Source organism: Euphorbia lathyris, chromosome 4 (genome assembly GCF_963576675.1).
Source record: "Euphorbia lathyris chromosome 4, ddEupLath1.1, whole genome shotgun sequence".
Taxonomy (NCBI): Eukaryota; Viridiplantae; Streptophyta; class Magnoliopsida; order Malpighiales; family Euphorbiaceae; genus Euphorbia; species Euphorbia lathyris.
Window position 1 is genome coordinate 82,660,592 of NC_088913.1, and position 72,089 is coordinate 82,732,680.

The 72,089-nt window shown below is 36.4% G+C and overlaps 4 protein-coding genes and 6 non-coding genes across 10 annotated transcripts; 8 read left to right on the forward strand and 2 right to left on the reverse strand.

The window, feature by feature from the left end:
- The first annotated feature begins 8,082 nt into the window (after positions 1 to 8,082).
- Positions 8,083 to 12,976, forward strand: LOC136226264 (trihelix transcription factor ENAP2). The gene is made up of 2 exons (XM_066014644.1): positions 8,083 to 9,070; positions 12,606 to 12,976. The coding sequence occupies exons 1-2, from the start codon at positions 8,302 to 8,304 to the stop codon at positions 12,617 to 12,619; spliced, it is 783 nt and encodes a 260-aa protein (XP_065870716.1). The 5' UTR covers positions 8,083 to 8,301; the 3' UTR covers positions 12,620 to 12,976.
- Positions 12,977 to 14,020: 1,044 nt separating this feature from the next.
- On the reverse strand, positions 14,021 to 14,686 carry LOC136226945 (LOB domain-containing protein 21-like). Its single transcript, XM_066015641.1, has one exon. It carries the CDS (start codon positions 14,664 to 14,666, stop codon positions 14,106 to 14,108), a length of 561 nt encoding a protein of 186 aa, XP_065871713.1. The 5' UTR covers positions 14,667 to 14,686; the 3' UTR covers positions 14,021 to 14,105.
- Positions 14,687 to 14,788: 102 nt separating this feature from the next.
- TRNAI-AAU (transfer RNA isoleucine (anticodon AAU)) lies at positions 14,789 to 14,862 on the forward strand. Its single transcript has one exon. It is a non-coding gene; the product is annotated as a tRNA-Ile (tRNA).
- A 1,525-nt stretch (positions 14,863 to 16,387) lies between these two features.
- TRNAI-AAU (transfer RNA isoleucine (anticodon AAU)) lies at positions 16,388 to 16,461 on the forward strand. Its single transcript has one exon. It is a non-coding gene; the product is annotated as a tRNA-Ile (tRNA).
- An 8,203-nt stretch (positions 16,462 to 24,664) lies between these two features.
- Positions 24,665 to 24,738, forward strand: TRNAT-AGU (transfer RNA threonine (anticodon AGU)). The gene has a single exon. It is a non-coding gene; the product is annotated as a tRNA-Thr (tRNA).
- Positions 24,739 to 24,846: 108 nt separating this feature from the next.
- On the forward strand, positions 24,847 to 24,920 carry TRNAT-AGU (transfer RNA threonine (anticodon AGU)). The gene has a single exon. It is a non-coding gene; the product is annotated as a tRNA-Thr (tRNA).
- Positions 24,921 to 25,169: 249 nt separating this feature from the next.
- On the forward strand, positions 25,170 to 25,243 carry TRNAT-AGU (transfer RNA threonine (anticodon AGU)). Its single transcript has one exon. It is a non-coding gene; the product is annotated as a tRNA-Thr (tRNA).
- A 115-nt stretch (positions 25,244 to 25,358) lies between these two features.
- On the forward strand, positions 25,359 to 25,432 carry TRNAT-AGU (transfer RNA threonine (anticodon AGU)). Its single transcript has one exon. It is a non-coding gene; the product is annotated as a tRNA-Thr (tRNA).
- Positions 25,433 to 35,247: 9,815 nt separating this feature from the next.
- Positions 35,248 to 37,446, forward strand: LOC136227331 (U-box domain-containing protein 1-like). The gene has a single exon (XM_066015973.1). It carries the CDS (start codon positions 35,276 to 35,278, stop codon positions 37,331 to 37,333), a length of 2,058 nt encoding a protein of 685 aa, XP_065872045.1. The 5' UTR covers positions 35,248 to 35,275; the 3' UTR covers positions 37,334 to 37,446.
- A 1,171-nt stretch (positions 37,447 to 38,617) lies between these two features.
- LOC136226515 (UTP--glucose-1-phosphate uridylyltransferase 3, chloroplastic) lies at positions 38,618 to 47,203 on the reverse strand. The gene is made up of 17 exons (XM_066015043.1): positions 46,387 to 47,203; positions 43,951 to 44,131; positions 43,722 to 43,871; positions 43,476 to 43,637; positions 43,216 to 43,388; positions 43,072 to 43,138; positions 42,781 to 42,947; positions 42,440 to 42,598; positions 41,862 to 41,953; positions 41,672 to 41,763; positions 41,231 to 41,308; positions 40,975 to 41,070; positions 40,608 to 40,682; positions 39,992 to 40,083; positions 39,735 to 39,897; positions 39,101 to 39,161; positions 38,618 to 39,003 (listed from the first exon to the last, which is right to left on the reverse strand). The coding sequence occupies exons 1-17, from the start codon at positions 47,088 to 47,090 to the stop codon at positions 38,891 to 38,893; spliced, it is 2,625 nt and encodes an 874-aa protein (XP_065871115.1). The 5' UTR covers positions 47,091 to 47,203; the 3' UTR covers positions 38,618 to 38,890.
- Between the last annotated feature and the right edge of the window lie 24,886 nt (positions 47,204 to 72,089).

The following is a 72,089-nucleotide window of genomic DNA, read 5'->3' on the forward strand; positions in this document are numbered from 1 at the left end:
CAATATGTAAGTTCTCTTATTCAAATTTGAAAGTCTCTATCAATATCGAATTTAGTGTCCAATAGATAAGTTAGATCTACCTCTACGCAAACTCGTGCAAAGCGATCTTTAGATGTTTGCGCAACAATTTTATCAACCTTAATAACTTTGCCCATTGTGTTGGCAATTTCCATAAGCAAATATGCATCACAGTACTAGAAAAAAGTCCGAAAGCGAACTCAAACCATCTTTTTCTCAATACTTGCATCTGAAGTAGTGAACTCAGGAGACTATGTTCTAACAATTAAATAATGACCCTGAATCATCCAAGGCTTCTCATAATCATTTCACGATCCATCGTATGATGAAATCCAAAACCAAGGTCCATCATATCCACTTCTCCAATAGGTTTGAGGTCATTTTTTCTCTCTCTATAATGCAATATATCCTAAATTGCATCCAAGTAATTAATTTGATGATCAAAGCTAGTGTAAAAAAAGTATTTTTATATAATAAATAAAAAAATATTATTTAGAAATATATTATCCACATGCATATGACTAGTAATTAATAATAGTATCATATAGAGATAATGATGATGATGAAAATGTTAAAAAGTAGTGTTGTGTAGGGTATTATTGAGAGGTCAAATTTGATTTTATATCTATAATCTTATCATAAAAGCTATAAATATAAAGTTTGAACAAAACGCATGAGATAAGATATAGTAATAATATATTATAAGAAAGGAGTAAGATTTTCTAAACTTTTTATAATATTAGATATGCATCTTCCTTTATACTATGATTATTTATTTATTTATTTATTATTTTTGTAACTTTATTTGTGATTAACCCATCACTGTCTTTTCTCAAAAGCTTTATGAAATGGAGACAAGATGTACTTCAAACATAAATATTACTAAATGTTTATATTTAATTTGTCATTCATAGTAATTAATTATTATAATTAGTGGATAAAGTTATATTCATGAAGCCAAGTTAATTTGTTCAATTGGGCATAGTTTAAATGGATAATTGAATTTAAAAGTAATTAGATCTTTATATTCAAATAGAATTTATTAATGATGTACTAATTTTGTTTAATCATTAAGTTATATAATTATAAGGAGTTTGCCGTTATCTTATAATCAAATATACCACATTGCTTGTGAGCTAAATGATTACTTGCACGTTTGTAGGGTTGTAATTGAGGCGAGGTTTTCTCATCCCTGTAGGTGATCCGTTCTAACGGTGACTGGAAATTTCCATTGACTTTCCCCACAGAGGGAGAATGGGGAAAAACAAATCCCTAGAGATGAGATGTGGATCTCTCTCCATTCTATAAAGATCTCCGTTTTACTTCCACCAAGTCCACCCATTTCAGCCCTCTTTGCCCATACAAATGGTGAGCCCAACAGGAAACAGGCCCACTTGGCCATATTCCGGAGGTACTATGGTCATTGAACTAGATGTCTAACCTCTATAAATAGTAAGACCTTATTTATAGTAAAGGACCTTGAACTCTCTCTTTTACCCTCACAAGCTATTAGTCCTTTTACTATCTCTGTCTGATACTAACTTCGTCGTCGGAATTCATTTGGGGGGATCGATCCCAATACAGGAGGAGACCGACTGAGGAACATCGAGCAGAAATCTCACATACTACTATAATTACTTTGTAGCTTACAAATAGATAACCCGAATCTTGAAAAATAAGTATTAGGAGAAAATAAGATATTAGTAAAAAGGGCAGCCCGGTGCACTACGTGTCATCGCTGAGCGAGAGTCCGGGGAGGGGTCCCACCATAAGGGTGTACTGGGAGCAAGCCTTCTCCTACCAATTTATTTGGTAAGATGCCGCTAACTAGATACCCAACCTCTATAAGTAGTAAGACCTTATTTATAGTAAAGGACCTTGAACTCTCTCTTTTACCCTCATAAGCTACTAGTCCTTTTACTATTTCTGTCTAATACTAACTTCATCGTCGGAGTGCATTTGGGGGGATCAATCCCAATACAGGAGGAGACCGACTGAGGAACATCGAGCAGGAATCTCACATACTACTATAATTACTTTGTAGCTTACAAATATATAACCCAAATCTTGAAAAATAAGTATTAGGAGAAAAGAAGACATAAGTAAAAAGGGCAGCCCTGTACTACGCGTCACCGCTGAGCGAGGGTCCGGGGAGAGGTCCCACCACAAGGGTGTACTAGGAGCAAGCCTTCTCCTGCCAATTTATTTGGCAAGAGACCACTAACTAGATGCCCAACCTCTATAAATAGTAAGACCTTATTTATAGTAAAGGACCTTGAACTTTAGGGTCCGGGAAAGGGTCCCACCACAAGGTTGTACTGGGAGCAAGCCTTCTCCTGCCAATTTATTTGGCAAGAGGCTGCTCCTAAGACTCGAACCCGTAACCTCTTGGTCATACGACAACAACATTTACCATTGCGCCAAGGCTCGCCCTCAGAAAAGAAGACATAGTAATTGAATTAATATTATATTTTCCAAATGCTATTATACGATGAAATTTTTAATTACACTAAAGCAAATTTATTTAGAATTTTAGTAATGAGGAATGAAGATCTCCATGATGACTCAAATCTCTACGAAGATAGGGATACAATTTTTTTCCTATTTCATCAAAAAGGTGGGGATTCCCCATCTAGACGGGTGAGGGATGTGGGTGGTAATCTCCATCTTAATCTCATTCTATTTGCAACTGTATATGTGTGAAACAATCCTCTCTAGTTGGAATATTTTGGGGGTAAATTACAACTTTATTTTTTAAAATCTAACAATTTATAATGAACAAAATGAAAAATGGAAACATCATAACTATCAAAATATTCCTTTCCTTAAAAAAAAACTAAAACATCACATGGATATAGGCATTTGAGTCAAATAAAAAGTGATTATGTTTCATTATCAAAAGGTGGGTTTTGAGGAACTATTTCAATAGCTATCTTTGAAACATATGATATTCTTTCTTTCTTGTATGCCAATTGTTGTGTGACTAGTCATAACAAAATCATCATAATTACAATTTTGATCCTTTTTCTAAGGATAATATTTTGGATAATTTCTTATCATAAATCAACAAAAGCAATCTTCCTACTTCTTCAATTTCTTAATCACAATCATACCAATGTAGCTAGATTTAAATTTAATGTACAATTGGAATTAGCTATAGTATACATTTTAGCATTTACCTACTGCGATCATCCTCGAGCTTTCGACATTGGATAGCCCATCTCAGGCACTCTTAAAGCTCCCCTTCAACAAACCATAAATTCTAGTAGTGTACAGGTTATTTACCAGTATTCCACCCAAACCCTATAAATAAAGCTAATCATGCATCATAATAGGGTAACATATCTCTCACTGCACTCTCTCTACATGTTATCATTTACTAACTTGATTATTGGAGCATCTTCCAGCGTAGGTAGCCCGGATAACGAACGTGGATCTCGACTCCTCATCATTTGGTGCAGTAACTTGGATCTCAGTAGATTTGGATAATCGATTTAAGATTGATCAGACACCTATTAAGTATTTCTTTTTCAATTAATTTTTTTTACGTACAATATGAATTAAATTCAAGATCTAACTTAACGATTATGAACTTTTACGTACTGAAATCAACTTTAATTGATAAAGTATATATCTATAATTGAACATAACACAATTTAAACCCTGAAGATAATAAAATGAAATAGAATAGAATACATATAGCTAAGAAAATGGATGCTATTCCTATGAACAATCAAAAGGAACAAAAAAGGCAAGCTGATAATATATTTAATATGTATTTTAATTATTTTAATCAATTAAAATGATTTTTTTATTAAAATTTATATTATATAATATTTTTAATTTATTTATATATTAATTTAAATATTAAATATATTGGTTATTTTATCTTTAAATTATGAATACTAATCACTATCAATCAATAATTAAAAACAACTAAAAATAGCAGTAAAATAATTAATAATAAAAGCTTTCAATTGAAACAAACAAGCCTTACTTTATTTTATTTATAAAACCAGGCCTTAATTCTTTTATGTTTGGATTAATAAAATCCATGGGCCTGTGAATTGTAAAGTATTGTAATAATATAAACATTTCATCTTAACACTGTTTGTGAGAGTGTTGAAGAAGGGAAATAAATTGAGGGAAAAGGAAATACGAGTCTAAATTGTAAATGAATTAGACACGAGGGACGTGTTAAATATATCACTTTGTTAAACTGACAAGTTATATTTCTTATACATGCGAGACAATCCTCTCTTCTCCGTTTAAGGTACTTTTTAAAGGTGAATTAGACTTTTGTTTGTAGAAAAGCATGAAATTGAAATACATTAATAAGAGAAAATGCATAAAAATGATATATTAAAATAGTAAAATTGAAATAAAATGAAAAAAATAGTAATTTTGGTCATAACAATTTTTGGGGTAAAAATGTAAATAAACTAAAGTATAAAGACCAAACATGAAATTATTGTAGAGGTAAAAAAAGTAATAGTAAATAATATAGAGACTAAAAGTGAAATTAACAATAAATTAAGGACAAAATAAAAAAAGCTCGTAATTTACCTGTAAATACATGTTCGTGATTTTAAAGTCTATAAATAGAGATATGTATATGTTTTGTTAAAAAGAATAGTAGTTTAAATTAAACCATTAAATTTCGGTGACAATCAAATGTATTTTTATCTTTAAAAAAGTTATATTTACTTATTGACAAAACAACCTACACTCAAATTGAATTGTCGTTGTGTAAAATAAACTTAAGCATCGATTTAATTTTTAAACTATCAAATTTATAAAAAACAAATCATGAAATGTCCACCGTATAATTTTTAGTTTTGATTTGAAATGGCTATATTTTATAGGATGGTATTTCATGGATATGTAAATATAATTTTACTTTTAAAGATAAAAATATCCCTAATTGTCGTTAAAGTTTAATAATGCAATTTAAAATAGTTTTGTCAATAAAGTATACCCGTGAAATCTATTTACAAAATTTTAAATTATGGACCTGTATTTGCCAATAGGACTAACTAAAAAAAAAAAAAAAAATACTAAACGTGTTCAAATTAAAGTATAAAGATCAATGTAAGTAAACATGTTAATGTTGGGCCCATTGGGCTTTTGATAAAAAATGATGGGTGATTTACATGAAAATCATAAATGAAAATAATATTATTGTTTTATCATTTTTATTAGTTTAATTCTTAATATATCAGAATATCCATCTTTATTTTATAAATGTCAGGTTAATTTTTTTAAAAAATTAATTGGTGATATGGTAAATGAAAATTACTTATTGTCAAAACTGTAATTAAATTTTAAAATTTGAATTTCTGTGTAAATATCCCAAAAATGATTAGTACGCTGGCTTGAGCTTAAAAATAAAATTTCAAATTCAAGTTAAGCCCTGTTTGTTTGGAGGAAAATATTGTGTTCTGAAAGATTTTATGCAGGAAAAATAAAATATCATGTAGGAAAATAAAATATTTTTCTGTGTTTGGTAATAATACTAAAAAATATTTTACGTTGTTTGGCTACAACACTGGAAAATATTTTCCAACCACTAAATATAGATTTTCTGTATTTTTATTTTCAATTGTATATATAAAACAAACAAAAAAAAAGAGATTTACATGTATTAAGCACAAATTAAGCACAAGCAACACACATAAACTGTAAGGTGCCGTTTGGTTCACAGAATGGAATGAAATAGAATTGTTATTACAAAGAAATAGAATAGAATAACAAAGAATTGAATAGAAATTGTTTAGGAATAACTATTCCTATGTTTGGTTGGTAGAATAACATAGAATATAATATATAATTTTTCATTCAAAATACAATATTACCCTCAAATCTATTATTATAAATTGTCCGTTTTCTGATGTTATTAACGTTATTGTGTTTTTTTTTGCATTTTTCTTTGTGTTTTCACGTTTAGTTTTTCAATTTTCGGCTTTTCCGTTTTTCTTTTTTTTTCGCGTTTTTTATTTTTTGCATTTTGTTACTTTTTCGTGTTATTCACGTTTTTTTCGTATTTTTCATGTTCTCGTATTTTTTACGTTTTCGTGTTTTGTTTGTATTTTTGTCTTTCCATGTTTATCGTGTTTTTCACGTATTGTCATGTTTTTGTGTTTTAGCATTTTTCGCGTTTTCATGTTTTTCGTATTTTTTCATGTTTTCGCATTTTTTTTTGTATTTTTCACGTTTTTGTATATTTTGTGTTTTGTTACTTTTTTGCGTTGTTCATGTTTATTACTTTTTCAAGTATTTGCTTTTTTGCGTTTTTGTGTTTTTCGCATTTGTTCACATTTTCATGTTTTTTAAGGGTTTTTTTTTCATATCTCGTGTTTTGTGACGTTTTCACGTTATTCATGTTTTTCGTGTTTCATATTTTTCGTATTTTTATATTTTCTAACGTTTTCCCCATTTTTCTCTAAACGCGTATGTTTTACCCTTTACCCTTTTGAAAAGGGTAAACCATTTTCCCTCATTTCTTTCTTCATTTTCCATTGATTTACCATTTTCCTCTGACTTATTTTTCTGTCCAAACAAACACTGGAAAATTGGGAAAATATTTCCTGCAGAATATTTTCCCCCAAACAAACAGGGCCTAACTAAGTCTATCTAAAAAAATATATAATTTTTAATAATAAAATTACAATTATACTCGAAAATTAATATTTAATATATAAATTAAATAATAATATTAATATAGCGTATCAAGATGTATTGATTCGTGCTATTGTTATAAAATTTAAACCCACCTTAAATATAAATAGGTTTTAGTAGATTTGGTTTGATCGAGTGTAAAATTATTTTTTCTTATCTAAATCTAAATCATTGGACGGATCTAGGCCAGTATCCAAACCCAGGCCTAAGACCGTGAAGAATGTTATGGTAACAATGTAATAATATTTGAGAAAAATGCTTAATATAAAAATAAAAGTAAAATAATAAAAAGACGAAGTAGGAGATTTTTTTTGGTTAATTATAAATAACGATAATGTGGTTTGGTCAATTTGTAGACCGATACCTGATACCTATGGTATTTTTTTTATAAACGTAATTCTGTGGTTTGCAAAATTTTACATTTGAATTCACTTTGTCAGAATTTGATCGATAACGACCTCGAAATGAAATTTTTCAAGAGTTAAATAGTTAATAGTTTCGGACAGACTTCCAAGAATTTGAAGTCTGATGATATCCGGGTTAGAGATAGGCTTTTATCAGCCATAAAAAACAGCGTTCCCTGGTCTCTAATTAATAGTGCGAGGAAGAAGAAAAGTAGTCGAAGACTACGAGAGGAGGCTTTTATCAGAAATGAAAAACTTGGCAATTTAATCACCGAAATTCTTTGCATTTGAAACCGGTATTTTAATTATCAATTTTATACGCTTTTGTCATGGTTAAAATTAATATTACAATGGAAAATTTTATTAACTAATCTTTAGTGTTAAATCTTCTTTTACAAACTCAACCTGCATTCTCGAATACGAACATTCTAACTGAAATTTTTAAAAATTAATTAAGTTATTAAAAAGAAAATTGATAATTATTAATTTTTGAAGATGGAAAAGAAAAGAAAAATATGATTTTAAACAAAAAAATTTTTTTGTTTTAAATAATTCATTATTCTTCTTTTAAACTATAAATATATTTGTTAATATAATTATACCTATATGATATTCCAGTTAAAATTTCTTACCATACTAATAAGTTCCGACTAAACTTTTATCATCAAATACTCATATTTAGGTTGTGAAAGTGCGTACACAATCAAAGTTTAAAATACCATTTTTGGAAGCAAAGAATTCGATGATCCTATTACTAGATTCATTATCAAATGTAATAATACTATTATATTATATGTGACACTAGACTCTCGATAATTCCATCACTGAATTCTTTATATTTGAAACGTGTATTTTAAACATTATCTTCTAAGTGAAAATTTTAAAAATCAGTTAAGCTATTTTTGAGGGGAAAAAAAAAGAACTTTTGATAATTATTAATTTTTTAAGAAGAAAAATAAAAGAAAAATATGATTTTCTTTCCTTCTCATTTTCCTTCACTCCAAACGTGCCTAGTAAAAACTCACTGCCGTCCAACCCCAATTTGGGATGTGACGTCAACGCCGGTCAAACGCACGGCCATCTGCACCCTTATCTTCCCTTCGGATCTGATTCTTCTCTTTCTTCTCTTCCACCGGTGGATTATAGCGCCATTCTTCCTTCTCTTCTCTTCCCTTCCTTCTAATTTCATTTCCTTCTATCCATGGATCCCGCCGTCCGCTCCCACCCCCGTCACAGCCGCGCATCCTCTTCCGGCGGTGGCCGCGAAGACTGTTGGACCGAAGGCGCGACGGAGACTCTCATAGAGGCTTGGGGTGAACGCTACGTTAATCTCAACCGAGGAAATTTCCGGCAAAAGGACTGGAAAGAAGTCGCCGACGCTGTCAATGCCCGTCCAGACGGGGTGAGGCCAGGGAAAACTGATGCTCAGTGCAAGAATCGGATAGACACGTTGAAGAAGAAGTTCAAGCTCGAAAAATCAAAACCCTCGCCGTCCACATGGCCGTTCTATTACCGACTCGAGTCTCTTATAGGCGTGAACTCTACTCCCACTCCGAAAAAGAAGCCTTCCTCCTCCGCTGTTACCTTGACCGTGAAATCGAAGGTGAATGTTAAGCCGGAGCCTTATTCTGGCGTGTCGAATTCCACAGAGGCGTCGTTTGACAACGGCGATGAGGAAGATACAGACATAGCGTTTGATGAGAGAGTCATAAAGAAACAACATCGGATGGAGGATGTAGATTTCTCCGATGGAGTTGTGTGTAGGGAATTGGCGAGAGCTATACTGAAATTTGCAGAAATTTATGAGAGAATCGAGAGTTCTAAGCAGCAGAGAATGATGGAGCTAGAGAAACAGAGAATGGAGTTGACTAAGGAACTTGAGTTCGAAAGGATTAACATGTTCATGGATGCACAATTGGACCTCGAGAAGAAGACAACAAAGCGCGCCAAATATGGGTCTTCTGATTCAGGTTCATTTCGTTCTAGTTATGATTCTCTACCAGTTTTTGTTTGATACATTGTGTTTTTAGTATTGAAATTGGTTGATTTGCGCAAATTGGAAGTGAATTAGTTTCATAGACTTGTAGCTATTACTTCAAAAAAAAAAGAGCTGGTGTCTTGATTTTTTTTTTCTGACTTATTATGCTATGTCCATTGGTGTTGTTGATTGTTCTTCTTTGCATTCATCATTTTTTATTTTTGAGGATAATTTGTCTGATATGTAGACAGGAAGATGCTGCTTCTGAAGGTTTCGTTGCTGAAACTATTTTTTCTCAGTTTATTGTAGATGCTTTTTTGTATAAATGTTGGTTGAGGGTGCATGTGCAAGTCTTATTCTAGTCTATGTTGGATTTTTGTTACTTTTGTTTGTTTAGCAGGTTTAGTTTCATCCATTCCCGAGAAAAAACAGACAACTGTTTCACTGTACAAATTTTTTTTATGGAGGTTCTCCATTCGTCCATAACTGGAATTGTATAAAGGGACAATGAGCAAATTTAGCGTTATGTTTATTGAAGAACATATTAGACTTTATGCTCAAAATCGTGCAGTATTAACAGTGATGTTTTGCAGATGGAGCATATTCAGACTCCATTAACATTGAGTTTTGTGGATGGAGCAATTTCAAACTCCATTGACGTTTTGTGGATGGAGCAATTTCAGACTCCATTAATGGCAGTTCCAACAGAAGTCTATTTCCTGTTAAATTGGCTCCACGTCTATACCCCTATGGTTATAAACTCTGAAGCACGGACACGGCTCTACCCTAACGTATCCGGTGTCGGATACGGTTCCGACACGGAAACGGCCGGACACGCCAGGGACACCGTGTCGGGGCCGTTTCCGCAATTTCGAAAAATTGGACACGCGTATCCGTGAAGGATACGCGTGTCCCGGAGAAAAAAACTCCGATTAATCGCTGCTGTAGATAGAAGACAATGGCGGATGAATTTTTTGCAGAAAAGGGAGGGGGTAAGACTTACGCGTTATTTCCTGAAGAGCCAGAAACTTATCGATCGATTCTTATTCCTCTGGTATTTGAAGAGCCAGAAACTGATCGATTCTTATTTCCTGAAGAGCCAAAAACTTATCGATTCTAATTTAAAGCCATTAATATATTTAGTTATATTATAAAAAATCATATATAAAAATATATTTTTAATATTTATAAATGTGCCCCAATATTTTTATTATTTACACGTATCCCCCACGTATCCGTGTCCTGTGTTTTATAGAAATGACGTTTCCCGTGTCCGTGTCCGTGTCGGATACCGTGTCGCGTGTCCGGGTCCGGGCAACATAGGTTATAAATTTAGCTCTATGGTTATTGTGGAAAACAGATTTAGATTCCATGTATACAAGAAGTGCAATATTAGTGCTGACACTTGGTTCCATGTGGGCTCCGTCGGAGCTTTAGGTCGCGGACATGGAACCAAATAATGGAAAAAGGGCTTCTGTTGGTCTTGCCGTTTATGGAGTCTGAAATTACCCCACCTATAAAATAGTGCTAACATTGTACGGTTTGTTCTCTCCCAACAACTATAGAGCTAAATTTGTACCTTATCTAGTATAAATAAAGATGGACTCTGGATTGTGCCCATGTATGTATTTTGAGGGCACAAGTGACTGCACGAACAAAGAGTTTTGATGTTTGAGATTTTGGCCGTGCAGTCTACGTTTTTAACTACTTGTAGAATAACAGAAGCACAAAACGTGTAGATGTGGAATCTTTCTCTTCTTTTATCTATTTGTGAGTTTGGGAAACTCTGCAATACTAACTTACTAGTTAAAGTTTTGAGCTGCTACTGGTATAATGCTGTTCAAGCTTTCTTCTTAAGCTACTTTATTCTTCTGCTAGTTTTGAGCTACTAAGTTCTTTCTTTTTGGGTGGCATGTGGAGTTCATGCATAGCTATTTTCTTTCAAGGGTTACTCGGCCAAAAATCAGATTTTATTTTCACCTCAAATAGTGTTTGCACATGAGTCAGTCAAACATATAATAATTTTGAGATTGGCTCAAAATACGCCTTGTTTTCTAGTGTTATAAATTCTCAGTGGCCTTAAATCTGTCAAGCCTTACTTTAGGCACCAAAAACTCGAAGATGATTCCTCAGGGCTGCAGAAATATACTGTTATCTTCTAGAAAGACGATTGTTATGAATAGTGTCAAGGAGTTACTTTTTGCCTTCTGAAACACCCAAGGGAGGGGTATACTTTTACCTTCTAGAAAGATGATTGTTATAAATAGTGTTAAGGAGTGTTACTTTTTGCCTTCTGAAACACCCAAGGGAGGGTGTTACACCGGCCTAACAGATTCAAATGTGACCGCTTACATTTTATGTTGCATCTCGTTTCATAGGACCATGAGTCCATGACATCTATGGCAATAGCTGATGTCATTTCTTGTGAAGTATGTGGAACTTCAGTGTTCTGTTAGTTATATGAAGTCACCTATGTAAGGGTCCAGAGAGCCTTGGTCGATGGGGAGAAACTTTGAGTTTTGTGGAGTATACTTATCAGCTTGACACCACATCCAATCTGAAACTTTAAATGGGTTAGTGGTTGCTTCCCAGTTATGTACCCTTCCCTCATCTCATTGCATGCCAACGATTCACACTTGCATGCCAACAATCTCCCCCTCAAGTGTGAGTCTCTTTCACATTGGCTTTGGGTTTGCTATCTCTCAAGCGGATATTTCTTTATTGAATATTGCAGCATCATACTCATCCTAAGCCGAACCATCAACCACCTGCTGCGTCATACTAATTTCAAACCAAACCATCGGCTTTGATACCACTTGTTAGGCTCCAGGGAGAAACCCCGAGCTTTGTGAAGGGTACACTTGTAGGCTTGACACTACATCCAACCTAAAACCTTAAGGTAGTGGGCTAATGAGTCCTTCCTAATTATATACCCTTCAATCATCTCATATCGGTCCCATGTGGGGTTTCCAATACCAACTCACACTTGCCTCCCAACAGATTACCCTGTTACAGTTTAACAGCTTACGTTAGATAGAGCATACAACTTAGACGCTTAATTATTTTCTCTAGGGCTATGTTGCACGGACACGGAAATAGACACGGGAAACGTTATTTCACGGACTCGGACACAGAGAAACGCAAATAAAGAGGAGTATCCGGGCAACATAGCTCTAAGGGTGGCAATTTCTGACATGATTTACAGATATAACTTGACCGACACGACACGGTTAACATGATGTACAGAGATAACATAACACAAATTTGACACGATAACCCGAAATTACATGCCTACTTTTTTCTCTCTCTCTCTTCAAGGTGCAAGTGGATGCATTGACAATACTGATAGACATGCATTTTCTTGCTGGTTGGAATCTATGCATTCACATAATCACCACCTCCATTGTGGTTCAACTGTATGCTGTACCTTTGCCATTGTTGTCACTATCTACTAATTGGGTCTGCAATCATAACTTGAGTTTATTCTTCTAGTGGTTACTGAAATTTCAATCGCTTTCTTTGAACAGGAAAGAAGTCATAGTCAACATTTCAGGAGCCGATCCTACAAAAGCGGCTTCAACAGATCATTAGCTCGAGTCTGGGAGTTTTCTATCAACATCCAGAGTTGGAAATGTCAACAAACGGATTCAGATTTGAAGCTTTATAACGTTAAGATGATTAGTTTGCAGTTTGTATTGTATGTGTATATATCTATTGTTGTAAACATTATTCAGTGTAAATTATGAGTTCTGCTCGAGTCTGTAATTCCGAATACTGTTGTTGCCTTAAGACTTTAACACTCTCCTCTCTTAGGCATCTTGTTCTGATTGTTAAATATGTATTTAGGTTGTATCTTAATCAATAATTTTATGTTGATTAAGTCTCCGTTTGGTGGTTCTTTTTGTTGCTCGTTTTTGTTGGATCGTTCATAGATTGTTCCCAAATATAGATACAAGTTAGGTCGTGTCAACTCAGCATAAATCTCAAGGTTGACACGATTAGAGCATGAGTTATATCATCTCAGGGTTGACACGATTAGAACACGAGAATTTTGATTAGAACACGAAGGAATGTGTGGAAGTTGACTGATACCCTCTTACATTTTTGGTTCTGATGTGTGGAATTTTTGCAAGTAGTCAAAGCACTAAATCACTGTTGTAAAATTGTAATAATAAGTAATTTCACTTTGTAGATGAGAGAGTGAATGCAAATCTTTGGATTCTAATTGCAACTGCTGCTTGTGGGGTTGAATACATCATTAACCAGATGCTTATTGCAAGGCACTTTAGGGGTTTTGTGATTTCTAGTTGTACTGCAACACTTAAAGAAAAAAAAAACTTTGCACAGTAAATTCATCTAGAAACAAGAATAGATCAAGAAATTACCGGTATAATTATTCATGAATTAGCAAAATGGTAAAAGGATGTGAGGGTGGATTCAACGATAAGGAAACAGATTCTTATAATACTTACATTTGGATTTTATTCTTATTATGGTTGTTGGAATCTCCATAGGTGGAGCAGTAGAGCTAGAGATACCCTCTTACCCCATTTTTTCTCGTTCAGCCTATAAATATGCTTAAAATTGATCTAATACCTATTTAAATTTGTTTAAAGAAATTTATTCTCCTCTTGAACTTGTTTAGAGTGACCCTTTTGACCTTGCTTAAAGTGATATAAGCTAAGTGTCTGTTTGGTTCTCCTTTTTGTTATCTCCAAACATTACATCAGTTATCTGAAAATTCTCTCTTCTCCTATCATACTTGAACTTAACAATTTCCATCCATATAAATCTCTATTTAGTCCTCCTTTTTGCTATCTATATGCGTTTCACCCATCCACCGGAAAATTCCCTATGCCGCTATTTTACGTTATTTTGAAAGGAAAATCAGCCATTTTACGTTATTTTGAAAGAAAAATCAACTAACATTTACATCTTATGAACAGTAACCGGTAAACCAAACAACCTCTAAAAATCAAAACTTTTCACAGAATTTCCCATAGAACACTTGATTAAGAACATCAAAATTAGAATATATATGGGAATTGAGTAGAATCATTGTTACACATTCCATCTTGAGTACTTAAAAGCTCAGATGAATCATGGCTAAAACTATGATCAACAAAACCACCACCACCACAACCAGAAAATTCATCAACACCAGACATATAATTACTATAAACATGACCATCCAAAACACTACCAGAACCAGAACCAGAACCAGAAGCAGCACCAGCAGCAGGAGCGACCCGTGCGAGCCGAGCTCGAGCCATGGCTAGATCAAACTCAAGCTCAACCATTTTAGATTGAAGAAAAGCTATAGCACCAATGCAGCCATAGACAGGATCTTGGAGCCGAGCTTCAGCTTCATAAGCCAAAGAATTGACAGTGTCTTCTCTCTGCTGTTCAGGAACTTCAATGAGGATCTTGCTGACATTACTTGCACCAAAAACTTTGTGTACTTTGGCGAATTTCTTGGGCTCGTCGGAGCGGAAATAGGGGGCGAATATGCAGTCCGGAATGCACCTTCTCTTCAATAACTTGCAGGCTGCACATGATGAACTTGAACGAGGCTCGTAGCTCCTCATTTTTGCTTCATATCATATCCACAAATGCCTAGCTACTTGCCTTTTATCTTTCTTCCTTTAAATAGACCCTTTTCAGATACGAATGCGGATAAATATTGAAGTTTTTTGTTTTTCAACAATTCGGCCTATTAGCTCAGTTGGTTAGAGCGTCGTGCTAATAACGCGAAGGTTGTAGGTTCGAGACCTGCATAGGCCATTTTTTCATTTTTTCCCGGCCATTTTTTCATTTTTTTCCACTTTTGTAAAAATTATAGATCGGATTTTTATACATTTCATTCTATTTTCGAAATACAACCCTCTTAATATTGATAGTTGTGAGCAATTTTACCCTTAATTTTTAAAATTGGCCATTTTTTCATTTTTTCCCACTTTTGTAAAAATTATAAAACGGATTTTTTTACATTTTATTCTATTTTCGAAATACAACCCTCTTAATATTGATAGTTGTGAGCAATTTTACCCTTAATTTTTAAAATTGTGCAATTTTACTTGTAACATTGGAACAGTGGCGGATCCAGGAATCGACGTCTGAGGGGCTAATTTTAGTCCGATTATAAATTTTTCGAAGTCCAGCCTGTTAGGGATGGACAAATTTTTTTAACCTTCTAGCACACTTAAACTTTATGGTTTTTGTATGTTAGCTAAAAATTGTAACATTTTCACATTTTTTTATTTTTAGTTATAATTTTTTTTTTATAATTTTCATAAAATTTAATTTAGAAATTAAGTTAATTGAATGTCCAAAGTAAGAAATTGATTTTTTTTATAGAAAATTAATTTGTTTTATAGAAAATAGATAATAAATTCTTAAAAAAAGAGATATAATAAAAATAACTTCATATAAAACAAAAAATAAGCTTGGTGTCAACTACTTTAAACTTTTGAGATAATACTGTATAGATTAAATATATTCTAATATTTGGGGGGCTACATGGGACAAAAATAACGGTACTCAAGGGCGGAGCCGATGGCCGTGGGGGCTTCGGCCCCCGCGGGCTCTAGGCTGGATCCGCCACTGCATTGGAAAACAATATCAATTTTACCTATAATTTTGGCAGATTAGGTCATTAAAAAGCACATATATTCTATTCCCGCACTCTGCTTTAATTGCGTATCAGTTTTTTTCCTGAAAACAAAAAGTTTTACATTTTTTATAATTTTATAATAGAATTTGAGATAAATATATTTTTAAATTTGATAAAACATTTGGATTTTTATTTTTTTATAACAATTCGGCCTATTAACTTAGCTGGTTAGAGCGTTGTGCTAATAACGCGAAGGTTGTAGGTTTGAGATTTGCATGACCATTTTTTGAATTTTTTTTCACTTTTAAAGATAAATGACCTTTGTAAAAAAATAATTATAAAAGGGATTTTTTTTTAAAATTTATTCTATTTTTGAAATACATTTATTTACGAAATAAGGTAAAAAACACTCTTAATATTGATAGCTGTGAGCAATTTTATCCTTAATTTTTAAAATTGTGCAATTTTACTCGTAACATTGGAAAACTATATCAATTTTACATATAATTTGGCAGATTGGGTCATTAAAAACACAGATATTCTATTTCCGCACTCTGCTTTAATTGCGTATCATTTTTTTTTCTGAAAACAAAAAATTTTACATTTTTTTATAATTTTATAATAGAATTTGAGATAGATATATTTTAAAATTTGATAAAACAATTGGATTTTTATTTTTTTTCTTCACAATAATTTGGCCTCTTAGCTCAGCTGGTTAGAGCGTCGTGCTAATAACGCGAAGGTCGCAGGTTCGAGACCTGCATGGGCCACTTTTTCGTCTTTTTTTGTTTATTTTTCAACTTATAAAGATAAATGACCTTTGTAAAAAAATAATTATAAAAGGGATTTTTTTAAAATTTATTCTATTTTCGAAATACATTTATTTACGGAATAAGGTAAAAAACACTCTTAACATTGATAGTTGTGAGCAATTTTATCCTTAACTTTTAAAATTGTGCAATTTTACTTGTAACATTGGAAAGCAATATCAATTTTACCTATAATTTTGGCAGATTGGGTCAATAAAAAACACATATATTCTATTCCCGCGCTCTACTTTAATTGCGTATCAGTTTTTTTTTTCTAAAAACAAAAGTTTTACATTTTTTTATAATTTTATAATAGAATCGGAGAATACATTTATTTACGGAATAAGGTAAAAAACACTCTTAATATTGATAGTTGTGAGCAATTTTATCCTTAACTTTTAAAATTGTGCAATTTTACTCGTAACATTGGAAAGCAATATCAATTTTACCTATAATTTTGGCAGATTGGATCACTAAAAAACACAGATATTCTATTCCCACACTCTGCTTTAATTGCATATCATTTTTTTTCTAAAAACAAAAGTTTTATATTTTTTTATATTTTTATAATAGAATCAGAGATAAAATATTTTTAAATTTGATAAAACATTTGGATTTTTTAATTTTTTTCTTCCAACTCGTACAAAACACAGTATAATTTTGTATTTTTTCTTGTGTATACATGTGTTCTGTTACTGATTAGTCATCTGCAGTGGATATAACAAAATTCATGACTAAGAATATAATTTGATAAATTATTACTCAAATATATCACTATTAGAAAATTGCTTCTAACGGTGAACATTATCTCTATTTACTATTATTGAACTTTTTCTTATAGCTTTCTCTGTATTTATAATAATTTTAAAAATGCTATGGGTCCAAATAATTGAAGATGGGTGAGTTTTTCAGATGAGATGTGATAGTTGATGAATAAGGACTACAAGATATTAATTTCATTACATGTATATATTTTATTTATGCACAAGAAACATCCTAAGAAAAAAGAAAAAAAAAACATTGCCTTTAATTCAAGAAGTAAAGAATATGGCCCTATCCACAAGATTTAAAAGAAACCATGAATTTGTCAAAATTGAAAAGACCATTGGGAATCTCTCATCCATTGGTGGAGCCACTTGAATTATCAATAAAATAAAATAAAAAATAATAATTTATTTTCTTTATTAAAAATATAACAAAAAGAATAATTGTGTCACTTCGAGTAAGTCATAATTTTAAAGGATGGCGACGATGTATAAATGAACCGAATTTCACATCGAAAATAAAGAGGAGTGATTGTAATATATTAGTAAGATGGATTTCCAATATATATAAACGTGGTTTAAAGTCACGAGGTTCAAAAAGTTATATTTGAGCTAAAGTGAAAAATATTTACATGATATTGGATCAAGTTGTTATAATTTGTATCAGGGTCGACTCATCATGTACGGTGTGTTGGTTTATGGATGAACTAGACGGAAGCTGGTGGGACTGTAATTGTTAAAATGAGAAGTTTCAAGATGAAGATTATTAGAAGTCACAATCGTAAAACCAACTAAAACAGAAGTCTAATTAACAAATTAATTAGTTGTGTGTTACCTAACAACCTTTGCCAAATTCTATGATCAAATGCTATTTCCAGCAAATAACAAGGAAAGAGAAATTACACTATCAATAAGGAATTCTCCATTTCTATTCTTTTCTTAAACCCTCGATTATGTGCCCATCTGAAAAGGTTTAGCTTGTCTGTGTATCAAAATTGATATAGTACCTAAATTGGCTCTTTAACCCCTTTTAGGCTAGGTAAAGTGGAAACCATATATCATAGGATATGTCCATCTAAGAGTTGGCTGCATGTGTTACCTCCGGTTGGAGATGTGGCCTCATTCGATCTAGCTCTTTCTTTACAAGAATCAAACATGGAATGTTTAGATGTAACTTCTTATCATCTTCCTTAGGATGTTCTTTGCTATTAGCAGAATCAACACACTAAACATGTATTTCTACTTGTATATAAACAAAGTTTAAATGATATGGAAAATTAATCTCTATATTATAAATAAAGAAACAATTCTATTGTGAATTCTTTTATCCATTTTTATCATAGCATCGGAGCTATGGTTGGTAGAAGAAGGAGAATAAATCAAACTTCACAAATTGTTGTGGAAAGAAGAGGTTTTGACATAGATTCAGAGATTAAAGATGAAGAATATATAGTGTGAAGAATTAGAAGATATGAAGAAACCATCAACCAAATATGAATCAATGAGCGAATCAGACTCATTCATATTCATCTTGTTATATTCATGAAAACTTTGGTGTTTTTCTAGTAAGCACGTTATTCACTCATGACAAGAACTATGGTTTATGTTCAATTTAAGATATCACAAGATAAATGGATAATGGCATATTTTATACAATAGGTTACATTGGATCATATCTTTCATATAAACTGGATAGTCATAATGCCTTGCTAGAGACCACTTATGACTTGTAAGATAAAAGCGTATTTGACATACTGCTAATTTTATATGAACCTACATGGTCACATACAAAGAGCAAATTGAGATGTATAGAAAGATACATAAAGGTTCGTTATATTTGGATTATGACCAGATACGAAAAATAGTCTTTGGGTTAGTGATCCAAATAAACCTAACTATTGAGTTAAGTAAAATAAATATGAGATATTTATTTAACCCTGGTAAATTCATATTAGGGGTTTTAATGGGATTAAAATCTGAAGAATAATAATAAATAATTTTGTTTATTTTAGCCTATTAATATAAAGTTAGGGTTGCACATTAATATAAAGTAGCTGAATTACACCTAAACCCTAGAACCACTAATTCATTTTTTGGGCTCTCTGGTTGCCTCTGATATCTAATCGACGCTAGCACATTGTATGTTCGTGGATTGCTCGTATAGATACCGATAGAGGGTGTTCGTTTGTCAGACAAGCAATAATGGATATGACATTGTCTTTGAGTTACAAACTTGAATCTTCACTGCATCTAAGGTTGGCGATCTAACCTTGTTTTCGTTTTAATCAAATGACATGAATCCTCTAGCTTGGATTTCATTTTTATTTTTCGCTGCGTTTTATTACATCGCCGAAACTCAACAAATATGGCGACAAATGATACAAAGTTTTCGTCTTTAGATAGTGAAATAAATGATGATAAATATGATAATAGTTTTGATACATAACCCACAGGCCATACGACACATGAGGTTTACAAGATGCTAAAGGGAAGTATTCACATCAAGTCTTCATATGATAAGCTTCCATTCAATTATAGTTATATTTCAACTAAAAACCCAGTTGCATTATTACATATTTATGTATGGGATCCATACAAGATCCTTCAAGGGCTAATGCAAATTATTTTGTTACCATGGTAGATGAGTTCACTAGAGAAACATGAGTGATATTGATTTAAAATAAGGCAGATAGGTTTCGAGCCTTTGAAGTTTACATAGACATGACATTTCTAGAAACAAAGGATGCATTGCATCAAAATGGGTATTTAAGATTAAATACCAACTAGATGGAGTAGTTGAGAGATTCAAAACTCGTTTGGTAGCTAAAGGCTATATTCAAGCTTAAGGGGTGGACTACCGTGAATCTTGTACTCCTATAGTTAAAGTGGTTACAGTAAGAATGATTCTCTATAGCAGTTGCTTCAGCTCAACAATGGTCGATTCACCATATTGATGTTAATAATGCTTATTTTGCATGGTTACTTTGAAGAAGATTTATATATCAGACGACTATTTGGATAAAAGAATGTCCACTAGGTTAGGTATGTTAGTTAATAAAGTCTTAATATTGCCTTAAACAGGCATGGAGACAATGGTATAAGAAAATTTTGCAAAAGTTGATTGGATTTGGCTTTAAAAGATCTTGTCATGATCATTACTTGTTTTCTAAGCACAATGCAAGTTAAATTTCAGTTTAGTGATCTATATTGATGATATTTTAATCACTTGTTCAAATGAAGATTTTATAATTGATGGGAAAAGTAGTGTAAAAAAAAAAAGACCGTTGTACTGCCTAGGCATTCAAAATCAAGAATCTGTTCCGCTTTTTCCCACCTAGGCTCAATGGGTTCTTTTTGCCACCTAGACAGTGCCTTGGCCACTTTAGGGGCCATCTGGGCGGCGATCAAAACTAAAAATATATTATTATTATTATTTACTTTATTATAATTCACTTTTGAACATTATTGCATGGTAGTTGGTGAATTATGTTTATTATTTTCGGATATTTATATTTAATTGCGTTCTCTACTTTATTTTTCCATGATATGTTTGAAGACCTTAAGGAAATTATTTCATAGTTTTTTGAAAAATTATATTACTTATACACATTATTTTTATTTGTTTCCGTTGTTTTAAAATATATATTGCAAATATCCATGTTTTTCTATATTAAATGATTTTATATTATTATTTTCGGATACTATAATAAGTATTGTAATTGCATTTATATTTAAGGTGTTTATTCACAAATAAAAAAATAAAAAAAATATAAATCTAATTAATCCCTGATTAATTCTCAATTCATCTCTGACTAATTTTCCATTGATCTCTAAGGGCTTTGTCCATCCGGCTACCGCCTAGAGATTTTTACAACCTTGATGTGAAGTCCTACTTGAGCCAACTCTTCACTATCAAGGATTTAGGTCCTACTAAATTTTTATTAGTAACGAATTGATTGTGAGAGTGACATCAGGATAAAAGGTCTAAGGAAGGAATGTCCCTAAAGGATAATGATGGCAAGAATAAAATAAATATCACATCGGAAATGGAGATGAAGTGATTGTGGTATATTAATTAGTATTAATAAGGTGTTTCCAATACTTATACACATGTTTTAAAGTTTTGAGTTCTTAAAAGTTTGATTTGGACCAAAGCTGAAAAGATTTATACTATATTTGAAATTGCATTTTTAACAATTTAAAAACAATATAATTTGTTGGGCATGTGTTATGTAATTATAAAAAATTACAAAAATCTAATTTGAACTATAAATCTTTTAATTTAGGGGGTGTTTGGTTACCTATTTTTCACCTGATGTTTGCCTTTTCACTTTAAAAGACAGAGTTTTAGGTGTTTGGTTAGACACCCCCTGTTTGCCTTTTACAGCTGAAAAGTACATTTTTACAAAAGCAGAGAACCTTTGCGTTTTGGAAAAGCGGTCTTTTCCAGAAGGCAAACATCAAACAGGAACAACAAACAGTAAGTAGCCAAACGGTCCCTTAGACTTAATGAAGTCACTAGTTTTTAAACGAGTTTGATTTCTAAAGCGAACTATTAACTAGATTTTCAATATATGTGATTAATTCTATTTTTTTAAGGTCCACATAGTTTATGAATGGTTGGCTTGTTTGGTCACTGCTCGGGTATGGAACTGCTCGTGACACACATCTACAACGAAGGTAATTGGGAAGCAGATGCACTTTCTCGCTTTTGGGTAACAACGACTAATATCATTTGGTGGAACTCGGCTCTACAATTTTGTAACTCTTTTATTTTTTATGAGTGTTGTGGTATTAAACATTTACGTGTTTCTTAGTTTCGTTATTTGTACCTAATATTTTCTATTCTTAATAATATTTAGGCTTGGTTTTGTGCGCACAGTGGGGTGTCAACTTTATTGGAATGCGGGTCTCCCACCTATGCTTCTTCCCGACCTTTATTAAAAAAATCTAAATCATTTTTTATCCTTATCCATACTAAAGTTCGAAATTGAAATCTCCAACTTTAAATATTAGCTAATTATCACTAGAACCACCTTTTGAAGCTTTTTAAATTAATTGTAATTAATGAAAGATTTAATAATATAAATTAAAAAACAAAGAGGTTAATGAAAGGGGAAAAAAAACATATCATTACACATCTCATCTTTTAATTTTTAGTTCATTAAATTTTTGATTTTTTATTTGGATATACTAAGCTCCATATCATTTATTTTTAGTCTCATTTATGACAAAAAAAATAATAATTTTGAACATAAAATTCAATTAATAGACTTATTCATTGCACCTGCATTCAAAATTTGTATTTTTTCACTGTTTGAATGCAGTTTTGGATATGTAATGTGGTTGTAGGAAAACTGTAAAAACCTTAATTCAAACTGTAAAAAAAATATTTTAATAATTTCATATACAGATGAAGTTAATAACGTATTTTTAACAGAATTAAATGTTTATAACTTACTAATTTGGTATTAAACCATTTAATGAGATCAAAAATAAATTATCAGAGATTTAATATATTAAAATAGATAATTTTTTAATGAGATCAAAAATAAATTATCAGAGCTTAGTAAACAAAAAAAAGAAAAATAATGGATCGAATGATTTTTTTTGTCTTAATAAAATAATCCACAAGAAGATCCTTTTTTTCCCTACATATAAAAGATTTTTATTAATTGCATTGAAGGAAATATACAAATTGGGTTTATATTTTAGCGAAGAATTTCTCATGGTTTAGTGATATTTTATTGTTTTCTTTTTATGTTCAATCTATCGTTACGCCTAATCGATTTTGGAGAAGTGCAAAGTTATTTTTAGTATACGTAATAGTAAAATTTTATCTCAAATATACTTAAACAAATTCAATTTACCTGATAGAAAATTTAGCGAAATTGATTAATCGTTTTTTTTGGTAACTCGGAGGGCTACGTCCAAAAAAAAAACAAACAAAACTAAGACGATCTAAAAGTAACCATCCTTCGAGAGGGCTGACCCATCCGATAAGCATCAAGGATATCCTAGAGGTCTACAGGAGGCACATCACACTCGCGATGACTCAAAGAACTCAACCCTGTGAAATTCGCTATCCAGTCAGCATCTTTATTTTCTTTTCTATAAATGTGATGAACTCGAACATCCCACTCCCTATCCCTTAATTCTTGACATCTTCTGATAAGCCAGGCATGAGGATGGTAAAATCCACTCAGGCTCGTCATGAGTTTAAGTACTGTTCTCGAATCCACTTCAGCAACCACCTGTCTATAACCTTTGATCCACGCTAAGGACAGTCCAAAGAAGAGTCCCCAAAGTTCAGCAAATAGAGCGGAGCAGACACCTAAATTTACTAAAAAACCAAACTTCCAACACCCAAAGTTGTCCCGAAGCAATCCCCCCGCCGAACCTGCTTTGGGTTTTCCTTTGCTTACTCTGTCGGAATTGAAATTGATCCAAACCGTGGAGGCTCCCATCGCACCCAAATCACACTTCTGCTCAACTACCCACTAGTGGCCAAGGCATGATGTGCCTGAATCAATTCTCCCATCCGGTCGATAATGAAATTCGTCTTATCTCCAGGAACTTGATCTCCAGAGAACACTTGGTTATTCCTCCATTTCCAGATCCACCAAATCCCCATCATAAAAAGGCTTGACCACGTGACTCCATGTATCACTATATATGTTCTTAGATTGATTCGAATCCAGTCTACTTCTGACATCAAAAAAAAAAACCCGCTGATGTGTAAATGGAACTAACTTCGTTATTTAACTATCAAAATAAAGCTTTTAAACATCAATTATGTTTAAAATGTTTATTGTAATACTAGTACCCTTACAAAGAACTTACAAAATACAAAAAAAAAAAAGTGTTTGATAAAACTGAAAATTAAGAGCTGAAAAAAATAAGTATTGAATTTTTTTTGAAGCAGACCTAAAACGTCATTCCCTAGGATGATTAACTACCATAGCAGCATTCGATTCAATCTCACCTAAGTATTTAATTTTAAGTACTGGATATTATAAAGACTGAAAGTATTAAATGATGTAACTATTTGATAAAATTTTTTTGAACAAATTGTTTGATAAATATTAGAAATAAGTACTAAATTTGAAAATATTAGTTGATAATGATCAATTTAAAATTTAAAATTAAATATTTTATAAAGTCCACTATAAGAGTTCTAGAAAGAATCATCATGATGATTTAGTTACTACGGATGGCACTCCAAATTTTGATGTTGCTGTAGTTGATTTTAGGTAGCTTTTATATGTTAGATTTTAATTTATTGAGCCTGTGAGGGCGGGCTCGACTAGAAGGAAACGTCTCTTATGACATAGGTTTGATTCTCGCTGCAGGAGTTCACATAGGTTATGTATGAAATATGTTCCATGTAAAAGTAACTAGCTTTCATAGCTCAGTTGGTTAGAGCACCCGTTTAGTAAGCGGGAGGTCTTGAGTTCAACTCTCAATGAAAGCAAATTAATTTCATTAACTTATGCGGATGGGTTTAATAGTAAGAGCTTTTTTTTCCATTTTCGCTTTCGTTGTCGTTATCCTTGTTGGATTTTTCATGTGAAGGCAATAAGCTTTCATAGCTCAGTTGGTTAGAGCACCCGTTTAGTAAGCGGGAGGTCTTGAGTTCAACTCTCAATGAAAGCAAATTAATTTCATAGGTTTTATTCTTTTATTTTTGTACCGGTTTCATTTTCGCTGTCGTTGTTGGAATTCATATTGGTTATTTATGAAATAATTATGTTTCATGTGAAAGCAATAAGCTTTCATAGCTCAATGAAAGCAAATTAATTTCATTAACTTATGCGGATGGGTTTAATAGTAAGAGCTTTTTTTTTTTTCATTTTCGCTTTCGTTGTCATTATCCTTGTTGGATTTTTCATGTGAAGGCAACAAGCTTTCATAGCTCAGTTGGTTAGAGCACCCGTTTAGTAAGCGGGAGGTCTTGAGTTCAACTCTCAATGAAAGCAAATTAATTTCATAGGTTTTATTCTTTTATTTTTGTACCGGTTTCATTTTCACTGTCGTTGTTGGAATTCATATTGGTTATTTATGAAATAATTATGTTTCATGTGAAAGCAATAAGCTTTCATAGCTCAGTTGGTTAGAGCACCTGTTTAGTAAGCGGGAGGTCTTGAGTTCAACTCTCAATGAAAGCAAATTAATTTCTTTAACTTGTGAGGATGGGTTTAATAGTAAGAGCTTTTATTTTTGTTCTGATTTTGTTTTCATTGTCGTTGTTGGAATTCATGTAGGTTATTTATAAAATAATTATTTTTCGTGTGAAGGCAATAAGATTTCATACCTCAGTTGGTAAATATTTACTATATGATACCATAGGAAATGAACACTAACACATAGAGCATTGAGAGCCTTCAGATCCAGTAACCATGCAGAAGAGAATAAGAACCTTCAGATCCAGCAGACTTCCAGGACCCATTTTCCATAAAGGAAAACACTCATGCCAAACAGGTAGAGACGGTCCAGAAGACGTCTCTTAGAAGAAGACTCCTCCTAAAGGAAGACTTCTCCTAATAGAAGAAGGATTCTTAAATAAGGATGGGTTCCTAGAAGAAGAATGATTCAGAAATTATAAATAGGCAGGTATAGTAAACCTTAAACGTACGTTAACATCACAACTTCACAAGTGTTCCACTTCCTTCAACCCTTCAAACCTTTTGCTTATTTAGGCATCAAAGCGGTTCGCTGGGATCCGACTCCTCTCTAACTGTCTGTTCTTTCTTATAGAAAATGTTTTCATGCTGAATCTAGGGGATAAGTTTTCAAAAGATATTTGTTTATTCGCAAATGAAGAAAATTCCTAGCTATGACACAGAAGGCTTGGTCATGTAAGCATGGATCGTCTAGCCCAATTAGCTAAAAATCAACTTGTTGAAGGACTCCCAATTCTTAAATTTGAAAAAGTTCATACGTGCAAAGCTTGTCAATTTAGAAAACAAACTCGAAAATCTTTTAAAAGCAAAAACATTGTTTCAACAAAACGTCATTTAGAACTACTGCATCTGGATCTCTTTGGTCCTATTCAGCTTTTAAGCATGGGTGGAAAAAGATATTCCTTAGTTGTAGTATATGATTTTTCTCATTTTACATGGGTCATCTTGCTTAGTAGGAAGGGTGAATCATTTGAGAGCTTCTCATCACTCTGTATAAGGATTGAAAATGAAAATGACTTGAAAATTCCACATATCGGAAGCGATAACAGAGGAGAATTCATGAATCAACCTTTTGATGGATTCTATGAATCCAGAGGCATTGACCATAATTTCTTTACTCCTAAAACTCCTCAACATAATGGGTTAGTTGAAAGGAAGAACATAACCTTAGTCGAAATGGCTAGGATAATATGTGAAAATAACCTACCAAAGTACTTCTGGAGAGAAGCTATTAACACATCATGCTATGTTCTGAATAAGGCTCTCCTCATTTTAACAGTTTATCTATTTTTACAAGCGTGCACAGAAGCACAACTATCCAAATTTGTTAGGTGTCGAAATAAGCTAGTGCCTAGCAACGACACCAACAACTTGATAGAACTTATTCGTACATATCGGTTAAGAGCAAGTGAACTCTATCGTATCAAGTAGTAATTGTTATTTCGAACAGTATTGATCCTATAGAGACTAGCTTCCAATTCCATACCCGTAGTAGAATTCTATATTATATAAGGATTGAAATAATTGATTTGGCTTTGTCACTTTAATTACTATTTTAAACTAGAAAGCAAAGAAATAATATTTGATTGTCTATGTACGAGTGAGAAAGGCTAAAACGTTGGATCCCCGAGTGTGACTTATATGGATTAATTCATATACATTGTGTGTAGCGAAGATAGCTCGAGACAGTAACTTTCCTTATAAAGATAACAATCCCGGTCTTGAATTATTAACTTTATTCCTAACACCTTTAGGTCGATGGTATGGTCGATTTTGGGTTTTGACGGTTGGAAATTACGGAAACAGTACAAACAGACCCTTAACCGTGCGCATTAAATCGCTAAAATAACAACATATTTTTTCAGCAGGATCGGGGCGAATTTCAACGAATTAAAAACATCCCGAAACATAAAAAATACATAGATCAAGACACGACTCAACCAACATGCATGTATTCAATGAAACTAATCAAAAGTATCATAAATCATGCAAAAGGGGTGTCTAACAGATGAAACACGAATCATAAAGGCTTTGATACCAATGAGTGCTCTATTAACCGTTATAGATTTCATCTTTAACCTCAAAAGGACGAGTAATGAACCAAATCTATCAATTAACATACAACAGATTTAGGGTTACCTCTTGTAGTGCAAATCTGTTGATTAACAACAGAAAAAACGAACATTGGCTCTGTGTCACCGATCTAAATGAAGGCTATACCAGAGAAGCAATCACTGTTGTTCCACGAACTAAGAACACACACCGAGATTGAGAGAGGGCGACAACAATAACAGGGTGAGAGAAGAGCTTTTGCCTTTTCCAGTCTTTGAGTATTCTCTATATTCGGTTAATCAATATCTTAGAGCGTTAGGTTTAGCCTCCTTATCTATCTATTTATAGCTAGGTTAAACCTTAACCCTAACCCTAACTGACAAGGTTACATGCGGACTTTAAATGGATCAGTAAATGGGTTAAAGCCCGTTTACTCCATTTAATCCTACACTTAAATTTAAATTGTAAAAAATATAATTTCAAACACAAACGAAATGAATAATACATTTTTAACTGAATTTGATGTTTACAACTAACTTAAAGTCAAATTTTCTTGTCCAAATCCGGTGCAAAGCACACGAGGCTAGACAGATACTCGGACCCGTAGATAGATAGATCTATTTAGACCTAACAAACAATCTCGAACTACATATTGAGTGACACCACTCAACCACTCTATTTTAGTCATTGTCATTCATTACTTTTTTTAATTTTAAAGAAATGAACTCAACATTTCTTATGTTGTGTGATATATCCATGTAAAGTAATGGACATTTTGTGTTGGAAAATAGGTGGGTATTTGAATTGTATTTATAGTTGTTTAAATTGATAGAATTCAATCTAATCTATCAAATCATATAATTTGTGGTAAGGAATGGAAAAGGGACAACAAATGATAATTGCTTCAAATGGGCCACTTCTTTAATGCTCTTTCCTTTTCCTTTACCCATTATTAACACCATCCTACAACTCCCACGCCTTGTTTTCTTATTGGTGTTACTAATTTTTCAAAAAAAAAAATAAAAAAAAATAAAAAAAAATAATAAGAGCGAAATTTAACCCTAATGTTTCAAACGGAATGCAGATTTAACATTAATTAAGAACGTTAGTCGGGCGGAGAAAGCCATCGAAGATTAATCAAGAATTGATCGGAAATTAATCAGATTCGTATTTTTTTATTTGTTAATCAACTAATTGTTATATAAATTTAATTAAAATATGTATTAAAAGTAAAATTATTTAATATAGAAAAACACATATTTATAACATATATCTTTAAAATTTTACAAACATCAACATTTCAACAATAATATCATTGAAACAACTCAAAAGTGAATTATAATTTAACAAAAAAAAATCACAATTAAAAGCGATATTGTTCACCATCGCTTAGGCGGCGCCTAGGCGGTCTAGGCGGCTAATAACCAAAAGACGCTCAAAGGGACTAATCAGAGAAAATCGGGACGAATTCTCGATTTGAGCGCGGATCCAGGCGGCCTTAGTTTTAAACAGTGGTACTAATATATGAAATTGTGAAAATTTAACTCTAACATTTTCAAACAAGATCAATTTTAGCTATGTGCTATTGAAAATTTGGAAAGACCGGTTCGACGGTTATTTAACTGCCACATTGTACCTACCAAACGAATTCGTCGATAAATTGAAACAGTTTCATATTTTTACTTGGTTTTTTTATAACTATTACACAATAAATATTTTAGAGAGATAACAAAAAAAAAATTGTGATTAACTTATAGGTAGCATATTTTGTTTTTAGCATTTTAACATAATATTTGTAATTTTTTTAGTAATACACTAAACATTTTAGACATAATTGATATTTGGAAGGTCTAAAATGACAGTTAAGTACCAGTAAAATCATTTTTTTCTAATTTTCTATAACGCATGACTAAAATTGATCTTGAAAACGTTAGAGTTAAATTTACACCATTTCATACGTTAAAGCTAAATCTATACTTCTTTTAATACGTTAGGGTTAAATTTGGTTTTTATCCCAAAAAAACTAATAAGGATCAAATTTAACCTTAACGTGTTTCAAACACTAACGTTATTAGCTAAATTTTTGTTACTCTATATATCATATATGTTACCATTATATCATTGATTCTTTCAAGTTTTTAGCAAATTTTATATTAACATTTGAAGATTGGACAATTTTTTAATTATTATTAATGAAATACTTTAAGAAGTTATTGATCTCATTATATTCGCTACATATATGTATTATATTATCGCTCATATATGTATTATATTATCACTCATCAATAACAGAACAAAAACAAGTGTATAAATCAAAGACAAGTATACAACATGAAAATAAAATAATTAAAAAAAAATTATCTTATGTTATGCATTAAATCAAAGATGCATGTCCATACGATATATGTTTTTGAACTTTGTTTTAATTTTTTTCATGAGTGTATATGTGTCTTTGATTTATTACTGATGAGTGATAACATGGCGTACAATGGAGTGAAGATAATGAGACTTATAACTGTGTAGAGTATAATCGTAGCTAGAGGAAATCGGTCCAATTTACAAATATTAGATGTATAATTATACTATTTATGACGCTAAGTGTAAAACTACTATTGATTTCTAAATGTGAAAGCTGAGAATTCCAATTAGAAAAATCACTTCCAATCTTCTATAAAATGTCAAAGGAATCTTACATCTTATATATTCAGGCTAAAAAAGTTTGTAATTAAGGGCCCGTTTGTTTTACCTACTGTTTGCTTTTGCTGTTTGCTGTTACGGTTTGCTGTTTGCTGTTGCTGTTTGCTGTTGCTAGTTGCTGTTACGGTTTGCTGTTTGCTGTTGGAAAAAGCTGTTTTTCCAAAAAGCAGAGATTCTCTGCTTTTGTAAAAAGCTGCTTTTCAGATGTAAAAAGCAAACAGGAGGTCACTAACCAAACACCTAATACTGCTTTTCAAGTGTAAAAGGCAAACAGGAATATCACTAACCAAACACCTAAAACTCTCCATTTCGAACTGAAAAGGCAAACAGAAGCACGAAAATGAGCACCCAAACACCCCTAATATGTTAATAGTTAGTTACCAATAATTAATTTCCCTTCAAAATTGGTTGATTAGAATTTAGAGAACTTATTTAAAGGAAAAACATGATATCAAGTCCAATTTAAAGTTTTTACGTAAAAGCACGTTATAATTCATATTTAGAGAGTGTTTAGTTGCTTATTTTCATACTCTTTTTCAAAATGAAGAGTTTTAGGTGTTTGGTTAAAGATATTTTGTTTATCTTTTACACATGAAAAGTAACATTTTTACAAAAGCAGGAATTTATGCTCTCTGGAAAATCAGTTTTTTCAAACAGCAAACAGTTTGTATACGAAACCTTATTCTTTTCACTTTCCCTATTAATTATAAACACTCTTACACATGACACAATTTGTTTTTCTCTTACACATTACTATTTTTTTCAAAACAAGTGTATTTTTTTTATGTTTAGTTTATCTAATTATTTTTATTAATATTTGTATTATATTAATATTTTTTTGAAAATTGATTCAAAATAATTTATGTTAATCATTTTATATTCAAACAACAATTCATCGTAATTTTACAAATCACTAATTATCCACTAATAATATTAACTACAAGTAATGCCATTAACTGAATCAAACACGTTCTTAATTATTTAATCGAATTATTATTTTAAATTTGTTTCAAAATTATCTTATTTAGTTTAGAAGATTAGTGTTGAATTGAATAATATATATTTTTATATATAAGTTATAAATTGGAGAAATTGAATTGAATGACTTTTTCCATTCCAATTAAAAATTGATACGACAAAAGAAAAGATATTTGAAACAGCCTTTCAATTTAGAGTAATGATGTAATATTATGTTGTGTTGTTCAAAGCTTCACTTTCTGATGTTACCAAATCAACATTTCCATTTAAATAAAGCATCTAGACGTTTCAACTCTTCATTTGTGGAAAAAAAGAATAAAATGTTCTAACTAATAATATAGTAATAGGAATACCTCTACTACCCGATCCTAATGGGACGATCCGTATCCTGTATAAAACTAGTGACGAATATATGATTGGTCGGTTTGGGGCCGACTTTACACATGTGTGTAAATTTTTTTTTTTGCTAAATCGAATTTGTTTAAATTTTTTTCGTATATATACATGTTGTAATCTGAGTGGTCAAGAACCAATTTTTAAGTACCAATTTAAAACTTCTTAAAATTAAGCTACATTGTGTTTAAGATTTTTAACATATAAAAATATTGTGTCTAATATAAAAAATCGGATTTAGGGAGGCCTAATAGACAAAAAAAAGTTAGAAATTTGGATTTAAGAGTGGTCTAACAGACCAAAAAATTTAGAAATTTGGATGTAAGGATGGTCTAATAGGCCAGAAAAAATTAGAATTTTGGTTTTAGAGAAGGCCTAATAGGCCAACAAAATAGAATTTTGGATTTAAAAATGGTTTAACAGGCCAAACAAATTTAGAATTTTGGATTTAGAAAGGATCTAACAGGACCTGAGCCAATTTTAATTAGCATCCAATCAAATTTTTTTGGAAATTGGGGGACAGAACCACCCCAACCTCAAATTTTATAGAGACATACCCTCTCTGTATAAAATGGTATGGCACGGATATGTCAATACCAGTAAGCTATTTTATTCTTATTGATTAAGGTTCAATTTGTTTAGTTTTTAGATGGATAAAAAAAAAAAAAAGGGCGGCCCGGTCGCATTACGCGTCCCCGCTGAGCGAGGGTTCGGGAAGGGGTCCCACCACAAGGGTGGGTGATGATTTATTAAATTTATACTTTGTCAAATTTGTAATATTTTTTGTAATATTTATTGATTCTTAAACGATAAGGTACTCGTGGGTACCTGCAAATTAAATGGGACAAATATGAGATGTAAAAAATACACCAGTTAGAGTAATGGGACAAGTGCGGATAATTAAAAAATAAACGAGTAAGAGTTTGAGATTGACACTACCCGATGGTACTCTACCTGTTGCCATCCCTAAATAGGAGCTCTCGAAGCAACTGCCATATATTGCAATTTGGACATTCAAATCAATCAAGAAGCTTCCATGGAACATTATCCCTTCAAGGAGAAACCCTCGTACGGCTAGGTTAAAGACTCCACAACACGGGGGACTTTTCCAAAAGCCAGATTCCTAATAGGAAAAGGAGTCCTAGTACCAAAGAGACTTCTAGAAGAAGAAGAGTTCGGCCAAACATTATAAATAGACAGATATTGACACATCCAATGGTAACTAACGTTATTATCTTAGAGTTAGTCTTTACTCTTTAACCCTTTCAAAACATATACTTACCTATACATCGGAACGGGTGCGTAGGTCTCCGACCCCTCTCTGATCTTTGGTTCTATTTTACAGGTTGATCCCGATAAACTCTGTGAGATATTCAGACATACTGTTATCAAATAATAATAATAATAATGAATTTAGCAAAATAATAATAATGTAAAAGGTGAAAGAAAGGCCCATAAACATTTTGTTTGGATAATATTGGCCTTATGCTAATATCACATGCTCTAACTATAATACATGTTAAAGCCCATAAACATTAATTAAAGTTTCAATTCTTAGAATTTTATTTTTCTTTTATTATTTTCTAAAATTAAAAAAAAAAATAGATATATTGATAATAATAAAGTAAGATTTACTTTGTTTTTTCTACCATTAGATGAGCTTACTTTATCAAAATTCATCACCATCCAATAGTAAAAAAAACAAAGTAAGATTTACTTTGTTAAAAACAAAGTAAGCATAGTCTAACCCTTTCATAGTAATCTATATATTTTACGATTTTTTTTTCCTTTCAAAGTTAGATTAACTTTTTCTTTAGAGTCAAGTCTCTTTTTTTTTTATATATCTTTTCTATAAAGTTGTATAGGATGAATAAAAATTTTATATAAAAAATAGAATGACACGAAAAAAAGATCCATGCAGAAACAAAAGTTCTTCACATGACTGGAATGGAAACAAAATTGTCCATATTTAAGTTTTGGGGCGAAAATACGAAATTTTCAATAAATCAATAAACGGGGATGGAGAATGTAATTCTCACCTCGCTCCGTTTACATCTCTATCTGTAGGCGCCCTTTAGGTAGAGTTCAAACTTCATTAATACCGTTTCTTTCACTCCATTTTTGCATGAATCATGCAAAGGATTAGTCTTAGTCATAATTAAAGTAATCATATTTAATTAGTGAAAAATCTGAATCAACATCTTATGATTGAAAAGAAAATATTTTTTTAAACCAATGATTGTTGTTGATATAATTAATTAAATAAAATTTTCCCCTAATAAAACATTCTATATTTATATTTGGACTTAGACCATGGCTTCTAGCAAGTAACAAAACCTAACTTTGACAAGGTTCAATTTTTCTATAAAATATACTTAAATTACTAATTAAAATAATTAATCAAACTTTACCATCAAATGCGGAAATTGTGCCAAGTGGCAGCTACCCATTAAGTCTCCATTCTCTCTTCTAGCAGCCTCCTTATTGGCTCTTATGAAACTGTACAAAAGGAAAGTGTCAAAAATCAATGCAAATAATTTATTCCTTCGTGTTAGTTATTAATTAAATTATAATTAAGGAAAAATAACATATTAGACACCTCTACTTAGTTAAATTTATCAAATTGACTCATGTATTTTTAATTTTGGCACATTTATCCTCTATACTTAACATAATTTGTTAAAAAGACCCTTCTACTTCAGTTTTTTTGGCCTTCGTGTTTTAAATTTTGCGTAAATTTAACCCCGAATGATCGACGGTTCTAAAATACACACATGACATAATTGAAAGATGCTTAGTTAGGATCGTAATTGAGTCAAGCCAAGCCGAGCTTTGACCTGCTCATGCTCACTCGAGTTTAACATTCTGTGTATAAGATGCTCGTTTATTTGTTCACGAGCTTTTCTCTCGAACAACTCGTTAATTTTGTTCATAAATTTTGCTCGTGAATAGCTCATTAACTATGTTCATTAAAAAAAATTAAAAAAACTACATAGTTTTAAAACATACGAAACTAACGTTTCCTCCTTCACATAAATATTATTATTTAAAAAATAATCGAGCTAAGCTTGCTCAAGGATATGTTGATGAACATTATATTCAAGCTTGTTCACAAACATGTTCATTAACCAATAATTGAGTCTGATCGCAGGCTTTTGAGCTGAGTTTCGCTGTGCTCAAATTTGGCTTTTCGAGCCGAGCATAGTCGAACTTTTATCGAGTCGAATGTCGAGCTGCTAACCTTATATTTAGTTCAGTTTTTGTTGTTTATGGTTGTTATTTGTTGTGCTATTGTTGTTAGATATTAGTTGACTTTCCTTCTAAAATTTCTATTATATCTAAACACTATATATCTACTGTTCGGAGTAAAACAAGAGTCACAAAAAGGAGAACTAGACAGTCACTACAAACCTTTCAACGGCGCGTGCAGTGCACTGTTAATAGAACCGTTAGTTAATTGCTAAATTTTAAGAAAAATTAAAATACAAGGGCTAAATGTGTTAAAATTGAAATACATGAGTCAAACTTTGTTAAGCAAAATAGCAAAATATATATTTTGTCTTATTATAATTAAAGAAAGATTAGTATTAATCCTATAATTAATGAAGACATTTTATTACCTAAGCAATCTAAGTCCTAATCCTAACAATACTTATAAACAAACAAGAAAAAAGAAAAACATGAATTCTTTATGAAAAATGAACAGTTATGCAAATGGAGATTGATCTTTCTGATCCAATCATGATTCCTTCATCTTCTTCTTCAGGTATTTTCCCAACTGGGTCTTTATTAGAATCACTTATAAACATCTCAAATGAAGTTTCTTCCATGGATAAGCTTCCTAATATACAGCTTAGGAATGTTTCAACCATGATAAGAAGAATCAAGCTTCTTTCTTCATTGTTTGAAGACTTACAAGAAACTAATATTCCTCTTCCTCCTTCTTCACTTCTCTGCCTCACCGAGCTTTTTTCAGTGATTCGAAGAGCGAAATCTTTGATTCATGGATGTAGAGATAGTAGCTCTCTTTGGGGTTTGATTCAGACCGAGTTTGTATCGAATATGTTTTATGTTCTTGTTAAGGAAATGGGGAAAGCTCTTGATATTCTGCCTTTGAGTTTGCTTAATTTGGCCGCGGATACGAGAGAACAAGTTGAGCTTGTTCATAAACAAGCGAAACGGGTTGATTTGTTGATTGATGCGAAAGAACTCGAAATAAGGGAAGAACTTGTGAAGATAATGGCTTGTAGTAATCAGAAGAATGTGAAGAACAAAGGGTTGATTGATTTTGGGAAAGTTAGAGAAGTGTTTGGTAGCATTGGATTGAGATGTTTGTTTGATTTGGATGAAGAAATCGTGAAGCTCGAAGCAGAAGCGCGGAACCAGGCAGGAACGGGAGGGTTGATTGTTGTTTCTAAGATAAACAATCTTATATCTCTTCTTACGTACTCGAAATCTACGATTTTCAGTAACAAAGAGAGCGAAAGAACGAAAGATGAAGAGTTGAAGCATCAGTCTGCAGTCGGGATTCGAAGCTTAAGCGATGTTTCTTCATCTTCACAATCGTTTCCTGATGAGTTTCGCTGCCCGATTTCTCTGGACTTGATGAGAGATCCTGTGATAGTTGCGTCCGGACACACTTATGATCGAAATTCGATTGCGCAATGGATTAATGCGGGGCATCATACTTGTCCGAAAAGCGGACAAAGACTAATTCACATGGCGTTGATACCGAATTATGCGTTGAAGAGCTTAGTTCATCAGTGGTGTCAAGATAACAATATCACTTTAGTCGATCATTCGGAGAGAAACAGCAGCAGCAGCAGCAAGAGGAAATCGCGGGAGAAAGCTATCGATCACATTTCTGTTATAAAAGCAGCTACGGAGTCTGTCCGAATGACAGCTGAATTCTTGGTGGGGAAACTAGCAATGGGGTCACCGGATATTCAGAGGCAGGCAGCTTATGAGCTGAGGTTATTAGCGAAAACCGGTATGGATAATCGAAGGATCATATCCGAGGCAGGAGCCATACCGTTTCTCGTGACATTACTGAGTTCTAATGATCCAAGAATTCAAGAAAATGCAGTCACTTGTTTGCTTAACTTGTCGATATTCGACAACAACAAGATCCTGATAATGGCAGCCGGAGCAACTGACAGCATAGTAAAAGTCCTGGAATCCGGAAAAACTATGGAAGGAAGGGAAAACGCGGCAGCAACAATCTATAGCCTGTCGATGATAAACGACTACAAGGTCATCATCGGAGCTCGTCCAGGGGCAATTCCCGCCTTGGTTGGGCTACTAAGAGAAGGAACATCAGCAGGAAAGAGGGATGCAGCGAGTGCATTGTTCAACCTCGCTGTCTATAGCGCGAACAAGGCGAGTGTTGTTGATTCGGGGGCAGTCCCGTTGCTTATTGAGGTATTGATGGATGACAAGGCGGGCATAACAGATGATGCATTAGCAGTTTTGTCTCTGCTGTTGGGTTGTGCTGAAGGGTTGGAGGAGATAAGGAAGAGCAGAGTTCTGGTGCCGCTTCTCATTGATCTTATTCGGTTTGGATCCGCTAAAGGGAAGGAGAATTCGGTAACTCTTCTGCTCGGGTTGTGCAAAGATGGAGGAGAGGAGGTTGCGAGAAGGCTGTTGATTAATCCGCGGAGTATTCCGTCTCTTCAAAGCTTGTCTGCTGATGGATCTTTGAAAGCTAGAAGAAAAGCTGATGCTTTGCTCAGATTACTGAATAGATGTTGTTCTCAATCTCATTGAAAATCATATACTGATAAGGAAAAATGTACACTTATGAAAATCATAGACTCCTGTTCTTTTGTTTCTTTGTAATTCTTAAAGCATACCCTCGATAGTTTGTTGAAATTCTTTGGAATCGCTTAAAATTTTGCTGTTTGATTCAGCTGTTGTTGTTCATTGTTCGCTATTGTTGACGTCGGATGTTAACTGATTTTTCTTCCAAAACCGTTTTCTTCATTTGTTTCTCAATTCTAATCAAACAAAATAAGGAGAATCAAACAGACACTTAGAGATCCTAGAAAAACAGACTTGAAATTGAAGTTCTGATAGTCTATGAAGCACGGAAACTTTAACATGCCTGCTTATCACGTTTTTGATACGTTTCGGATACGAAAACTCCCGGAAACTGCTGGGATATATTTGGGGGCCGTTTCCGTAATATTCAGAAGTTGGATACTCGTATCTTTCTGGGAAACTCGTTTCCCAGACAAAAAATGATTGCATTTCTTTTCAGAAAAAAAAAGGTAAACAGAGTAATTATGGTCGATCGTTATTTGAAGGGAAAACAAGTAGGAATATCCAAAAGAGTACGTGGATCTTTATATGCAGCAATAAATCTGAGGTAAACCAAAAGACTGAGAGGAGAACTTTAGATGAACCGGAACTAGAATCCCTACTTGTTAGTGAAGATAGAAATAAACATGGAAGAAATAGGTTTTTAGTGTTCAGAAGGAAAGCTTTCATTGTTTTGTCTTTTTTTTTTTTTTTTCTCTGAACGTTTTTTTTTACATCCTTTAATATTTCATATATTTAATAATTATGTTTAGATAAGAGTTTTATAATTTCTTTTATATGTATTTATTTAGTTATATTACTGAAATTCAAATATAAAAATATATTTTTAATATTTATAAATGTGCCCCAATATTTTTAATATTTACACATTTTCCCCACGTTTTCGTGTCCTATGTTTTATAGAAAAGACGTTTCCCGTGTCCATGTCCGGGCAACATAGCTGATAGTTAATAAGATTTTACCTATATACTTGACACAATTTGCCACTTCGACGCCTGAACTCTAATTTTTCGGAAGATTGACCTCTTTACGGACAACAGTGTATCATACACAATTTGAGAAAATAATGTCTACTGCTAACAAAATTGTCTGTCAATGTCCAATGTTTTGTTAAGGATCAGATTGAATGAAAAACTGAATATAGGAGCCAAATGCACAAAAATTAAAATACAGGGGCCAAAGTGTGCAAATTGCAGATGCTGAATTTTAGTTTTTTTCTCAAGCCTATGCTGATAAGAATACATTAACTGCATATATTTGATTGCTTCAACAAATTACACTGTTTCTAGACAGGATTTACATGAGAGTTCCAGCTGAGAGATTACAAGGACTAGCCGGAAAATTACAGGTTTAGAAGGCTCTAAACTCAGCATATGAATACGAAATGCGTACCTAGATGTCTGGTTTAACTTATGTTACAACCAATCATAATAAGCAAGTGAGGTGCTCGTGTCAAACTCGTGAACCATGATTCACTGAGGAAAGATCAAATGAAGTAAGTATCTATAACTCTACCGATTCCAAAAGAATGTGCGTGCCGTTTACAGTGTAGTTCCAGAACCAGCTTCCACTGTCCATCATGTTTTCTGCAATTGGGTTGAGCTGGACTTCCAAGCCTATGTCAAATTTAAAAACCATGATGAGTATGAGTGGATAATGAGATTACGATAAGAGAAACCAGAGGGATATATGAGATAGCGAAGGGCTTTTAACCTGAATGTCCCGATGTGATCTTCATTTTAAAGCCATCTGGAACTTCAAAGACATGATTGCCCTGACAGATAACGGCAGAAAGGTAGAAACGCGTTAGATTCTTCATCATATAATGCAGAGTTCAACAAGAAAAGAAAATCCATAAAATATACTCTTCACGAAATGAAGGGATTATACGAGAATCATGAAGGAGCCTAACGGTATGTAGCAGTATACGTGATATACTCTATTTTAGGGATAAGGAACAAATGTTCCAACGTAATTGGAGGCAAGAGGTAAACAATATAACCCTCAATGAGCAATTGCCCTTTTATGGTGGAAAGACCAGCTGTTAAGTACCCCTTGTTTCAAGGGTTTCCGCAAAAACTTCGTTAGTATTTACCGACAAATTTTGATCAGTTGATTATTTTCACTAGTATTTACTTGAAAAAAGGTACATTAAGTGCTTGTTTGATTCTCCGTTTTGGTGTTTTACTCTAAACAGTAGGTATAGAGTGTTTAGTAAGCATTGAGAAACAGATGCTCATAACTATTTCCGTAAACAGCAACAACTGAACTAAACATATCATAACGTCGAGGACAAAATTGTATGTTATCTTTGAAATAAATGTTTCTTTTGTTTCGTAAGTCTAACCTTTATAGTAACATTATTGGCTTCAAATTCTGCATTACCATGCAGAACAATGTTCAATGCTTCGAAGCGTTGTACATCATGTTTCCAGTAGACATTCTCTCCGCAACTCCAGTCAATCCCTTCGTTAACAACTTTCACATTTTGGAGTCTACATCTTGCACACCTACCCAAACAATGTACAGATCAATACCTATATATCAAATTAAGCCCTTCACACCTTCAACAAATCGGAAGAATCACATCCATCATTCTCATACCTGTGCCCATACTGCAATATTGGCTCGCCATTTGTATAAGCTTTTGTTGACCCCATGACGTTCGCAGCAATAACATTTAAGCTCCCATCAAGCTGCAAAAGGAAACCAGATAGACAATTAAACTCCCCTCAAATTGCACAGAGAAATATCCTCAGCCTATGAAGTGTCAGAAACTGAAACTCACAGAACTTGTACTTTGCATTCGGGTCCCTGTTTCTGCAATTTAAAAAAGTTGAGAAAATTCGTTTTTTTAAATAAAATGAGCTTCTAAAAGTAAACCAGCAGATTAAGTAATCTTGCGTTGCCGATCACATTGGCTTGAATCCACAATTTCTGGAAAATCATTTTCTTCAAGCTTTCAAAATGAAAAACCTACATCCCTTCTTTCTATCTTATGCAACTTGTATGTAATATTTTAAATATACATATATAAAAAATTAAAATGCGTCCTCAAAATTTAAATTTTTAAATCTACCTTTTATATGTTACACATTTTTTTCACGTTTCCATTTCCTATAATTTTTACAAATATCATTCCAGTATGCATTTCGACTCCTGTGTAACATAGATCTCAGGACTCAGCGCCTTAATTGGCTATCATTCGAAATATTATTACCTCAACATTCCTCCACAAGAACTCTGCAACTTCAACTTGCAGCTCAGAGCCCTTTGAAATTGATCCGCCACTAAACTGGAAACCAGAAAAAACAAATGACGATAAGAATTTGTTGCTCAACTTTATTATACAATTCCAATTGAAAAGCTCATCATATTAATGTGGAAAGAGGCTTGTCTTGAAATAAAAGAGTTTTAAGCTTCAAAGAATGCATAAGAACAAAGAATTTAGCAAAAACAGTGGCCCAAGAGGTTCCAAAGAGATGTACAAAAAATAAGTCTGCTAATAAGGACGACAATCGAAAATTTTCGACGAATTCAAGGAAACAGAAAAACGCAGAATATAGCACCAAGAACAGTATAATTACCTTTTGTCTTGTGACCTCCCAAAGTGGGCCGAGAGCAGGATGCAGAAAGATTAGAAATGGTGGTCCAGAATCAACATATCTATCATTTCCTTCAATCTGAAAATAACAAGAAAACAATAAGCTGACATCAAGAACTAAGAAAAGCAAAGGACAAATATTGAATGATACTGGCAATAATATAAAATATGAAGAAAAATGTAACTCTATTAAACAGAGAAAATTCATTCTGATAATGTCAGAGTCAAAAAGAAATTACCTCTGGAAGTTCGATATCACAATGGGAAAGAATATCGTAGGCATTGCGCAAGATATCCAACAATGCACCATCTGGGGTCTGCACATGACTCAAACTTAAATTAATAAGAGAGGAAAGACGATGGTACCAAGAAAATAGCATGCCAAAAATTTAAGCAAAAGTTAAAATTTAGGAAGCGGAAATGTGGAGAAAACGTGTAAATAATAAAAATACAACGGTATATCTGTAAATTTTTAAAAGTATAAGGATGCATTGAAAACACATTACACCCTACCCTAGGAAAAGAGTTCAGAATTTTCTTAATTTACAAAAACGTGACATGAAACATTTAGTACAAGTTTCTGAGATTTTCGGTTTCCAAAACATTTCCCAAAATGTGAAACGCTTAAAAATTAAAGTTTCTGTGCAACATAGATAGTAATAATATTGCAAAATTCAAACCTGGTGCAAAGAGCTGTCTGCATGTCTTCTCTTCTTAGCAGATGATGTGACCTTCCTTCTTTCATTATATACAATAAATGTATCCAGCTTATCTGTATGTACATCGTGAAGAAGATTTTATCGACATTGTAGATGGAAATCAATATGTTACACCAAATTTTACATGGGAAAGAAATAGACTGCATTTTACCTTCAACACCCTGGTAACATCTGGATATATAGGTGTTCAAAAAATTATCAGCAATATTTTGCATTGTGCATTCCAGCCGCCCGCCAGGAACACTTTAAGTTCAGAAGATATTTAATCAGTGTAAGAACAATTGCATCAACAGCAAGTAAAAAAGATGAATGATAGTAACAGTCTGTAGAACAATGGAAAAAGCTTAATGTTTGACCCTTAAAAAGAAATTATCCACAGTGTATTACACGTGTTGTTACACCATTGCAGAAAATAGTTTGACCACGTGCTGTAGCGTGTAATGCACTGTTAACATAACCGTGTCAAGAGCCAAATTTTCTGCCAAGGGTTGGATTTTACGAAAAATTAAAGTATATGGACAAAATGCATCCAAATTTAAGTACAAAAGCGACAAATTGTGCCAAGTATATAAGTTGCATTTAGCTTTTGCGTAACTGCGTTTTCATATACATATAAAGATACCGATAATTATGGGCATATCACTATGCAGAGCATGCATTTTAAGACATTGAAATGGCAGACATTATAAGCACATGTAAGATGAAAAAACAGCCAAGTAAATAATTTACCTGTGGCAGTTCCCAATGCTGTCTTTATATGCAATCAGCTTCTTTGTATTCAATACCATTCCCGGTAAACATTTGGTGCTACTACTTGATGCAATTGACTCCACAGCAGTTAAATCCACATAGAGAATATTTGTATTGGCAGGGAACTCCGCCTGCAAACTTAACAAGGAAAAACAAAATCGAGATGGCAAATTTTTAAAAATGGACAAAGTAGAATATCAAACAAAGGTAAAATACAAACAAGTAAGCTAAATCTGGTCCTCAGATGTATGAAGAATATGAAGTATGAAGAATATGAAGTATGAAGATAAAAAGCTTCAGTAAGCAATCAAGGTGCTTGCCTGTTAGAAGAATTGGGTCCACTTTTAATTCCAAACTTATCGAACTCGGTGTACTCGATGCATGACAGACCATAAGCCCATTTCCCATCAAGAGTCTTCTTCTCTACAAGGACATTAATTCCTTCTGTAGCACCCGAGTTACGCTTGCAAGAAGCAAATCCCATTTTCTGCAGCATTTGCAATGTGACACTTAATATCATTGTGTAAAGCATAGGTGACTCTTCCACAAGGTTTACAAAACCCCAAACAATGTAGAACTCGTATAGAAAAAGATTTGTAATCAGACTCTACCTTTCCATGGCGCAGACCAATCCCTGTCAAGGCTAAAAGGGTCAAGTCTGTAGCAGCCACAACATTACTGCAGAGTCACAAGTTCAGTATAAAAATGAACCCTCTGATCCTCAAAATCCAAGAAGAGGACTTTGGCTTGCTAACCTGACTTGTCGAACAGCTGCACCTTTTCTTCCATGATCATAAAACCACTCAAAAATGCCTTTGTCATAAGCAAGTTTCCAAATAACCCCATGTCCGCCAGGCTTTGAAACAGGAGTGAACGGCTTTGTGATCAACCATTCCGCATCTTCTGCAGCAACAGCAGGAACTAGAGGCTGGCAATCGACAAATTTCTTTATTAAGTGAAAGACATTTAGAATTAATAAACAATAAAAAGTGGAAGGACAGTATGAAATATAAACCTGCTCGAAAAGTTGGAAACTGGATTGACTTCTTCCGAACCAGTTATATTTTTCGCAAAGAGAAGTGATGCGCTCATGGTTGTTCTTGGCTGAACTTGTCATGATTGCAACTGGTGTGATACACTGTTTTCCATACAACTTAAAGTACAAGAACTCCCTAGCCTTGCAACCACAAAATCGAACGTTGAAACAATCGTTCGATAAATTAACATATATCTTCGCAATCGAGGAACAGAGATTTTATACCTGGAGATCTCTTATAAGACCTTCTAATAAAGTCCTTCCACAATAAGGAAGCATTGCAGCAGGAAGACAATCTCCTGTTACTGGATCAACCAAACCAAGACGATCTGCAGATCCACCCAGAGGATAGATTTCTCCTAGGTCTGGCAAACCCTAAAACGATAAGATCTTATTATTCTATAAAATTAAGCACAATTGCTACATTAACATAGCATAGATCTTAGGTACTGACCTCAATTCCCCAGAGAGCCGCTTGAGAAGCATATTCTGTATCTTTTGAGAGGTCAATTGTACTAGGGGCGTGAATTTCCAAAAATTGGCACTCCATTGATTGTTGAATATGCTGGGACCAGTTCGTGGTTTGCTTTTCATAAGTTGACTGGGCAAGGAGCTCCAACACCATTATCTGATAACTGCATCAAGTAGGTCATAAATAACATGATGTACTAAAACTTTTGATAAAGCCATAATCGTTTTCTTTTGGCTAACAATCAGAGAACAGCTGCAAATCACTTGATAAGCGGACAAATAAATAATAAGAAATATGAAAATCTTTGAATTAAATCGGATAGTTGACATCAAATTTCTCACAATTTTCATCCATAAAGTATGAGTAGTTCTTTTCAATTCCCATTAAGCAGTCATTTGCAATTTAGTTGTTGTATGTCGCAAATTCCTATTTTGGAATAATCTTGTGTTCTTGTCTGCATAATGAGAACTAGATGAATTCATTTCGTGTTGTCCAAGTTACTTCTTTCGGGAAAATTCCCATTCGTAGACCCTCCATGATCAACTCTAGAATCAGCTGTTAGAACCAATAAGTCTTCAAATCGTTAAAAGGGCGGCCCGGTCGCACTACGCGTCCCCGCTGTGCGAGGGTCCGGGGAGGGGTCCCACCACAAGGGTGTACTGGGGGCAAGCCTTCCCCTGCCAAATTATTTGGCAAGAGGCCGCTCCTAAGACTCGAACCCGTGACCTCTTGGTCACACGACAACAACGTTTACCGTTGCACCAAGGCTCGCCCTCAAGTCTTCAAATCGTTCATTTGAAAAAATTGAAACCCTTCTCATGACACCTCCCAGAAGTCGAAGTTTTTAATTAATGGAGGAACAATATCGCCATTTTTGTTCAGATCATGTAACCCTCTACATTTGGCATAACTACGAAAAATTGATAATGCATTCGTGTATGCTCATGAAAGCCCTAGAACCTATCAGTGACTTGAAATGTAGCTTTATGGAGCCATGTTGCAGTTATGTGAGCCAGGTTAAAGCCGGAATTCAAACTGGAATCTGAAGTAAAGATGCTAGCTGAATTTGAAATCGCTAAGCTGTATACTAATTCTTATTAGTTTTGCGATGAAACTTTCCTGCAAGTACTTAGTTATTCTGTCTCTAATTAGCTATAGAGTAAGTTCGGGTGTAACTTGATCTGGTAAGGTTTTATGCTAATGTAGGTTTATCAGCAATCAAATCAATTCAGAAAGTTATATATGATATCGGAGAAGTAATTTCCACCGATTTCATACTTTCTTTCAATTTCTTGCATCTTTTCACACCCTTTCTCCATATGTCATTCACATATGCATCTCTTATTCTAGACACTACTCCTCATAAGTAATGGATCCATGTAAAAATTGACTCAGCTGGAATTGTATTCATCCTAACCTATGTTGTATCAAAACTCCTTTTCAGCAGCGGTGTCTGTTTCAGAAACAGAAACGTCCGGAAACCAGTATGACACGTTTCCGGACGCATATATGTAGATATTGGAAATAGGAGACGAAATTCTGGTTTTAGGAAACCGTTTCCGCCGGCAAATACAATTCAATTCCAATTCTGCCTATGATTCTAGCTAATTGAAACTTCCTCATTAGCAAGAACTTCTTAATTGATGATAGTTCCTATTCCACAATTTCTAATTATTCTTATTTTCTGCTGACTGTTGTTGTAATCATCTGTAGAGTATAAATATCAACTTTTAAATATTTACACGTTTCCCCACATTTCCATTTCCTATGTTTTTTAGAAATAACATTTAGCAATGCACGTTTCCGTGTTTCCATGCAACGTAGATCCTAACGGGAATCTGGGTTTAGTACTGGCATCACCTATGCTTTCTGGTTTGAACTATCAATTATTACCTATGTTGCAAGGACACGGAAACCTTATTTCCAAAACATAACCTTCATAAAATAGCCTTCAAACTAAAATGGACATGAGAATGGACACTGGAAATGTTATTTCCAAAACATAACCTTCATAAAATAGCCTTCAAACTAAAATGGACACTGGAAACGTTATTTCCAAAACATAACCTTCATAAAATAGCCTTCAAACTAAAATGGACACGAAATAGACACGAAACTCAGAAGCCCTCCTATAGAGGAGTGTCCGTGTAAATTAGATTATTACTATTCCAAAACTAAATATATGATCCAAACACAATCAACTAATCAAGCATAAGGAAAAATGAAATTAAGTTAAATTGCCATAAGATGTTTGAAAGGTTGGAGGAATGAATGCCAATCTCAAATGTCGTTTTCATTTTCAAGATTAAATCTGTTTATCAATGTGCTTCTCTGATTGCTCAAGACATCTCAGTAACCAATGGCGCAAAACTAAAAAATCCATGGTTTTCATAAGTGAAATTCAAGTGTTCAACTCACCCAATAATACCTCCAATGCAATCATAGAAATGCTCAACCTCCTCCAACGTCTTCAACAATTTACTAAAATCCCCAATCTCTTCATCACTGAACCACACACCACCACCACCATTACTCTTCTTCAAACCAATTCCCTCACTTCCATTAACATCAACCCTCTCAATCATCTCCGCCAATGTATATAACGCACTCTTCACTGAACTCCACGCAGACTCCATCTCCATCTCCCTCTCCCTCTCCCCCACACTAATTACATGCTCTTGCCCAGCAGCAACCAAACACTTAAGCAAAAACAACTCTCTGGACCCCAAATTAAGTTTATCCAAAGCCCTAATTCCCCCTCCATTATTCAAATTAAAAAAACGTTTGACTCTAGGATCAGCATCCAGTACCAATAGCTTCCGGTCTAGAGATTCAACGTCCGCGAGCTTCGAGCGGAGAGCTTTCAGGCGAGTGATTTCGTGGTGAAAATTGGAGTCGGGAGCAGGCGGAGCGTAGTCTAAAGGAGCGGTGGAAACGCGGATGATTCGGCAACAAGAGGAAGTAGAAGAAGATAGAGAAGAAGAGAAGGAGAGTAGAGAAGGGGGTTTAGTGAAATTGAGAGAAGTATTGAAAGAAAGGGGGACATTATTAGAAGGGAAGGAAGGGTAAGTGTTGTTGGAGTGAAGAAAGGTGAGAGCTTTTGCAGAAATGGCATTGGCCATAGTAAACGGAGAAGAAGGAAGAAGAAAAGTGGAGAAGGGGTGTGTTTGTTTTGGAGGTTATTAGGTGGCGGGAGAAGGAAGAGAACAAAGGGAGGGAGAGGATAAGTTGAGATGCCCGGAGGATATACCGAGGACCAAACAAGAGTATTGTGTATTTATTTTTATTTTTTTATAAGAAAAAAAATCAGAAAAATCCGAGTGTTGTGGATATCAATTTGGGCATTGGGATTGGTTGTAAAATGTGGATGGATTCTCCAACAACAATTTTGTTGGTTGTTACTTACAATAATAGATTGTATTTTTGGCTTAATAGAGACACTTTTTATTTAATCGAATAATTATATTGGTACCCTAAATTCATGAGATACCCTAACTTTTTTTCTTTTTTTTTAAGTGTAGTAAAATTGTAACGTTTTCAAGAAATGTCAATTTTATCGCTACGTTACCGAAATTTTGAAAATGTTGATTTAACTGCTATTTAGCCTTTATTTGAGAGTTTAGAGGCTATGAAGCATGAAAACCTGAACTTACATGGCATTTCACGGTTTCGATACGAAAACGACATGAAGCGAGTGCGATAAGTTTCTGGGCTGTTTCTGTAATGTTGGATACGCGATTTCTTCTCGAAAACGCATTTCCAAGAAAAAAAATGGAGTGCACTTATGTTTCAGAGACAAAAACAGAGAGTCATTGCAGAATGGCGAAAGGGCGGAGAGCAGTTGCAGAGAGACGAAAGGATGCGATATGACTCCTAATAGGAACTGGCTTTAAAAAATTTTTTATCTCTATAAATATGTTGTAATCTCCGGGACTTCTCCTTCACGAATCACAAATTAAATTTCTGTCATTGCTATGCATGAAACGAAAGTACATGATGCTTAACTTTGTTAATTTTCGGACCCAAGCAGCGTGAAAATGATGTTGATGTGTATTTACAGCCTTTAATTGATGATCTAAAAGTCTTGTGGAATGATGGAATTGATCGTGTGTATGATGCGGTGAGAGGAGAATACTTTAGGTTGAAAGGGGTCTTGTTATGGACTACTAAAGATTTTCCCGCATATGGGAACTTATTAGGGAGCATTGTTAAAAGGTACAATGTATGTCATATATGTATTGACCAGACCAAACCGATAAGATTAAAGTATTATAAAAAGACGACTTATATAAGGACTCGTAGGTGGACTGCAAGGAATCATTCCTTACAGAAAGCAAGCTTTTGCTTTTGATAACACTATAGAAAAGGATGATCCTCCTAAACCATTGACAGAGAGCAAATATATGAAAGAGTTCAATTCTTGACCAAAGCTAGTGGGAAGGGAGAGAAACATGTTCCGTACAAGGGTGACCCTGAGTGAAGACCATGCTGGAAAAAGAAGTCTGTTTTTACGAACTAGAATATTGGAAGTTTTATTCAGTAAGACATAATCTAGATGTAATGCATATTGAAAAGAATTGTTGTGAGCCTATTCTTGGCACACTATTGGACATCCCGTGTAAAACAAAGGATGACGTTGCAGCTAGAAATGATATGATTGATATGGGAATCTGCACTGACTTGTGACCCACACCTGGTGAAAAGAGAGACAAGTTGCCTATGAGTCAGATCAACTTATATACGGAAGAACGAAAGATTGTTTGTAATTCATTTTTCAACATGAAAACTCCCTCTCGTTTTTCCTCTAATGTACGAAACCTAGTTGTGAGTTCCCAATCCTTTATTATGGAAAGGTTCGTTTTGCATTACACTGTCACTTAATATTTTTAAGGACACCACTTGGCGGGTCCCTTCCGGTGCACGCGTTATTGATTTATTTTGCCTGTTTATCATGTTTTTAAGCTAATTCGATATGTTAAAGTCGCCACCCGGGATTAATGTCCGGAAACATAAAAATTAGATGACATATGGACTCACACTATGTCATCTCTTCCGAGTTAGGTTCGTGAATTAAACATTAAGGGTCTGATTAATAAAATCGTAAACTTGTCTTCCGTTAAAATACCAAATATTTCTAAGTCGTTTTCAGTTTATACACATTCATCACACAGATTACAGGAAGCGATAAATAAATTCGGAATTATAAATTACATCTCAATTTAATATCTAAATCCTATACATTTGATCTAGCTCTAAAAATAAATCGATTAAACCTGCAAAATAAATTTATTTCTCTCCTTATTTTTTTTCTTTTTCTTTTTGGTTCCCAATCTTTTTGTTGTGATCCTGCTCTCTATTTCTATCCCCCAGTCTTCTATAATTTCATGCCTTCTTTCCTCTCCCATCCCTCATTGTTTTTTGTACATACTCTTTAATTAATGCTTTTTCATCTTTTGTTATTTATTATTATTTTTGTTTTTTTAATAATAATAATAATAATAAGGTAAATTAAAATATTAATATATATAATAATGTAAATAATAATATATGAATAAATATCGGGAGTCTCGTTTTTTTTTTTTGGAGTTCCGGGAGTCTAAAGTCGGTATGTTTCCTTTGTTTGGGTTTTTTCCACATTTATGGACTACTGAGACAAGGAGTTGTTTCTAACTTTTTTCATTGGGTTCCGGACCGTGATTCCGTGCGATATGACACAGGATCCACTTGTAACATACTGAGCAAAGGCAACTATAATTTCAATCTTGAGGGTCGGAAAAGTCCGTGCTCATAGGCTGCCTTCCGATTAAGCGTTTTTTTTAAAGCCAATATGTCGACCTCTGACCTTGGTGATAAAACATTTAATCAAAAAGAGCACGGTGAGAAGGAAGAGAGAAGCAAACCTGAGTGGTCGACTGTCCTCCCGGTGTAAACTTGATCCGCTTATGTTTGGGGTAATTTATATCCGTCTTTTCCTAACGGCTCGCATTATTCCTCAATTGATTTTTCCTAAGAAAAAATATATTTTGCCTCCTGGATTGAGAATAATGAGGTGAAAAAAGTGCTTTCTTTGCATCCTGGATGCAAGATGCACTTGTCTCAAGGAGACGACTAACCTCGTCCAAGATGTTGTAATCAAACGACCCGTGTCTAGACGGGATTCATTGTTTAATCCTGATGTTGTGTTCAACGACCCGTATCTAGATGGACATTGTTGTGTTGTAATCAAACGACCCATGTCTGGACGAACTTCATTGTATAACTTTGATGATAATGTCAACTACATGTGTCTGGATAGACCTCGTTGTATAACTTTGATGATAATCAACTACCCATTTCTGGACGGATCTCGTTGTATAACTTTGATGATAATGTCAACCACCCATGTCTAGATGGACCTCGTTGCATAACTTTGATGATAATGTCACTATCTATGTCTGGATGGACCTTGTTGCAAAACTTTGATGATGATGTCAACTACCCTTGTCTGAACGAACCTCGTTGCATAACTTTGATGATGATATCAACTACTCATGTCTGGACGGACCTTATTGTCTAACTTTGATGATGATGTCAACTACCCGTCTCTGGACGGACCTCTTGTATAACTTTGATGATGATGTCAACTATTTGTGTTTGGATGGACCTTGCTGTATAACTTTGATGATGATGTCAACTACCCATGTCTAGAAGGACCTTATTGTATAACTTTGATGATAATATCAACTACCCGTGTCTGGACGGCCTCGTTGCATTACTTTGATGACGATGTCAACTACCCATGTCTCGACAAACCTCGTTATTTAACTTTGATGATGATGTCAACTATCCATGTCTAGACGAACCTCATTGTATAACTTTGATGATGATGTCAACTATCCGTGTCTGGACAGACCTCGTTGTATAAATTTGATGATAATGTCAACTTCCCGTGTCTAGACGGACCTTGTTGTATAACTCTGATGTTGTTATCGAACTACCCATCTCTACACGAACCTCGTTGTTGGTGTTTAAATCGAAAGAACCTCCTCTCCACGGTAAACCTGTTTTGAAAGTGATGTATGTATCCACGGATGCATGTATGAATGCATGAAATGTATGACACTTAATAAATATTTGATAGGGACGTTTTATCCCTATCTTTTAGGGTGAATTGCAGATTATTCTTGAACTAATAATAACGTTTAGTGATTAGTTTTTCGTACATTTCATCTAGCTTTAAAAATAAATCTATTAAACTTGCAAAATAAATTTATTTCTCTCCTTATTTATTTTTTTTCGTTTTGGTTCCCAATCTTTTTGTTGTGATCCTCATGCTCTCCATTTCTATCCCTCGGTCTTCTATAATTTCCTGCCTTGGTTCCTCTCCCATCCCTCATTATTTTTTGTCCATGCTCTTTAATTAATGTTTTTTCATCTTTTGTTATTTATTATTATTTTTGTTTTTTAATAATAATAATAATTAGTAGGTAAACTAAAATATTATAATATATATAATAATGTAAATAATAATATATGAATAAATATTGGGAGTCTGAAGTTGGTATGTTTTCTTTGTTTGGTTTTTCCCACATTTCTGGACTACTAAGACAGTGAGCTGTTTCTAACTTTTTTTCATTAGGTTCCGAACCGCGATTCCGTGTGACATGATGCGGGATCCACTTGTAACATACTGAGTAAAGGTAACTATAATTTCATCACGATGGTTGGAAAAGTTTGTGCTCATAAGTTGCCTTCCGATTAAACGTTTTTTAAAGCCAAGATGTCGACCTTTGACCTTGGTGATAAAACACTTAATCAAAAAGAGCACGGTGAGAAGGAAGAGAGAAGCAAACCTGCGTGGTCAACTGTCCTCCCATTGTAAACTTGATCCGCCTATGTTTAGGGTAATTTACATTCGTCTTTTCCTTACGGCTCGCATTATTCCGCAATTGATTTTTCCTAAGAAAAAATATATTTTGCCTCATCGATTGAGAATAATAGGGTGAAAACGTCCGTGTCTGGACGGACCTCATTGTATAACTTTGATGATAATGTCAACTACCCATGTCTATATGGACCTCATTGCACAACTTTGATGGTAATGTCAACTATCTATGCATGGACGGACCTTGTTGTATAACTTTGATGATGATGTCAACTATCCGTGTCTGGACGGACCTCATTGTATAACTTTGATGATAATGTCAACTTCCCGTATCTAGACGGACCTCATTGTATAACTTTGATGATAATGTTAACTTCCCGTGTCTGGATGGACCTTGTTGTATAACTCTGTTGTTGTTATCGAACTACTCGTCTCTGGACAGGCCTCGTTGTTAGTGTTTAAACCGGAAGAACCTCCTCTCCACGGTAAACCTGTTTTGAAAGTGATGTATGTATGCACAGATGCTTGTATGAATGCATGAAATGTATGACACTTAATAAATATTTGATAAGGACGTTTTATCCCTATCTTTTAGGGTGAATTACGTATTATTCTTGAGCTAATGATAACGTTTAGTGATTACTTCTTCGTATATTTCAATAAATCAAATGAGATATAATAAAATGTGTACTTTTAGTTAATTTGAATCATTTTGAATCTCATTTTGATATAAATAAAGTAAATAAATAAATCAAGTAATCTCAAGTTCAATGATTATATTTTACAAGCTTAAGAAACACATGCAAGATGCAAGAGACAGATAAAAAGCACAGAAGTGACACATCACACGCCATATGAACATAAGAAAATAGCCTTCCAGAGCCCCACTCGGCGAGTGGGTGTGAAACGGACAAGAATGACGGTCAAAACGGTGACAATTCAGCATTTTTCGGTCAAACAGACTACCCACACGGCGTGTGGGAAGCATGTAACAACCCAAATTTCGTCGAATTTCACCCGAATTGGAGCAGAAGCAAGCCCACTCGCCGAGTGGGCCCAAAATTCAACATTTTAGTGTGTGAACAACCACAAATAAATGTAATTATGATTATACACTTGAGCTTGATTTATGTATAAATAGGAGTGTTTGGCACTTAAATAGACATTCAATTTCCATGTAATAAAGTTCCTTACACCTTGAGAGCTTATTGTAATTCTCTCGTTCCCTCGACGAAGTTACGTTCCATCCTCGCTCCCCAAGCTTGAGAGTTCCACCTCCGAATCTAAAGCGACGGCCTTGAGTCCGGTTAGATAGTTCTAAGGGCTGATTCTTTTTCCCTTTTACCTTGTTAACTAGTTTATACTCTTCCTATGTGCTAGTTTCGGTTGTATTCCGTATTTACGCTTTTCATAGTAATAATATATGATTTACGGTTTTCAGTTTCACTATACTTGTTGATGTTTATTCCTTGCTTTGATTTCATAATTGATTATTGTGTAGGTTGATTACGAACTCTGAAATCCATTAGGATTCATATAAGTGTTGCCTTACCGGCATTGACAACCCAGAAATCGTAGGAATTGATGAGCCACGGAACTTACGGGCGCTATTTTATGAACCTAAGAATTGGAGTCGCCTTAAGAAGGAACCACGATTTAAGAACCTCACGGAGTTGGTCAGTTTGCATATAGTCGTCTTTGCAAGAGTAAATTGTTACTCGTATATATTCTGAAATATTATTTATCACGTGTTGTAACTTAACGCCATCCATATCATTCCATAAGGGATTGAAATACATGAAAATTGTCTTACCCATAGTCTAAGAGTAGTTTATAGTTGTTACCAAACCAAACCTAAAGTCTTCACCGCCTAGATAATGTATAGACCCGAGTAGTTTAATACTTGTTAGTATAAATCCCATGGATTCGATACCTGGACTTAACCAGATTTATTACTTGATAACGACGGGGTATACTTATCCCTTAGTTGCAGACCCGCTATAGTGGGGATCGCCTCTGTTGGGAATATAGGCTAAGGTATAGCAGCGGAAATATAAAAATTTTAACCTATTTCCATTAACTCTAGGATCCGTTAATCGTTATTTCATATAAAGAGGGATAAGAAGAATTACCTTTTGATGATCAATCTACCGTTGTTAATGAAGTGCCCACAACTCTTCTCCGAGTTCCCAAGCACGAAATAAAACACGGGAAGATTAATTTAGAATCAACCGTTGAATAGCAACCAAAATAGATTGCCTCTAATTAATCAACACAAGATCAAGGATAAAAGAAATAGATGAAATCAATTGATCGGAAAGAAGCCGTAGAAAATCTCGTCCTCGAACTGGGGGGTCGAAAATTCTCTCTCTTGCACTATGGGGATTTCAAAAATCTCTCTAGGGTTTGCACACTTGGATTTCGAAAATCCTAAGGGAGGGGGTATTTATAATCTCTTGTATCTAATCCCTAGTTAGATAGAATTAGGTTACTGAATAGGAATTCAATCCGGAATAGAATTCCTAATTATTATCTCATTATATATCTAATATATTAAGGATAATAATAATAACCTTATTGGATAATAATAATAGGAGTATTATAATCTAATTAAAACTCCTAACTTATTTATCTCTTAATTAATTTAATTCATAATCCTAATCTAATTAGAATTAATAAAATCAAATTAATTATTCATGTATTTTACTACATGAATTTCGACCCCCCCTTGGTCTATGGGCCTTATTGGGCTCAATTGGGCTTCCATCAATTAATTAACATCTATCTCTCTTTTAGGTTCCAAGTCTTATGTGTGACCCATTAGGTTCCTATTACTACTGGCCGTTGTTAGACGAGGTGCCGCGGCCTAATCTCCCGGGCGGACCGGGGGGTGGACAACCTCATGGCGACGTAAGCGGTGATTGGTGCCAAAAGCAACCAATCGTGGAATCAAGCTGCTCGGCAGGACCGGAGCTCGGAGATATGGAAGAGTCGCCACCCACGAATGGGAAAATGAACACCAATCCCTTGCGAGAGACCGGTGTGGGTTCGGAAAACTTAGGTACGAGACGAGAAGGCTAGCTCCTTTCCGGAGAAAGGCTACTAGACACCCCGACATCGCCCGGTTATGAACCACCGGCCTCCTACTCAGCATGTTAGGCGATAACGGACTAATCGTATACTTCTTTAAGTTTAAAATTCATTTGAAACCCTTTTCTTTCTCTTTTTAGAAACCGTTTTGAGCATATATTATTGAAAAGCCACATCAGTAAAGAATCACCCATTTATGTTTATACATACACAGAAAGGGGGAAGAAAGAAGTGATTTATTTACACCCGTATTAAATGTGATGTTGTGTGTTCATTCTACATTAACTTATTTCCCCCAAAACGAGTTCATTTACATGGTTCGCACCTTAATCGCCGTTGGAACGATTTAGGTGCGTTTTAAAACCCCGTTTGGTGAAATTTACCCGAATCGCCGTTGGAACGACTCGAGTATTTGAAAAACGTTTGAGATAAAAACCTTTTAATGAGAAAACATGGTTTAAACATACAAGTCAATTTTATTTTATACAAATTCTTTGAGAAAATGATTCAAAACTCTATTATTCACAAAGAAAACGATTTTAATTACAATGATCATTTAATCCGCCTTTGGAACGGATTAAGGTTTTAAAACGTGGTGTTTTGAGAAACGATTTGAAATATTAACAAGAATGACTCTATTTATTTACATTAGAAATCTAAAAACTCATTAGTTTAAATAATTCAATTGAAAACTCTCTTTTTGCGATTTATTTTCTCCACTTATTTAATGGACTCTTTACTAATTAAAATTACCATAATAAACCCATTTAAACCACCATCCATACTCAAACAAAGTCCACTTGAAACATGGACCCATGATTAAGCCCAAAAGAACAAAGAAAGCAATTCTAACATATATATATATATATTTAAATCAAAAATAGAATATGAAAATAAAAGTTAATACAAAAGGAACTATATGTATATAAAAATAATAGGTACAATATATCTATACTTTGAAAATGTGAAAATAGTAAGTAAATCCTATAACTAAGAAAATAACATTTACCCAAAAATAATTTCATTCAATAATCAAGATAACCCAAATATCCCAAAACTATATGTATATATACATAACTAGTATAGTTTTAAATATCAAAAATGACACATACTAATATTTATCCATTATTTCTCAAAATATCAAGTAACTAATATTCAAAACATAGCCTAAATCAATAAAAAGGAAATACATATATATATATATATACTTATACTCATATTGTAAAATAGAATAAAAATGATATACAAATATTCTAACATAAATATATATGCTAAAGTTCTAAAATAATTTAAAAAACATATATTACATAATTATACATATATATACTAAGGATCAAAAGCTTAAAAGTTAAGAAAAAGGGACTGAATTGGCATTTTTTACATTTTGGCAGATTTATCGACGGAAAATCCGTCGGTAAACAGCATTTAGTGACAGAATAGGTAAATTACAGCAGCACTCCTAAATGTTTCCAGATTTATTCAAAAGCTTTAAATTAAATCTAATTCAATCGTTTTGGATTTCCGAACTACAAAAATGGATCATAGTCGAAAACGGAAGTTCCTAAAACGATGTTTTTATTTTAAAACGTTATTCGGGAAATTTCTTTTAAATTAAAAACTTATAATTACAACGTTTTCGACACCCGAACTACCTTTTTATTGGATCACGGTTCGTATTGGGATATCAAAACGAGGTTTTTTATTTTAAAACAAAACCGGATTTTATTCAACACGAAGTGAAAATTAAATAAATACGCTAATTAAATAAAGTGTGACAAAATAAATAAGTAACTAAATGAATAAAAACAATAGCATAAAAATATAAATAGAAGAAGAAAATAACTTAAATAAAATAAAGAGTCTAGTCCTCGGATAATACCTTGAATTCGGTATCTGACAGTCGAAGCCGATTGATTCCACGAACCGCGAGCTTCCGTTTTTTTATGAAAAATTTAGTAAAAATTGAACTTAGGAAATTTGGAGATTTTCAATTTTTAGGAAAAAAAATGTTTTCTCCTAAAAAAATCAACTTCTTCTCTCTAGAAAAAATATTCTAGTGTGAGAAGCTCTCCATTCCTCCTCCATTTTCCTTTTTTTTTGCATGGGGATCCGTGCCTTTTATAGGCAAACGGGTCCCCGGACCAATGGGCGACGCCCAAAAGAAATTGGGCGTCGCCCATTGGGGTTGGGCGGCCGCCCAACAATCGTTGGGCGATCGCCCAACGGCGTTGGGCGAGCGCCCAACGCTAGGTTGGGCGCCCGCGCCCAACCTCCGTCGGGCGTTCGTCCGACGTGGTTGGGCGCCCGCCCGACGGCCCTCGGGGCGTGCCCCGAGCCATCGGGCGTGCGCACCCTGCGGCCGTCGAGCTCGCGTCCCGCGCCGCCGGACGCTCACACGTCGCGGCCGCCGAACGCGCGCTTCGCGCTACCGGGCACGTGCGCTCAGCGGCCCACGAGGGCACGCCCCGTGCCACCGGATCCGGGCATTGCTCGGACGTCGAGAGCGTGCCACTTGCGGTGCGTCCGACGGATGCCGAGCGCACGTCCCGCGCCGCCGAGCGGGCGTTCGACCATTGTCGTCCGCGTGCCGGATGCCGCTAAGCACCCGCGCCGTGCCGCTAATTTTCCTTCGCTTATTATTCTTTATATATTTTTCAAAACTTCCAGAATCAATCGCTTCAACCGTCTTGTTTTCAGGTTTTCGTCACAGGTCCTCCGACTCGGTGTCTACAGTTGCCCCTACTTTTCTATTTTGACAGTGATGTGTGTGTTTCGAAAACGTTTTTTTGCTAACGCAACACATGCAATGTAAAACATATAAAAGTAAAAGACACGTAAAGAGTAGGAGGGAGCATACCTGACCTTTGCGCTGCGCGCTCCGGCGTTGTTCTCTGATTTCTTCAGACTCTGCTTTGGGTTGCACCATGCTGCCTCTGAATCGGCTGCTGGCGAATGTTTTTCTCTCGGAATCTAGCGTACGTTGACTATGGGTAAGAATGGCTCGAAAGCAACCTCGGTCGTGGACCGTAGGTAAGATGGCTAAAAAGCTACCTCGGTCGTGAACCGTAGGTAAGATGGCTAAAAAGCTACCTCGGTCGTGAACTGTAGGTAAGATGGCTAAAAAGCTACCTCGGTCGTGAACCGTAGGTAAGATGGCTAAAAAGCTACCTCGGTCGTGAACCGTAGGTAAGATGGCTAAAAAGCTACCTCGGTCGTGAACCGTAGGTAAGATGGCTAAAAAGCTACATCGGTCGTGAACCGTAGGTAAGATGGCTAAAAAGCTACCTCGGTCGTGAACCGTAGGTAAGATGGCTAAAAAGCTACCTCGGTCGTGAACCGTAGGTAAGATGGCTAAAAAGCTACATCGGTCGTGAACCGTAGGTAAGATGGCTAAAAAGCTAACTCGGTCGTGAACCGTAGGTAAGATGGCTAAAAAGCTACCTCGGTCGTGAACCGTAGGTAAGATGGCTAAAAAGCTACCTCGGTCGTGAACCGTAGGTAAGATGGCTAAAGAGCAGAAAAGTTCTTTCTAACGATTCTGGATTCTTTTAAAACACCATTGTCTGGAGCTAGTGTCTCGGAGGTTTAATGGGAACGTGTTTTGGTCTGGAATGATATAGACTAACGATTGTTTTTCTGTTGACTGTCGTCTGTACTTTGACTGGTGTCACTGTTCTGTAAAAATTGGCTGTTGTCTGGAGTTCATATCTTGACAGTATTGGTTGCTGTCTGGGAGAAATGCAGGCTGAAACGGACTGCAAATCGGAGGTCTGTGCACCTGGTAATTAATTATTTACTTTTTACCTTTATGTCAAATCGTACTTTTTTCACTATTTACGGGAATGCCATTCCCTTTTCCTATATAAGGTGGTGGGGTTTCATTTCACCCCCACACCTTCTCTTTCTTCTTTCTCTCTCTAGACTTTGATTTTGGATTATTCTCGGGATGGATTTAGATGAATGGGATGGCACTAGAGGCATGGACGAGGTTTACGTAAACCTGGATAGAGTGGATACCTTTCACGACCCTACGACACATTTGAGCAGGACACACTGCAACGAGGTAAGTAATTTCTCATTTTTATTCGATTCGAACTCTAGGCTTTAGCATTCCTATACGAACATGATTCACATGCTAACCCTTAGACTGCCTTAGAGGACTTTAGCTAGAAAACGTGAATTCCTTTATTTACAAGTAACACCTGTTTATTTTTGTAAGAATGCGCGCTATATGCATGTGAATAGTGACACTACGAATTTATGCATGCTAACAGTAAAAACGACGTGTATAGTGAAGACGTGAATAGTGCACGTGAATAGTAAAACGTGAATAGTAAAAACGTGAATAGCAAAAACTTAGCTAATGCACGTGAATAGTAAAAACGTGAATAGTGAAAACGTGAATAGTAAAAACTTAGCTAATGCACGTGAATAGTAAAAACTTGAATAGTGAAAACGTGAATAGTAAAAACTTAACTAATGCACGTGAATAGTAAAGCCTAATCTATGCTCCTCGTCACCGCAGACGAGGGTGGATTAAAGAATTGACTAAACCTTACGTGAATGACCCTACAGGAGAGATTTTTATAGAAAATTGGTCCTAACTGACCGGATGTATCTAGGTTAGAAAATGAAAGAATACCTAGTCTTAACGCGTTCTTATCAATTGCATGCTTTAGGAGCTGTATTTAAATTTTCTTATCTTGTTCCTTTTTAGTTCATTGAGATTTCGGGGACCACCGCCGAGGTTCATTCGTGGTATGATAGGCTAGGCGCCGCGGCGAGAGCCCGCGTGCGTGAGTTGGGCTTCGAGCCCTTTATTGCTGCGCTGCCCCGCACCAACGGGGTATGCGATCCTTTTGGCCTACGGGCCTTGTGTGAGCGGTGGGTTGATTCGACCCACACCTTCCACCTTTCCTTTGGGGAGATGACTATCTCGCCTCGAGATTTTTCGCTATTGACCGGATTGCGAGGGAGCAACACTCCCGTCCCTTTCCATTTTGGTATGATGCGACCGCGGGTCGACCCTGCTAGGCTTGCTGCCTTGATTGGACCGGGAGTTCGTCTATGCGCCAAGTCTACTCCGGCGAAGTTTGTTTCCACCGCGAGCCTCTTGAGTAGACGAGATTTTTGCGAGACGGACGATACCGACTTGGCGGTTCGTAGCTTCTTGGTATATGCTCTGAGTGAGATGATTTTCCGCACGAAGGGCGGGAAGGTACATGCGGGCCTCATTCAGGCGCTCAGCGATTTGGATGCAGCGGTTTCCTACGATTGGGCGGGGGCAGGCTTAGCCTTTCTTTACAAGTTTTTGGATCTGACTTGCCGGAAGCGCAAGGACTTCGGTGGTTATACCTTTGCTCTGCTGGTACGTGACGCCTTCTTGACTTATCCGTCTTATCTTCTTCACATTTTTCACACTCCTAGTCCTCGTTTTTACCGCAGGTGTGGGCGTATGAGAGACACATCCTTCCCAGCCGGTCTCGATCTCGACCGAGAGTACTGAGGCCGCCTTTCATGACTCAGTGGAGGGATTTTGACTTGAGCGCCGAGAGGAGTCGGACAGTGTCACGGCTTCTGGATCGGATCGACTCGCTGACCCTCACACAGGTAGATTTTGCCTAATCATGCTTAGTTTTTTTGTTTGAGTCTTTCTGACTTTCTCTTTGTGCATTTTTTAGATTAAGTTCCGATGGGACGACCTCAACTTCGGCCCTGGTTATACATATGTATCGATGATCCAGGAGCAGTAGTGTGTGCTCACCGGCCCCTGCGTGCGGGCATGGTATTTAGGGGATCGAGGCATCACCGGATTTAGGGATGCTCACTAGACGCCAGGCGAGATCCCCGTCTCTATGTTCGCGGTGCAGACCCTGCCACTATCGGTCATTCGTCGGGACCTGACCCGTCGGTATGTTGGTAGAGCGGTGTGGATTCACGCCAAGGGCCGTGAGCCTTACTTGTCTACTTTGCTGAGCGCGAGGGATGCCCCGGCGGCGGCGATGGAGGTGGATCCGGTGGCGGATGTATTTTCGAGGGAGGCTGTCGCGGCAGTCTTTGGTCAGGAGGAGGTCCCGGTAAGTGATTCCATTCCTTTTTTATTTTACCCCTTTTATTCATGTGATGTTCAGAGGTTTTATGGTGTGTTTTGTTTGCAGGAGGGATCCTAGAGGAGTGCCCACTTATCTGATTTCTTCGACGGCACTCGGGCTCAGACGCCAGTGTACGAGCAGCCCTACTATGTTGGCGAGTCCTCCAGCGCTACCCGACCGGAGAGGTATTCCCTAGGCGTGCCTATACCAGACTATGGGAGAGATTATGCTACGATCTGCTATGACGAGTCCGGGGCACCTTACGTGGGATTTGAGGCGGCCCCTCCTATCTTCTCCTCGAGGGTCCCGTTTGATCCCTCGGACGCTTCTCTGACCACGAGAGAGACTTGTACGGATTATATGGGGCTGTCCGGTTATCTCCGAGACCGCCTCAGCTTGCGCTTCACCGATCACCTGGTATGTATCATTACTGTACTTTAGTGTAGTGAAATGTATGCATGTATGTATGATTTATGTTTTTGCCTATGCTGCCTTTTATCTGTTCTTTTTTTTTCTTTTTCTGTAGAGTGATCTGCATGCCCACGAGCGGAGACAGAGCGAGCTAGTGCGGGAAGCTGATGCCCGAGTTGGTCATGTGTATCAAGAGAGGAACGACCACTGGTCGGGGATGATACGACGGGAGACTGAGGGTCGCCTTGCCGTCGAGGAGAGGGCGCGTGATGAGTCGATCAGACGCCTTGCTGCAGAGGAGAGAGCACGAGCTGCTGATGAGAGAGCACGAGTTTCTGATGAGAGAGCGCGAGTTTCTGATGAGAGAGCGCGTGCTGCCGAGGAGGCACTATCTGCGGAGCGGGCATCACACCTGAGAGATTTTGAGAACTATTGGGACTTTCCTCCGTATTAGGCTCGTTATGTATTGCTTTGTAGCTTTTATTATTGCTTTGTAGCTTTCATTGTTGCTTTGTAGCTTTTATTAGGGTTTCTCCGATGTATTGCTGATGTATAAGGAGTGGGGTGGATAGTAGGTAGGCTTTTTGTGAAAAGTAGGACAAGAAATGTATAACCCGTGATTCATATTACCATGCATTCGGTAGATTATAATGATTCCAATCATTCTCGTCAAATATATTCATGCCTCTATTTATTTACAAACAACAGAAATACTTAGTCTCTTATACGTTGTTTTTGTAATTGCTCAAGTCATAACTATTGTTACCAGGACCCGCCTTTCGGTTTTCGGATCCCGGCGATTTTTCTCCTCCCCTTTTACTATCCCGGAATTTTTAAATGAGTGCCCTTTCGGGTTTTCACCCATTGGGATTTCCCTCATTGTTGCATAGGTCGCCCTTTGCGGGTTTTCAACCTATCGGGAATTTTTCTTTATTTTTCTTTTTTTTTTTTACGAAAAGTATTTCTTAAGCCTATCCAGGTTGGTAGGTTCGGAGAATTCCATGCCGTCCATTGTGGTTAACTTCACCGCTCCTTTGCTTAGTATCTTCTTTACGACAAATGGTCCTTCACAGTTAGGCCTGAACTTCCCCCTCGGGTCGGTGTGCGTCACACGGATCTGTTTCAGCACCAAATCTCCTTCTTTGATAGGGCTGGTCTTGACTTTTTTATTGAAAGCCCGAGCCATCCTTCTTTGATATAATTGTACATGGTAAAGGGCTTCCATCCTTTTCTCATCAACTAAAGCCAACTGCTCATATCGCCTCTTCACCCATTCCGTTTCGGGAATTTCTGCTTCCACTGCGATTCTCAATGATCGCTTTTCGATCTCAATCGGCAGGACTGCTTCTGTTCCGTATACCAAGGAGAATGGCGTTGCCCCAGTCGAGGTTCTGATTGTCGTGCAATAAGCCCACAACGCGAGTGGGAGGTGCTCATGCCAGTTCCGATGTGATTCCACCGTCTTTACGAGAATCCTTTTAAGGTTCTTATTAGCTGCTTCTACTGCCCTATTAGTCTGTGGACGGTACGGAGAAGACCTGTGATGTTCAATGCCATATTCTCGGAAAAGATTCCTTACTTCCCCCTGAAACTGGACTTCGTTATCCGTGATCATATGATGAGGCACTCCGAACCTGGTGATCAAGTGTTTTTCAATGAACTTTCTCATCTGCTTGGATCCCAGTTTGCTAAACGACTCTGCTTCTACCCATTTGGTGAAATAATCGATGGCGACTGCAATAAACTTATGTCCATTTGAAGCATTAGGCCTTACTTCGCCGATGATGTCAATGCCCCAGGCAGCGAATGGCCAAATAGGTGCTAGCACATGTAGTTCCATGGCCGGAAGATGACTGCAATCGCCGTGGATTTGACAATCGTGACATTTCTTTGCATACTCGTTACAATCTCTTTCCATGGTGAGCCAATAGAAGCCTTGTCTGATAATTTTCTTAGCTAGTACTGCTCCTCCCATATGGGCTCCACAAATTCCCGAATGTACTGATTCCATTGCCTCGCGGGCTTCTCCCGCATCCAAGCATCTGAGTTGTAATCCATCAACGTGCCTTTTGTAAAGCAAGTCATTGTGGATGACGAACTGACGAGCTAGCCTTCTAATCACAGCTTGATCCCTAGGTTCTGACTCTGCCGAATATGTCCCATCTTTCATGAAGTTCACGATATCGAAATACCATGGTTTTTCATCTGTCCCTAACAGCATTACGTCCTCGTAACATGGTTTGTGAGATCTTCTCAATACCAACGGCTTCGAAGCAAGGTTCCAGGGGTTGTCCCAAACTGACACCAAAGTAGCCAAGGCATCCGCCGCCTGGTTTTGTGCTCGAGGAATATGATAGAAACGACATTCCTTGAATCTTTGTGCCAACCCTTCTAGCTGATCTAGATATGGACGTAATCTTTCTTCTCTTACCTCCCAGTTTCCTTGTGCCTGTTCAATGATCAACTTTGAGTCCCCCCAGATTTCGACATATGACGCTCCCAGTGCCGCTAATGACTCTAAGCCATAAATGCATGCTTCATATTCAGCCATATTATTGGTGAGAGGGAAGGATAACTTCTTGGCCATCGGGATCCTTTCTCCTTCCGGTGAGGTAAGTAGTACTCCTACTCCGGCTCCATTCGAATTAACTGCTCCGTCGAAGAACATTTTCCACGGTATAACTTCGATTGCGTTCAAGTGCTCATCAGGGAAATCATAACTTATCTCTTCTTCCTCTGCATTCAGGGGCTGGTTGGCCAGAAATTCTGCCACGGCCCTCCCTTTGATAACCTTCTTCGTCACATATTCTATGTCAAACTCGGACAAAAGTAACAACCATCTGGCTAACTTCCCCGTCAAGGATGGAGTTCGGTATAGATACTTCACGGGGTCCATCCGAGAAATAATGATCATTTTATACGATTGGAAATAGTGTCGCAGTTTCTTTGTCAACCATACTACTGCCACACATGTCTTTTCGATCATGTTGTACTTGAGCTCGTACTCCAGGAACTTCTTACTCAAATAATACACCGCGTGCTCCACACCGGTGTCTCCCTCTTGAGCCAACATTGCCCCAATAGATCGCTCCTCAATCGCTACATAGAGGAGAAGCGGCTTTCCTAGTTTAGGCGGTCTCAGCACTGGCGGATTAGACAAATAGCTCCGGACGCTCTCCAAAGCTTGCTGACACTTATCATTCCAAACAGCGGGTTGGTCTTTCCTTAGCAACTTAAAGATTGGCTCGCAGATTGCGGTGAGTCTTGCTATGAACCGACTGATATACTGAACCTGCCCCAGAAACCCTCTCACTTCCTTCTCATTTCTCGGCGCCGGCATCTCCTGTATGGCCTTCACTTTATCAGGATCCACCTCGATTCCCTTATTTCCGATTACATAGCCTAAGATTTTCCCCGACGAAACGCCGAAAAAGCACTTCTTCGGGTTTAGCCTTAGCTTGAATTCTGCGATTCGGGCCAAAAACTTCTCGAGCGCGGCAAAATGCCCTTCTCTTGTCTCTGATTTGACCATCATATCATCCACGTAGACTTCTACCTCCTTGTGTATCATATCATGGAACAGTGCTGTGGCCATTCTCTGGTAAGTTGCCCCGGCGTTTTTCAAACCAAACGGCATTACCCTGTAACAGTACGTCCCCCACTCAGTTGTGAACGAGGTTTTCGCTTTGTGCTTTTCGACCATCTGAACTTGCATGTAGCCCATGAAACCGTCCATATTCGTGTGCAATACACTTGACGCTGCGCTGTCGATCAATACGTCAATATGAGGTAATGCGAACTCATCCTTGGGGCATGCCTTGTTAAGATCTCTGTAATCAACGCACATTCTCACTTTGCCGTCCTTCTTTGCGATGGGCACCACATTTGCGACCCAAGGGGGATAGTCGATTACTTCGATGAATCCTGCTTCTAACTGTTTCTTCACCTCCTCTCTGATCTTATTTGCCCATTCTGGTCTCATACGTCGGAGCTTCTGCTTTACGGGCTTCGCTTCGGGGTAAGTTGGAATGCGGTGGGTTACGATTGATTGATCAATTCCAGGCATGTCTTCGTATGTCCAAGCGAATACAATTTCGTATTTTTTAATTATTCTCTCAAATTCTTTTCTCTCTTCAATAGTTAATGCTTGAGCAATTTGTATAAGTTTAGGATTTTCATCCGTACCAAGATTGAAAGTTGACATTTCTATCGTATTGATTTCAAATTTAGGCATGTTATATGAATGAGAATGCATGGAATGATCATGATCAACATCAAGCAAGTAAGCAAAATCAGAATTCATTTCATTGATAGCATGGGTGATTACATCATCTGATTCAAACAAAGCAGTAATATAATTTTCATCATCAGGGTTCTCGGGCTCCTCATGAACCTTGGAGGTACTAGGCTCATCCACCGCTCCCGCAGTCCCTTCGATGGTGATGACCTGCTCCTTGGCATTTAAATCCAGCATCATGATCTCCTCGACAAAGCAGCTCGCCTTTCCTTTGCCCCAGTCGGCAACATCATTGAAGATTTTGAACCCTGGCAGAATCTTCCCTTCCATGCTAGTCCATGCCTCGGGGGTTCCTGAATATGCCTTCCCATGCCCCTCGCTCACAAAATACTTCCTCAAGCCTACTTTTCCTTCAGCACTCGCATTGGACGGACTCCCCTGCTCATATCCCAAACCTCTCCGGGTTTTCTGACTCTTAAAATCCGGAAATTCTGGCAACCCCTGATGGTGTGCTCCTAAACCCATTCCCGGGATGAAACCTCCCTTCATCATTTTCACCACATCGGTGGTCATGCTCGACTCGTAAATCCCGGAGACTTGGAATCCGGAGAAAAGTTGAGGCTCAATTCCCAGTGCTGCCACCGAACTCAATTTCTCAGCTCTAATTGTTACTATCTCCTCCCCGAAGGGGAACTTAATCATTTGGTGGAGCGTGGAGGGCACACCTCCTAACTTATGGAACCAAGGGCGTCCCAACAGCACAACAAAAGTTACCGGGATATCCAACACCGTGAACTCAGTTTCTTCCTCGTGCGGCCCCACTTTCAACTTGGCCTTGAAGACTCCTTCAATGTGCCTACGGCTGTCGTCATATGCTCTAATCACTGTTTCAGAGGCCGTCAAGTCTCCTCTTTCCACTCCCAACTTCGACAAGAGTTTCAACGGACAAACATTAATGGCCGATCCATCATCGACCATCACACAGCTAGTCTTCTTCCCGTTAATTTCCGCTCGGATATACAATGGCTTATTATGAGCCTTCCCCTCTTCTGGGAGATCCTCGTCGGTAAATGTGATCTCAGTCTTCTTTCGAGCCATAATTGCCCCTACTAGCGCTGCCGGCTCAGTATCGGTGGAAATAACCAAATTCTGCAACTCCTTCATCAGATTCTCACGATGGTACTTAGAATGGCATAAAACTTCCCAGACCGTAGACTTAGCTTGCGTCTTCTTCAACTGCTCAAGAACTTGGTCATCGGGCTTAGGAGCCGACCCTTCTCCAATCTCAGTCTCTACCATTGGTGCCTTTCCCTCGGCCACACGACCTGATCTCGTCATTACCGCAATTTCCGGCTCATCATCCGATTCGTCCCAAATGTTAATAGGAACCCTTCGATTGGCATCCTCCTCGTCCGAGGAACTCTCCCAAATGTCCACGACCATTAAATCCATGACGTGAGGAACACTCGGATTCAGGAAAAAGGGATCCGCTGATCTGTACAAAGCCCAACCTATCAACTCATCATAGTCACGGAGGGACACCCGGCTCATCCTCCTTGCGGCCAACGGAATAGCACCTCGTTGTATGCACATAAGCCGCACCTTATCGCTCATTGTCTCATTACACTGCTCATAACGGTGCCTCCACCTTCTAGCATAATCCATAAAATGTTCCTCGGGGAATTGCCTAATCCTGTCCAGATCATCCAGGGATCCCGTCCATGGAATGTACATTTCATATCTCGCCACAAAGGCATTTCGGAGCGGTATCCAATGACCCATCTCCTCCTCTGATAGACCCTAATGCCATAATAAGGCTTCACCCATCAAGGTTTCCGAAAAATGTTCATGTAATTCACACTGCGGGAATCCGGCGTCATACATATGATTGCGGAATAACCTTGCATGCTCAACAGGATCCTGGTATCCACCATACCTAGGATCGCTAACACCGCATCAGGTGTTTGGTAAGACGGGGAATCCGGGGTTTGCTCTGCCAGCATCCATACTGTATACTCCTTGATAAATCTTTTCGTCATTGCCGCCCAATCGGTCTTAACATACATCGGCAACGACATGTACCACATTAACGGCTCACCCATCAACGAATTACAAAACAAGCTAGTGATCTCTTCTTCTTTAAAACCCAAGGGCGCCATGGCTGATAACTAGAAGTGAAGGTGCTCCATAGGGTCCTTGTTGCCATTATATTTGCTAACCCTCGGTAGCGGACGCTTGATAGGTCCAATCTGCATTGCGAAGCGCTCTGCGGCCCTGTCCTCGGCTCTTTGGTACTTTTCTAAGAATAAATCTGATAATTGATCCCAATCATGCTTGCAAGAGTCGGGTAATGAGTGGAACCATTCCAAAGGCTCGCCTATCAGCGAATGGTGAAACCACTGAGCAATCTCATCCACCCCGAAGGATTCGACAAACATGTTGTGCATATATTCACGCAGGTGCACCTCGGGATCTCTTCCTCCACTATACAAACTCAAATCTGGCACAATAGTCCGAGACGACCCTTCTTCGGTCTCTTCAGCACTATCCTCATCATACGGTGCGACACCATCTGACCCTTCTTCCATCGGTTCATCCTCTCGTTCCTCACCCAAGAAGGACACGTACAGACCTTTTCCCACATTGCTTTTTTCGACGGAGTCCAACAACTCCTCTACATCTTCCTCAAAGGATTCCATCACTACACGTTCTGTCAGACTCATTCCGATCATGCTTACCCTATGATTAGGCAATGGATTACGCCTAGTGGAAGGGTTCGCTGACGAAGGATCAGCTATCTTCTTCTCCTCAATCAAATCTTGGATTTCGTGTTTCAGCCTCTCGCAATTCTCAATCGTATGTCCATAACTGCTGTGGAACTCACAGTACCCTCTAGCCTGAATCTGCGGAGTAGGTTGAGCTTTGTTATACGGGGTAAGGGCTTTCAACAATCCCTTTTTCTGCAGACGTTCGAAAACTTTAGCATAGGTCTGATCGAACTTGGCGAACCGCCTCTTTTCAATAGCATTAAGATCAACCACTTTCACTGCTGCGGATTCCGTACTCGCGCTAGGCCCTCCGGCACTATATCCAGACTTCGTCCACTTGGTATAAGCTTTCTTCGGCTCCCCATCACCTTCGACAGTCAAGGCACAACTATACATCTGATTGAAATCCGTAAACGGCATATACCGCAACTCATTCTTGATATACGGCAACGTGTTGCCAACCACCATTCGGATCTGATCCTGCTCGAGCGGCTTTTGTTTCATCACTGCGGCCTTATCCCTCCATCTTTTCACAAAATCAGAAAAGGATTCCCCAGCCTGTTGCTTAGTGCTCTCTAGCTCTTTCAAAGTGACCTCCAGCATGGTGTTGAAGCTATACTGAGCGATGAATGACTTCGCTAACTCCTTCCAATCCCTCTTTGTCACCATCGGCAATGCATGGAACCATGTGAGGGCAGCCCCCTCTAGGTAGGTGTTAAACAGCCCCAGGACTTGATCCTCAGTCAGGATCGTGTGCTTCATCACCGCAACATACTGATTCATGTGAGCGGTGGGATCTCCGGTTCCATCGAACTTTTTCATGTCGGGGAGACGAAATTTCAGAGGCAAAGCTGTTGCCGACAAACAATTCTTCAAGTTATAGAAGTCCTGATTTTCGGAACTTCTTCCACGCAAGTCCTGCACTTCCTGTGTGATGTGTTGCTTCCACTCCTCTTCCTTAGCTTTCTCCTTTTCCAGCTGTTTTCGGATATAATCCTGATAATCCTCCTCATTCCCAAAGCAAGGGCCATCGTTCACTTCATTCTCAGCACGCTTACTACCACTCTTGTTGTCCTTCAGGGCTAACTCAGCTAGCTGGGTCAAGATTGCGGCCAGCTGATCATTAATATTGTTCACAGAATTCTCCAATTCAGCTACTTTCTCGTCGGTCGCAGACATACTGACGGAAGACTGAGTATACCCAGACGAAGATGATTCAGAAGCCACAACTACTGATTCGGAACTGTCTACCCGTAGCTGATCAAACTGTCTGACAAGCCGATTACTCTCGCGAACCCACAACCGCTTAATGATGACGTCTGCGCGAACGGTATCCATTAGTATGTATGCATGATTTTGTATGCATGATTCGTGGTGTGTGCGTTTATTTATTTACGATTGTAAGATAAGAAGAACAAACGTTAGTTCTATTTACACGTATCACAACATCTCTCTTCCACCCTTATTCCTCCACACACTCGTTGGTCCAGGTCTCTTTCCTATGATTTTGGTTTTTGGCTCACATTGCGGTCCAGGGGATGCGTGATGCCGTCGATTATTGCAGGAAATTAAATCATTCATCAGACAACATAGTTCGTTTTGACGTATCCACGTTTGGTGACTAAGAAATTGACCAAGTTGGATTGTCCTTTCAGAATAACTCGTCTTTTGTCCTTTTGTGAGACGCATTAATTCGGGTTTTGACTCTCTTTGAGCGCATCTCAGTTTTTAGACGTGGTTCGAGTTATTCTTCTAGTTTAATCGTTCGTTATTGTCGATGACTCGTTCCCTTTTGTTCGCGTGGGTTCGTGTCTCGATTTTGGATTACAACGGGATCTTTTGGATCTATCGAGAGACGTAACCACATGTTTATTTAGTGATGGAATCACTTTTGGATTTTATTTTAGGGAACGGACTCATCACGTAACGCGTTTGTTCTTACCGTCGAGGATCCGTTTGCTCATTTTAGCTACGTGAAAAAGACGACGAGTCTTATTTTGAGCGCACGGTAACCTTTCGGCTAGCAACAGTTCGTTGTTCTTCCCAATCCACGGGATATATCGTCTTAGTGTGGCTATAGAAAATCAACGTTTCGTTGAATCGCATGCTTATTCAAAGCGAGGACATCACCGTTCTCTTTCCTTTAGGCACGAATTAAGCAAACACGTACATCGGGCCATATTTCTTACAGTTTTGGTAACGGTCGAAATGATCGAGTCGTTAGTCAAAACCCGCAGTCTCGTCCATATGGCGCAATTATATGGTTTGGCTTAATTCGGCTTTGTGATTTTAAACGGGGTATACACTCGTTCGAGGCACGTACTCACAACGACATTGGTTTATTTTCTTTAACTACTCTCGGTATTGATATATATCATAGATTCGGAATGATTTTGGTCGTTTAGTTCATTTTTCTCTTCTTTATTTTCTTAGTCATCTGTACGGACACATCCATTTCTCTTAAGAACGACACGAGGCATAACGTAAAAGCTCGTCTTTCATTCGGAAGGGACGGGCTACTTGTGCGAAACTTTTCGCGTTATGACAGGGTCGTTCAGGACAGAAATGTTCTTCGTTTTCGTTTCGTCTTGATCTCGTTTTATCCCAATTTATCTAAAGAATGTGAATAACGGCTACTGTTAATATAGTCTTTTGTATCGAAATGTAACTATCCTTAACACCGAACCGATTCATGCTAATACGTGCTTACGTCATAACGCATTTCCTGAACACGTGCCTTCATCGGGACACCGAAAGGGACAAGGCGGGTCGCACATGTTCATTCATATGAGATAACTAAGTCGTCTTTAGTTCAAATCGTTTTGATGTTTTAGGGTAATTAGTATGTCGATTCATGAGTATATATTAACGCATCGTCTCATTTTCTTTACATACTTTAGGATTAGACACGTATCATGGCGGTTTGAAAACACGAACTGATTCATTTATCACATCAAAAATAGTAACAGGTAACCCTATGGAAACTTCTAAGGCTACTATATGCTGACACGGCTGACCGCGGGACCTCACAGGACCGCACAGATTCGACCCTAACGAATGGATGGGGACCCTCTGGCGCCTTACTGTAAGGGGGAACTTACGCTAGCCTCTTTCGAGCGACGAATGGACTCTCGCTAGAGGTTTCGCGGAAATTACCCAAAGGGTTTGCAATAATGCACATGAATGCATACGAAAAGAAGTAAAACGATCCGTCCCCGTTAAGGGCTTAATACACGCCTTCCGGAATCAAATTTCTCGCTTCCCCAGCAGAGTCGCCACTTGTTAGACGAGGTGCCGCGGCCTAATCTCCCGGGCGGACCGGGGGGTGGACAACCTCATGGCGACGTAAGCGGTGATTGGCGCCGAAAGCAACCAATCGTGGAATCAAGCTGCTCGGCAGGACCGGAGCTCGGAGATATGGAAGAGTCACCACCCACGAATGGGAAAATGAACACCGATCCCTTGCGGGAGACCGGTGTGGGTTCGGAAAACTTAGGTACGAGACGAGAAGGCTAGCTCCTTTCCGGAGAAAGGCTACTAGGCACCCCGACATCGCCCGGTTATGAACCACCGGCCTCCTACTCAGCATGTTAGGCGATAACGGACTAATCGTATACTTCTTTAAGTTTAAAATTCATTTGAAACCCTTTTCTTTCTCT

Bases quoted from the DNA above. Each gene is read 5' to 3' on its own strand.
- LOC136226945 (XM_066015641.1), bottom strand. From the start codon at position 14,666: ATGAGGAGCTACGAGCCTCGTTCAAGTTCATCATGTGCAGCCTGCAAG.
- LOC136226515 (XM_066015043.1), bottom strand. From the start codon at position 47,090: ATGGCCAATGCCATTTCTGCAAAAGCTCTCACCTTTCTTCACTCCAAC. The intron at 41,309-41,671 runs GTTTGAATTTTG...AGTCATGTGCAG, and splicing joins CAGACAGCTCTTTGCACCAG to ACCCCAGATGGTGCATTGTT. The intron at 39,004-39,100 runs GTTAAAAGCCCT...AATTTGACATAG, and splicing joins GATCACATCGGGACATTCAG to GCTTGGAAGTCCAGCTCAAC.
- LOC136227331 (XM_066015973.1), top strand. From the start codon at position 35,276: ATGCAAATGGAGATTGATCTTTCTGATCCAATCATGATTCCTTCATCT.
- LOC136226264 (XM_066014644.1), top strand. From the start codon at position 8,302: ATGGATCCCGCCGTCCGCTCCCACCCCCGTCACAGCCGCGCATCCTCT.